This window comes from Wolffia australiana, chromosome 2 (genome assembly GCF_029677425.1).
Source record: "Wolffia australiana isolate 7733 chromosome 2, ASM2967742v1".
NCBI classification, from domain to species: Eukaryota; Viridiplantae; Streptophyta; class Magnoliopsida; order Alismatales; family Araceae; genus Wolffia; species Wolffia australiana.
In genome coordinates this window covers 21,356,420-21,427,468 of record NC_135836.1, presented here as the reverse complement: position 1 = coordinate 21,427,468, position 71,049 = coordinate 21,356,420, and the positions used below count along the sequence as shown (strand labels likewise).

The following is a 71,049-nucleotide window of genomic DNA, read 5'->3' as shown; positions in this document are numbered from 1 at the left end:
ACAAAAAAATGGCTAATCCTAAACATGTATAAGTTCACTCGAGCAGAGGAGCAGTCCAAAATCAGCACGGAAGGACGTAATGATACTGCAAGAACATGGTGAGTGAAGATGACCTTTGATTGGATTTGGATAATGGCGTGACGGGGTTGATGCCGTATGACGAAGGAAGCTCCGGTTGATAAGGTCAAGGTCGGAAGAGAGTACTAGCGCCAAAGGAGTTGTTGGCGAACGTCGGAGGATTTGTGTTGAGAAGTTGCTTGGCAGAAGGGGTCAGTCGATTTCCACTATTGAGTTCACCACAAGCGGCCAAATTGGTTCGTGGTAAAATCAGATAATGGCTAGATGGATCATCATTATGGCCGTCGTGGTCGAAGAGTCGACAATGGACAACCGTTCTGATCAGGATGGTCGAGACATTGGGAGATCGTGAATCTGACTTGCAGGAAAATCTTCAAAATGAGTTCTCAAGCGTCATGTTCAGTTCTGCTTGATTATCACTTCCGCAAGCACAGTGAACAGATCCAAAGCGGCAAGATGGATTCAATGGTGACGATGTCGTCTCTTCTGACAGTCTTGTTTATTCTCACTCGTTGGCGACCAAAAGAAAATACCAATTGTTGTAGAAGATGAGAAAAGAATGCTTTCTTCATCGAGAACCCCATCGTGATTTTGAACTTCAGGTCTAACTCTGCTTCGATTTCTCGTACAATCTCTTCTTTCTCTTTTTTTTTGTAGAGGACTTCTTCTTCAAGCAATTGGGATCCCCTTCTTCTTCCACGGTGTCTTCTTCTTCAGAGTACAATCACAATGAACAACCACAAAATAACTGCCAAATAGACTGAACGAGATCTGGAATTGTCAAATGATTCAGGCTTAGCCTCCATGTCCACTCTTCCCAAATTCTTTATAGAGGGGAAGTGGCAGTTGTGGAGACTAAATTGGGCCCCCTTTTAAGGAGAAAGCCTATTGGGCTTTCCCCTTAAGAGGGATCTTTAGGGGGAGAAGAAGCCCAACATGGATTTCCTCCCCCTAAAGATGACACTTTAAACATAATTAAAATAAAACACACACGAGGGGAGGCCGGTACTCACGCAGGAGGGGCCTCCCGATAATCCAAAGATAACGAAAGAAAGAAAGAACATAAAGGTACATGACACAAAATGATAAGGCGATGTCGTTTCTCAGGCTTGGTAGTGAAATTGTAGATTCTTCACGTCCGCTCGGGCTTCACGAAGTGGCTGGCGACGGATCGGGGCGTGATCGACTGGATGGTCCTCCATCAACGCAGCTAAAAAATGTCATTTTTTTATTGGCTGACGCTTTTTCCTTGTTTCTCAGCCCTCAGATTGCGTTCTGACATGTCTTTGTGAGCTTCCACAGGTTGCAATCATCGCTATAAGATAGGGACAAAATTGTTCTTTTTGTGTGGCTGAGATCGCGCCACGTCCCCCTGCGTCTACTTGATTCAATAAAAAAAATAAAGATGAGCTTACCTTTTATTAAATGCACGTGGAGTTGATTGCCACGTGCAATCAATGCACATGGCTAATCGATTCTGTGTAAATAATCATTAATGCACGTGGAGATCGATTCTCCACGTGCATTTATTGCACAGAAAGAAGCCAAGAAACAAAAAGACAAACTTTACCTTTTCCTCACCACTGTCACCAGTTGCTCCTTTTGAATTAATGATTTGCTTATTATGGCATAGCGCATTGCAATGGCATAATGAGCCAATAATCTGCTCATTGGGCGCATCCAATCATTTGCCCGCATCTTCGGGCGAATGACGTGGATTTCACGAAATTCATAAAAAATCATTTAAAATACTAAATAAATCATAAAAATTATTCTTTTAACTCTAAAATTCATTTCTTGACAACATAATGGTCAGAAAATCATAAAAGAATATGGAAACAAATTCCAGAAACTTAGTAAAACACTTACCAACCTCTAGCTAAGTATTTTATGCCTTGCGAAAATAATTCTTCAATGCACTGAGGTTAAGTATGATGTAAAAAATACTAAATTTTTTATAAAAATCATAAAATTATAGTACAAGTCATTTATGTTCATTTAATTATGATAACATGAAAATATGGCTAGTAAAACACATATATGTATGTAATATTCATCAACTTAACATTATAGTTTGCAAGTTATCAGCTATCTGTGCGCTAGGCCTATGTGGGCTCTTTTTGATGGGTCTTCTCGGGCTCCCTTTGAGGGTTCCAGACACTGCTTAAAGGGCATCGGTGCTAACCAGCTACGGGTTGGCTTGAGCTTTGTTACACCCTAGCTTACCTTCCTTGGCTGCTAGGAACAATTTATTATATACAAGTATGTGTGTTTCTTTTTATTGTTATATTTTTTATTCATATATTTCTATTCAGCCAGAAAAAAGGTGGAATAAGGACTGGAGAGAGAATTTCCATTAAAATACATAATAATAATACTCATTTTGCATGTAATTAATATAACTTCTAAATTTTGCAAAAGTTACATTAAAATATACTGTTATAACTGAATGTTCCATTTAATGCATGAGAGAAAAATTCTTATGAAATAAAATAATGTTAAAAAGGCCTTAAAATATGTATAACTTCATACTCATTTTGGGTTCATCAGTTACGATGAACTGAAAGAACTCTGCAGAGCCCTCTCTGAACTTCTAGAGATGGTTACCCATCGATATGGTCATCCACAACACTTGCCTCTAAAGGGGGTCTTGCTCTGGGAAAGGTCAGATCACTTACAGTACACTAATGAGAGAAGGGATTTAAAGTTTGATCTTGAAAGTAACCTTTATTTCAGAACCTTTTATATGTGCCTTCGTCACTCTCACTATCACACCTTTGTAGAAAACAAAGGCACGAGTTTAACATATTTTTAACTTTAGTAGTGGGCCAAAACAAGTCCATTCATCTTCATCTTAATGTTATGAAATCAATTCATCTCAATCTTCATGTTATGAAGTTGATGACGATGAAAATTCAAAAAAAGAATGTTATAATGGCTTAGAATGAATTTATTTATAATTCCTACATGCATTTTTATTCACTAATAAAAGAACCTTAGGAGCATTTATCAATTTGTCTCAGACTGGAAACATGAGTTCATTTTTGGCCCTTTTCCATCCCCCTCAAAAAAATATAAGAAAGCTGCATGGTTTAATTCATAAACTCTCTACAATGTGAGCAGAGATGAGAACCCTATAGAGAATCAAGAGGGTCCAAGGATCTTCCTTTAAAAAGTTCTTATTAAGTCCCCACTCTCTCCCCTTGAATAAGTAATGTTTTTTAAGCCTAGCTTGGATGGAGGTAAGGTTATGAAGTAAAGTCTCCAATGTTCTTTCAACAAGAAAATAGACATGAGTTAGCTCTGTTATTGTCTAGAGCCAAGTGGATCAGCTCAGTGCATCAGGTACTACAAATCCTCTGTCATCCATTGCAACAAAACCATTTCATGGGAGAGAGAGGGGGAATGATGTCCTTTGAATAAAAAAAAAATCAACTTGATTCTTTTTGCGGATACACGAATGGATGTAATCTCTCTATTCATAAATTTATATAAGTTCCAAATCATTTATTTGACCAGGAAATATCACACTGCTATGGGCCCAAAAAGTAAATATTATGAGGTTTTTAGGTTAGGATGAAGGTGACACCAATCAACATAAATAATGCTAAATTTCCAGGAAATAAGTAGAGCAAAGTGCCAAAACGGGCATGTCACATTCATTTTCCCACCCCAAATAGGATAGGAATTTTTCCTTATTGCTGAATTTTGCATAACTGGATTTTCAGAAAACTTATTGCATTCAATTTTTCTGATGAATCTTCATTTTCATGGACTCTATAACATGAAGATTCAGATGAGTCCTGACTCCACCCGTAAAGCTGCGCATCAGTTATGATTAAAAAATGTTATAAAGGGCTCCCATTTATGAAACGAGTTAACAAAACACACCTCACAACATTCATCTTGCTGAGTTGAGGTAAGGCCACGTCGAGTGATGTGTTATAATTCCTACGTGTGATTGTACATCAATTTCATCCACAATTAGAATGACATGAACTAGGCCACGGCGGGCCACTCCACCCAACCATTGGGCTTCGTGACCCGTTGTGTCGTTGATCAAGAGCGACACAAGCAACAGACCAGCTGAGTGTGCATCATCCGAAACCCAGAGGGCGTCATTGGCCAATGCGGAGGCACCATCATTGTAGACCAAACAAAAAGCCTCGATGCCCCCCGCCATCCGTATGCGCACGCCACCCCGATGGCACCCCGATGTGCAGTTTCACGACCCATCGTGCCGCCCGCCGGAGAGCGCCGATTGGCTGCATGGATTTGGACCCAGACCGCACTTGCCACACTGCAGGCGCCATCTGTGCGATGGGTTTCCCAGGTTGCCCGATCCCCTCGTCGATGCCCCTGCTGAATTCGATGGAGAGTCAAAGAGACGACGGGTCAGCCGGGTATCACCGACGGGCATCATTGCCCTGCTCTCTCCCCTGAGGCCTGCCAAAAGATGCCCTTGCTGGCAGCTAGATGGCCGAGCGAGCGACTGACACACCTGCATGTGCGCGGTGGCGCCCCTGGCAGGATTGATGGGCAAGTTTCGAGCTTGATCCAAGCCCGCACCCATTTTGGGGAAATCGAGAGAACCATGTGTTTTTTTCCCCCGACATCGATGTCATGCTCAGTGCACTCTCCGACCAGCATAGTGCGGCCGTGATCTGGCACGTGCGAGGGCGGTGCCGCCGGCGGGAGCGGCGGCACATTTCTGACCTTTTCGACATATTTGAACCCACATCACACACAAGGAGACCCCAGCGGCCGATAGCTCATGCTACCAAGGGATTCTGGCCTTTTCTTCCCTGAATCCACTGACTCCCCTATATACTCAAAACTAGATCCCCCCCCTTCCAACGCGTGGACCTAAAAATGGGACTCGATCAACTACTTTTTTTAGATTGCCGGAGCTCCGTCGTCTGGCGACGGATCGCCGCCAAACTTTCACATATGAGCAGAAAATTCATGTAGAATCCATTTCAACAAAAAAATTTGAGAGAAAATGTATTTTGCTTGGAGATCCCAGAGCACCCCCCTCCGCCGCCGCTCGCCGCCGCACGAGTCCCCACAAAGGCTGGGGGTGCAACGGCGATCCCCCAATTGGCTGAACTGAATTCACTGAAATGTTGATAGAGGCTTCCTGGTGTTGAGAGCAAGTTGTCAACCAAATTTCAGCCCAAACTGAGGCCTACAGCTCCGAAAAAATTGTTTTGAAGGTTGTTTTTCAAAGGAACTCCCCTCCTCCGGCGCCCGTTAGGCACCAAATTTTGTATGCACGTCTGCACTAGCAAATTAGTGCTGCATACAAAATTTGAGCCAAAAAAGAGGACCACAGCTCCATAAAATACAAATAAAAATTTCAAATAACCTCTCTAGGCGACAAAAAAAGACTTCTGCGCGCGGGCGCGGGCGGGCGCCCGGCGCATGCGGATGCTGAGCGCCGCTGGGTGCGCAGGGGTGGCGGCGAATGTAGGGTGGGCATGGTGTGTGCATTGGACTGTGCGACGATCTGCGATGATGTCCAGCGAGCGGAGACGCGGCTGTATGGGGCCATGCAGGGATTTGCGCCACTGCTCGTGGCCTTGCCCGCGGGGCTGCACGAGGCCTACGCGGGGCTGGGCAGGGGCTGCGGGGGGACTGGGGGTGGGTGGTCCTGTGCGGGGCTGGGCAGGGGGCTGTGGGCGGAGCTTGATATACGATCACATGTAGGAATTAGGAGTTATATTACACCTAAGACCCACTTCATTTCACCAAACTTAGGTTCATTTCATATGGTGATTGTGGACTGATAAAAGTAGGTAGTTGATGTGTTAGAATCAACCTTGTATTTCATAAAATGATGGACTGAGTAAGCTATGTGTTTTGTGCACAAAAAATAGCATTTGGTTTTCCAACCTTACTCATGGCCCTCTTCTGGCTACCCACCAGGCTATAACACTAGTAGTTATTCCCATTGGGGATAGAAAGTAAGTTCTAAAACCCAAAGTGGAGAATAAAAAATAAAATTTCAACAAAAGCTCACTAAAGGGGTGCTCCTACATATGAGAAATTTGTAATTTAGAAAGTCATAGCTGAAGTAGGATTTATTTTGGCTACTGTGTACATATCGGCTATATATTTGAAAAGGGTTTTCCATAATCTAGAACTATGGCAAATGCAACTATCATCGTTGATGCAAACATAAAGATACAAATTAGTAGTGATTGAATTCCATTTATGGTTTCACATGATTAATCAGTATGAATATAACGTACATGTCTAATAGAACTATGAGCTAGAGCTCTTTTGACTTTCATTTGGGCTATGACAACTAGTGCTGCTAAGATCATAGAGGCGATGTTACTGAAAAAGAAGATATGTTGCAATGCATATCTATAGGAACCAATTATAAACATGTGTCATATTTGAAGAAATAGACATTTTAGTGTGATAAAAATGACCGATGTAACCAGGGTGGGTGAACCCTCATAAATATCAAGTGCTCACATATATGGATTCAAATGAGATATGCAATCACATGGATAGGGGGTTTTTGTTTGGGTCTCAAGATATGGAACAGATGGGGCCAAAAAGTGGGAAATTCACACAAAAGGGGAACCATTTTATATTCATAAAGAATGATGAAACAAAACTGATCTCTGAACATAATGTTTTCCATCAAACGACTGTTTCTATAACTCTATTCTTGACTGGAATTATATATTTAAAAATTCATGTTCGCTCTCGGCCATTTCACGCACTACCTAGTAGAGGTTTTGAGGTCATGACGAACTGAAATGGATTCATTTTTTTTAGTAGATGATGAACCTGCTGCTTAATAGTCCGGAACATCAGCTATATAGGCCCCTTCATTTCTGTTGGTCCCAACACTTTTCTTGGACAAGACATGAGTTAACGGCAAAAGGGATTAATAAGCAAAAGAGATAGAGCAAAGTCAAAGAATGTTGTAAAGTAAAAGAAAAATTATAAAATACGAAAGTAAATCATGATGCCAGGTGATGTTAATCAATTTTGAATTAAATAAAGTAAAAGAAAAATTATGAAATGAATGAAGTAAATCCATCAAAAAATAATTAGAAACATTTTAGAGATTAAGGTAGGTATATGTACCACAACTATGCCTTACTCAACACACCTTTGTATATTTGTAACAAAGAATTATGATGGCTGAATGGAAAAAGGGAAAGGGCCAATTGTGGTCATTGCGTAGCGTGAAAGGCTGCTTATTTGAGGTACGTTACGGTCCCAACGGTCTCAAAATTCCATGTCATTTTATTTTCGGCACTAGTTCACCGTTGTATCTCACTAGAACAACCTCCTATATATTTTTTTAATAAAATATCTTTGATTTTTATCCTAGGTAATTCTTGGATAATCAGCTCCCATTTTGCAGACAGTCAATTTTTTTTGGATTTCTCCTTATTTTTTATCTTTAATTTTGCTCATAAAGTTGTACCATCTTGACTTTTCTTTCTTTCCTCGTGGGCAGGAAGCTCACCCAACTCTGTACATTTCATGATTAAATTTTATTTTATGCACTTGAATAGGTAGATAGTTTACCAGAATACGACATAGATATGCCCACCCATCTGGTAGTGGATTTCTAATATTGTGCGAGAACACTTCACAGAAATTGGCTCCTCTACTTGGGGAGCTAACTGAAAAGATTCCAAAAAAATAAGGCTTTTGTGTAACATGTTATGGTCTCAAATCCCTTAAAAGTTAGTGATGAGTTTCATGTGTTCTAAGCCCTGCCCTCAAAAAAGTAGGAAGATCTGCTTCAATTTAAGCACTAGCACCCATCCTACCATGCCATCTCTAGGTGGATGCCGCCCTATTGCAACCTGAAGAGGAACTGAAGTTATATTGAATAGGAACCATAGAAATGATAGATATGATCCCAATAAAATACCACTAAATTAAGCAGTAGAGATTTCTGTCAAAATATTGGCTAATTGATCAAAGTGGGTAGCTCCAATTGTGAACCACACCTCCCCCCATACATGTGACTCTCAACGCATACAACTCTCATGAATACTCCTAAATCGATCCTTAATAAAACTTGTGTTCACTAGACTAAAAATTACGTGCACTGCCTGATTAGTATGAATCACACATTGCTGCTTTTTGAGGATGGTTGCTTATATCTATCGGTTTGACATCATCCCAAATCAAGGAAGTGGGTGCATGCATGTAGAAATGACAGCTACAAATACTACAAGCCAATGCCAAAAATGAGTCACTTCTATTCATGTTGGGATTGGATGTCAATGACCAAAATAAAAACCCTCCAATAAGAAAGAGCTTATTCTTCTCTAAAATATTCATCGAAGCCTTTACAGGGCTGACTAAACCTTCCGGTCCATGTCCAAAAACCATCTTTCTCTCTCCGTCTCTCTCGCCCTCGCTTTCTCTCGCACCTGCTCACCCTCTTCCGCTTTCCCTCTCGTTGTCTCTTTCTCTCGTCATCTCTCCCTCTCTCCCCCTTGTTCTCTCTTGCTCTCTCCTGCTCATCCTCTCTCCCTCTCTCCCTCTCTCCCTCTCTCCCAATCGTTCTCTCTTCCTGTTGGGGTTTGTCAGCCCCCCCACCGCGAGAATGCGGGAGAGGGGGGCCTTGACTTGTCAAAACCTTACTAAGGGAAGGGCGCATGAGAATCGAGGTGCGCCGCCTCCCCTCTTGTCCTTTGTGAGGAAATGGCCGATTTGGGGGCCCATTTCTCTCTTATTTAAATGGGTGTTCCTCCCCTTGAACCCTAATCCGAATTTGCAGCCATCAAGTTGTTTTGTGTTTATTCTTCTTGTCTCTTCCTCTCTTCTCCTCTCTCTCCCCTTTGTTTTGTCTTCATCACTCCTTGGTGGTTACTCCCTTGGCTTGGGAGTTGAAGAAGGAGTTGCTCTACTGTACCCTACAATGAGAAGCTAGTACCCTACAACGAGAGTCTTGCACGTTGACGTCACGTCGATGACATAACGAGGTTCTTGTTATCTGTCTCTATACGCCGACATACTTATCTTGTCCGAGTTGATTCCACATTTCTACCGTAGCATCTTGGGGTTTGGATTTATTCCATCCGGGTTCTTGTTTCTTCAACAAGTTGTTTGTTCAACACTTCCTCTCTCTCACACCCTCTCTCCCACTCGTTCTCTCCCCCTCTCTTTCTTGTTCTCTCTCTCTCTCTCCCACTCGTTCTCACTCCCTCTCTCCCACTCGTTCTCACTCCCTTTCTCTTACTCATTCTCTCTTCCCCCCTGCCCTCTCCCCCGCTCTCTCTCACCCTGTCTCTCTCTATCTTTCGCCCTCTCACCCTTTCTCCTGTTAGTTTTCTCACCCTCTCTCTCACTCGTTCTCTCCCCCTCTCTCTTTCTCGTTCTCTCTCCCTCTATCCCTCTCTCTTTGTCTCTCTCTCCCTTAGTTCCGGTCTCACTCTCCGTCTCGTTTGCTCTTCCTCCCACCCGTAAATTTCCTTGGACTCTCAGAGGCGCTTCAAGAACAAGAAACAAGAACAAGAACGGAGATAGAAGATAAGGAAGAGAGAGACAAGAGAGAGAGTGGAAGTTGTATTAAATCATTAAAAATCTGCAAAGTTTATTTTAACACATTGGTTATTATTTATATTACCATATAGTAGTTATAAACATTTGTCCGTTAAAAATGTTTTAATCCTAGCCGTTACAACTGTTATAACAGCTAGAATAAGATGAATCATAACCGTTAGTTTGTTTGTCTATCTAGACGAGATCCTGGCTGTCTATGTTTAATCCTAAAATAGATTGAATTCTACACGTCTATCTTTGAACCTACATTAAATCCTGTCAGTCTATTTCTCTTAACGAGTAAAGGGTACGTGTTCAATTCTTACTAGTCTACTCTTTATTAAGAGTCCTATTGGAGAATCCCTTGCTGACGTGGCTGCCGAGTTGTTCACTCCTTTCTTCGTCTTCGTCTTCTTTATCCTTAACACCTCCTTCTCTCTCGCCCGCTCTCCCTCTCCTCTCTCCCTCTCTCTCTCACAACCGCAATCCCTCTCCTCCTCTCTCGCCCCCTCTCCTTCTCTCTATCACCCTCTCTCCCACTTTCACTCATCTCTCTCCCTCCCATTCTCTGTATCACTCGCCCTCTTTCTCTCTCCCTCTCTCATTCTCTTTCTCACACTCTCTCCCTGTAGCCTGCTCCCTCTCCCTCTCACTTCCCCCTCTCCGGCTCTCCCTCTAGACTGCTCCCTCTCCCTCTCGCCCTCTCATTCTCTCTCCCTATTGAACTCTCTCCCTCTCCGGCTCTCCCTCCCTCACTCTCTTGCTCTCTCCCTCTTGTACTCTCCTTTTTGCCCACTCCCTCTCTCCCTCTAGAACTCTTGCACTCTCTCTCTCCCTCTCAGTCTCACCCTCTTACTCTCTCACTATCTTACTCTCTCTCTCTCTGATATTCTTTCTGTCTTGCACTCTCCGTCTTACTTTTTCACTCTCTCCCTCTTGCATTCTCACACTCTTTCGCACTCTAATTATATTCCTCTCTTACTCTCTCCCTCTCTTACTCTCTCATTATGCAATACTGCTTAGGCTCCGGAGGCGACATTAGATGCAGTGAGACGGCCAAGTAAACTTAGCATGGACTTGCACATTGACTAGTCAACTTGACCGATCTATGACCGAGACTGGACCAAACTTCAGGTCTAGGTTTAGGCTTTCGGTAAAAGTGGACCGTGTCCTTCCATACTTCCAAGAGAGTAATGTTTGTATATAATACAATGGCAAGAGTTTACACGCGGGGTGGATGACAGATAGGAGGGGGAGCAAAACAAATCAGTGAAGATGAGGATGTGTATTCAAAATAAACCAGACAATTTTTATCATCAAATCATCAAGAGCAATGGTCGGATGTAAAAATTTAGAAATGAAGACGATTCAACTCTTTGAGTTGTGACTTTGGACACACATTTACAACAATTATAAGAGTCAACAAAAAGAAAGAAAATAAACCGACAATGAAATCGTGAATGATAAGTAAAGTCTATTAAAATAACTGTGATCGCATTCTTAAAGTAGCACATTTTTTCTTTGTAATACTGAAAAAGTCTCGTCCCTTAGAAGGTTATGATATACATAAAGTGAGGATTTAAAGGTCATGTTTTTTAAACATAAAAAAGTCACTTCTGGAGAAGCGATGAGTTAATAAATAAGAAAATGACTAAACAAACCAGTGAGCTGAGAGTAAAGTGCGATACTAGTAACTAGATAAATCCATAAATATTGACAACATGTTTTGACTATTTTTTCTTTCTTATATTGAAACTGAGCTAGCAGCAAACATAGGTTACGTTGTCATTTGCAACAGGTGGGGCATGTTGTCATGCATACTGATATAAAACAAAAAAGACAAAAAAACAAAGTGGAATGTGTTTTAAAAAAATATTCACATGCTGCATTGTTTTCTTTAAAATTCCCATTTGTGCTACAATGAGAGCGCGATTTTAAAATTTGGAGCCACATTATGGGCGTTTACAAGCAGGAGGGAGAAAAATCAATTCAAAGAAACTATAAGTTTCATATTTATTTCTCCCCGGGTGGACCTATGTTGATTCTGAATTATTTGTCACTACATTGCTCTCCAAGACTAGTAGGGTCAAAATAACAAAATTCTTGGGTCATCTCAATTAGTTCTGAAACAGTGTTTTGCTAGACCATCATAGCATATTTCCATGCATCCACTAAGACGAAAGTCTTTTTGTAATGGATGAACCTCGAAACCATAATATATCGATATACAATGTAGACCCAGATTATTGATAAAGGAAGCACCTGACATATCCCATACTTTTCACTCCCACTAGCTAGTGGAGGGAAATGGACTGACTACCGAAGATATTCATGCTACTTTGTATGCACTTGTTTCTATATCACTTCAAATATTCTTATTCAAGATGGATGATAACTCCACATATATTGATCTAAACTTGAATCCATGTATAGGTTTGAAATTTGAGAAATATCACCAGTTTAAATGGGTAGTGTATATTTCTATTCTCACTCTTATATTTCCATTTTATGCACCCATTTGTTGGGTAAAGTCTCCCAACTATATTTGAAAATGGATTTTTTTTTGTAAAGAAAGGTTGCGTAGTTTTTGCTTCGTGATCTTAAAACTAAGAAGGAATTTTTGTAATTCACTTATTTTGTTCGTTCGACAAAGAACACCATGGGAGTAGATAGGTTCCAAAGATCATCCAAATTATCTTCGAAAAATCCTCACACCACACTACTATATAATAGTCCAATATCCATGATCAGCTGTATACTAGGGGTATAAACCCATGAGGGTGCTTACTTAGCCTTTCAAATCCTAGCAATGTTTCATTTTTTTTTTTTGGTTTCGAAGTTGAAACCATCTATGTGCACAGAGTTTATTTCTTGGGCTGCAATAGAAAATAATATTTGAATTTTGTGCTTACTCATGTGATTGCATGCCAATAGGCATGACTTCAGGAGCATCTAGGAGTAACAAAATAAGTAACATAAACTGTTGTGATAATGTTGAATTATGTGGGATTTTTGTTACTTGACAAAACAATACAATTTTTGATTTAGTTTCTTCCAAGTCAAATTATGTTTTGAATTATTTCCCAACCAGAGCCACCTCTCAATGGAATTTTTGGATTGTGATTCTAGTTTGATCATTATAGAATGTTACCAAATAACCTGAATTTTATATCTAGCATAGTCACAATGAAATTGACGCCTTTAATGGGACTATATGAACAAAAACCAAGTCATTGTGATGCACATACTATTTTTTACATGTGAAATGTTCAGTATTGATTCTTACATTCAAAGATTCAATAAGTTGCACAAGTCCCTATCCCGATATGGATAACCTAGTGTTTGACAGCATCTGTCTTTATTCATAAGAGCTATTGTTGTAAAGATATGGACCCATACATCTTACTTCCACGTATTGGACATCCATACATTTCCCAATTTTGGCATCTGCGTGCTGTAGATGCAAGTTATAGCTATGCAAGCTGGACATATTGATTATATAACTAGAGTAGCAAATATAACCATGTTATGATAAACACTTTTCTTTAAGTTGCACCTCTTTTGATACATATATATATATATATATATCAAGAAGACCAGCCATTATCTGCTCCTAAATCTGTGCCATTGTGCCTTAAAGCTCCAGCTAAAGCTGTAGATTTTATATCAGTCTATGTAATTGTGCATTTCATTATGGGAACTTTTAACTTACCAAGAGTCTACTTTAGTTAAAATATGTAACATTACCAATAGGTTCATCCTCTTTAAGAAAGATTTTTGTGTGCCTGCTAAGTTTAAACAGTTAATTGATAATTGATTTCTTGTAGAACCTTGAGGGATTCAGCTTTAGGCATTGGTTCTGGGGCTGGCTCATCTTCATGTGAAAGAGTTTGAAAATAAGTGTCTTGCAAGGGTGTGAGTTCATATATTATTTAGGCTTTATAGATTTAGCTTAAGAACTTTCACCACTTGTCTAATAATATAAACCCAAAAATATAAGGCCATGATGAGCCCAACCAGATCTCAGATTTCACCACTTCTAGATCTGAGATCTGGTTGGGCTCATCATGGCATTATAGGTTTTGAAATAACTAGAAGTGAATAGCTAATAATGTTACAATGTAATTGACACTTCACAACCTTCTCGTTGAGTGAGCAAGAGCAGAGTTGACTATGCTAGCCTTAATAATGAATGTGAGTTTAACAGACATACCCGTCACTACCCAAAAACTGATAATGCTAGATAAAATTTTGATTTTAGACGCATGCAAATTTACGAGCAGGAGGAAAGCGAGGAGCAAAAAGTGGATAAATGATGTTAATTATTTTGTCACCTAGAATAAATAAGTTATGAAATAAATGATATCAAAGAAAAAGTTGCGAAGTAAGGTGTGAAGATAAGCATAACCTAAAACTTTAGTTCAAGTAATCCCCATCCTCTCTACAATACAATTCTTTTTCCTAAAGTTGGAACATAGCTCTCCTAATTAGAATGGACAATTCATCCATCCACTATCGGGTTCTTGACGGGGCTGGACGATGACGGAAGACGGATTGGGACGGCATGGATGACGATCCAATCCGTTTTTATAAGTTTGAACTCACTGTTAAATTTCTAACTGTTCTTATTTTTCGTTTTCCTGTGACGAGCAACGAAGCGCGGTAGTAGCTAGTAGCCACTACCTGTTCGGTGGAATTTCCTAACGCGAGGGACGAGTGCAATCGCGAATTCAATGTAAGAAGAGATCCTCCTCCTTCCTGCGCAAGCTTGTTGCATTTCTTCCGCGGCCCATGGTTCTTCCCTCACACCCTCTCCTTCAATTCTTTCGTCTTTTTCTCCCTCTTTTGTTTTATGAATTGTTCTTCTGCCGTTACAGGATTATTTGAGACTGATCAATCCGTCTCAGCTGATGGCCGAGCGGGGCTCTAATCTAGTCGTCATCAACCCAGGTGCAAGAACTTTGGCAATACAGCTCGTTCAATTCTTTTTTTTTTTTTGCTTCACTTGATTTTGCGGGAAGCCGATAGTTTTCTGGATTTCAATCGTTCCCCTCGTGAACCCTTTAAGTTAAGAATTCTTTCATTCGAGTTCACTCGGAATTTCGTTCGTCATCTTGCAATTGTTTTGGATGGTGCTACACTATTGCGTTACTTTAATTTTTGTTGTATGGGAGGAAGGCTCTGCGAATGTTCGTATGGGGTTGGCGCGGGAACAAACACCTTGCAACATTCCCCATTGTATTGCTTGGCACATGAGGGGATCTCCTACATCAAAATTTCATATGGCGGATCAGGCAAGAGTATTTTTCGTGATTTTATTTGTTTTTCCCAGCAATCTTCCCACTTCCAAATGTCTGATCTGATAGACGTTTTTTTAGCCTCTGAATTCGCAAGCTACATATGCTCAAAGGACGGAGCGAGAAGACACCTATCAAAATGTAAAACTAGACTATTGTTTTTCTTTCTTTTTTTGTTTCTCGTTGTAATTTGCGTGCGAACCGCAGATTGAGTCTTCGATCAATGTCCACGTCATGGATGAAAACGCAGATGACGTCCCCTTTCCACGGAGAGTACGATGAGCTCCTGTTCCTCTTTTTTATTGTTAGAGTTGCTTAATAGTCGAATATTTCCAACGTGATGTGGCTTAAATGCAACTTAAAAGAACGATGGGATTAAAGCTTTCCCTATTCTTTTTATTCACAAATGGATTTTCCTGACTGATCTATAATCTAGTGTGAATTTTCTTTCGCATACTATTGTTAGACAGCGAAGTTAGAAAAAAAGGAGGGGCAAGGTATTTTTTCATATATATATATATATAAATATATTTATATATAATTTTTGATGGACATTTGTGCTTCTCATTTCTTCTATTAAGAAATGAATGGGGGTTGTCGTCACATTTTAGATGAAAAGGTGATCTGCAAAAGACAGTGCTCCTAGAACAGTGGGGAACTGTTGAGCCCTTAGTTGATCGAGGTTACACATTTTGTATAATTTTTACTCATTGGTTGTTTCAATCCACATAAAAGCTTCAAATTATGCAATTATATATTAAATTGTATCATCGAACTACTCTTTTACCGTGTTCTTATTTCTAATTGCATGTACAGATGGGCCGCGTTGATGGGTATAACACTCAAAGCAACAAAGTTGATGTTAGTATAAAATTTACTGATGTGACTGAAAAAAAGAGAAAACCTGCATTATCAGGAGGTATTTCCCCATCAATCCGTTATATTTGTTTTCTGACTGGACCTGGTCTTAATTTTTATACTGATTTCATCTGAATCTTTTTTCTTTGTTTACTTATTTTCCAAGTTGATTATAATTTTCTTTTGCATATATCAGTTCCAAAATTGAATTTCATTGAGAAAAAATATTCCCTTCCTTTCTTTCTTCACAGGCAAAGGATATAATCTACAGTTCTACTTTTGTAGCTCTATCTACTTTCACATTTATGTTTCCTTTTGGTTTTTTTCTTGACTATTAAGTTTTCATCCCCCAATATGACAGTGCCGACATCTTTACAAGTGCAAGTTTTATATGCGCGTGTGCTCTGTGTGCAAGTGTTTGACCCATAATATTAATGCAGATGATGACGTGGCAAATGGAGAACCAGTGGATCTTGGTATTGAGAAGCTTCCTGATGAAGATACATATAAGGACTTCATTTGTGGGGCTGATGCTCTGAAAATTTCCCCAAATGACCCCTATGTTTTACGCCGGCCTATTCGTAGGGGTCACTTTAATGTCTCTCAGCATTATTCTCCCCAGCAGGTACTATCTTATGCCTTGTCTCAGAGAAAGGCCGAAGAAAAAAGAATTTCCGTCCATACAGTTTTTAAGAATTTTTTAATAATGGCTAGATTTCAGCATGGAAGTTGAGTCATTGGTGATCTGCATCCGTTACTAGGTTTATGAGGATCTCTTTACCATTTGGAACTGGGTGTTGAGCGAAAAGCTTGGAATCCCAGAAGCTTCCAGAAGTCAATATTCTGTCATCCTTGTTGTCCCTGAAACTTTTGACACCCGTGGTACTGTTTCGCATCCACACTCTTTTTCTTTTACGATGAGAAAAATATTTTTTCTTTTATGCTCAGGTTGTGTAACGTTAAGTGTTAAGGGTAGTAATTCTTAACTCACTCTTAGATGCGTTTCTGATGAACTTTCAATGGGTTTCTGGTGGCAGAAAATATGTGACAACCCAACTAATTACTTCAGCCTTAATTTCGCAAATGCCTGTATCTTCATCACTGAGAAACTTGTTGGTGTCGATGCTCCTTCCCATATGTTTGGATCTCGCAGTCTGTAGTCTACACTAATGTTTTTTGGTAGATGTTGAATCAATTATCATACAGTTGGTCCCCTATAGTTTTATGGGGTAACAATGCGATGCTCCCTGGCTGACAGTTAGGGCCTAGTTTTCTAGTAAAGTTTTCCTTATCAAATAATTTAAGAAGCATTGCATGAGGCTTTTAATTAAGGTCCCCTCTCCGTTCTATTGCTGATTTTGCTTCTTAAGAAATAGTGTCTGATTTTTGTAGCCAGTGAAAACAAAACATTGATAGGAAAATGATGTGAACCTTGATCGAGGTTTGTGCCAGGGAGGGGGGATAGAGGGGAACAGTAGATGTTTCCCAGGTTGGAGAGTAGAATGGGAATGATGGAGAAGTCGGACTGAGGAGACAAGGATCAGAAAGGCACGAGTTGCCTTACGATGCGGTGAGGCGGCGATGATCCTGAGGGTGGGGGTCACGGAGGAAGAGACTGGAATTAGGCATCGAGCAGAGGAGAGACCAGGGATTTCAACTTTATTCTTCTTGGCTGCCTCCTATAAGAAATGTGTATGCGCTAAATGAACAAAATGGCCCTTGTGGCCTAATACAATGAAACTAATATTTCATTGTGGGGAGCTCACCGATTCATTGGGTGTTCAACCCTTTTATATTTTTTAAAAAATAAAAATACAATGAAACTTATCATTGATGGGATGGAGATTATATCAGAAAAATGTTCATTTTAGATTAAGATTCCGGGTTTAACTTTTTCTTTCGCTGCAAAGTGAAAGTTTTGACCCTTCTGGTTTGTGATTGAGAACATGACTGGTCCTTTTTCTCTCTCCAGAAATCAGAGAAATGCTTTCTATTGTACTGCGGGATTTGAAGTTCTATTCTGCTGCTGTACATCAGGTTGGTTCTTAAAAGTTGGATGCTATGACTTTTTAAAACCACATTTTGTGACAGAATATATAGTGAGGAGGAATAGTTCATCTCGTTCTACCATTCTTAGTCACATAAGATGCTAGGGACTTCTACTAGATGGGTTAGACTTTTTTTATTATTAATTAATACTCCATTTGAATTGTATCAATAAACTTATAAGAGCTCTTTACATAATATTCCACTTATTTGATATAGATCTGAGGTAATAAAACTGTGAATGTCTTTCTATTACCAATCAGTCTGTTTACTTATTTATTTATCTAACTGTCCGAATTGAATTTATCTGAATTTCGTAATTAGGATAAAAGAGTGAGGGGTCATTTTTTGAGTGTAACAGGCTACGCTACTTTTGATCTCAGGAACCAATGAAAGATACCACGAAAGAAGCTCACTGACAAACAAATAATAAAAAGGAGATTCTACCATTCTCCATTTAGAAATATGTTGACAAACGATTTGCATTCCATGTTTAACATACCGAAGACACCTCAAGGTTTTTTTGAAGAAAAATATATCTCAAACTTAAGGCGTAGTAAAAAGCCAGGGAAGGAGAAAGCTATACTGAAACAAAATACAAAGAGAAAAACCATATCAGAAGAAATCAAATCCAAAAACAATAAGCTGTCAGTTCGGCTGCACAGTATTTTCAGTGGAAATTTTGTTCAATTAACATCAAACTTTAAGCTTTCCCGTGAAAGTTTTGCATCCTTATACATAAGGGCTAGCTTTAATTTCGTCATTTTCTGGTTCAAGTTATTATTCTCATCCTACAATGAAGCTATCCCACACGTGCCTACTTTAAGCGTACTTAAATATTGTAGGAAGTGAGATATTGTAGGAAGCGTACTTAAATATTATTATTCAAGATGTCTCAGTTTAGTATCATACTTCAATATTGTAGGAAGTGAGATTATTGCACATAGTGGGGCTCTGTATTGGATTTATTGTTCTCATGTTCTATATAAATAGGTAAGCTGAGACTATAAGAATGAGCCGTTTGGTGTTTCTTGCCCTATCTATTTTTGCTACCTGGGCGGGGGTTTCTCCCATCGCCCTGTAGCTTTGCCAGTTGTGGAACTTGATTGAGGGGGAAAGTGATACACACTTGGTGGTGGTCCAATCAGGAGAATCCTAAAATAGTAAAATTCTACTTTGAATGTAGAGTTCTGATATGAACTCGCATGTTTGCTTCAGAGATGGAACAAGGAGGGAGGGAGAAGACGGCAGGATGGTTGTTGGCGCAGGGACAGGGAATGCCGGGGTGGACTTTGGCATGACGAGAGGCAAACGCTATGGACCTTGTCTTGGAGGAGGTCCAATGGGGCGGACGTCATCGGAGGCAAGATAGTGGCGGGATGGACATCGCTGGGGAGCCAGACACATTTCTTGATACTTCTTGGCTGCCCTTCTAAAGGTAGGGCTGTGCTATTTAAAGGAAGTACTTAAGGACCAAATGACTAGAATACCTCTATTTGTGTGGAATGACGAAAGAGACCTAGATATTACAGGGGTCATATCAAGTTCTTGAATAAAGAATCAAGGGTTGGTTGGCAATAACACCTTCAAGAACTTGAAATGGTCTTTGAAATAATATTCACAATACGATTGAGAGAGTAGTAGCGAAGTGCTTGACCAGATCGCTCGTAACCCTCCAGTGGAAGAAACTGTATCATCGTCCTCGTAGCTGTTGACAGGGTCCTCCACCTCCAGCCCAATTCACACTTTATTGATACGAAAATTAGCAAGTGCCCTTCTTGGAGGAATCTCCCTCTTATTTACAGGCCACCCTTCCCTCTTCTTTCATTTGGGTGTCACATGTGCTCTCTTCTGGTATGTCTCTGGAAGGCTTGTACTAGAAAACTCCAGTGGGTGGTCACTGGTGATCACTGAGCTTTAACCCCTTCACTTTTTCTGTGGTGGGAAGAGCTCCTTTGGGTGGTCACTAGTGGTCACTGAGTTGTAGCCCCTTTGTTTCTGCACTAGGGGTAGAGCTGTTGAGATGAGCTGTAGCCTTGTTCTTGTTTGTTGTGGAGAACTCCTGAGGAGATCTGTAGCGTCTTACGGGAAGAGCTACTACTTTGTTGTTGGTGTCAAGAGAGAACCGTAGACCCTATATGTATCTTCTTGTTTCTCTGAGGTGATGTCGACATCATCCATCGTAATGACAGCAAGGTACATTAGGCGGAGGAGCTTGACATGAGAGCCAGTTGTCTGGACGAGGATGGAGGTTGTCCTGGAGTTGATGGTGGCGGCCATGGCAGTCTTTGCTGCGAACATTTCTTGTGATTATGATTCTACGGTGAAATCAATAGGCTCCTCCTTGGACTCCATCTTCCTCCAATGTGAAGCGGGACCTGGGTTGTTTAGCTGTTGAGAGGGTGGGAAGTCTCCTCAGTCACCTACTCTGCCGTTGCATCTCTGCAGTTTCAAAAGATGATGTGGCCGTTTCTAAAGTTGAGGTGATGCCTCCACCCTGGTTCTCAGGAAAAATTCAAAACAAGGTAGTGTGGTTACAGTGCTTCCTTTTGTCTCGTCTTTTGAGGCAGAGTCGACATCTATCTACTTATGTGGCATTTCAAAATGTCAACGGTGGCTATGTCCTGCCATTTTGCTGTCTTGTTTTTCGAAATAGGGGCAACACCTTTTTTGGCAAGGTGGCTGTGGCAGGTTGGCAACACCTATCATATTGAGGGTTTCAAGATGTAGGCCTCCACCAAGCAGCAACGGCATTTCATCTTAAAAAAATGAGGGTGGGGGTGCCGGCCATTTCAGGGATTGTCTTTTCTTCAAGCAGACAATGGATAATTCCATTGATCAGCTTGTGGGATAGTGTTGGAAGTGAGAGTATTGGGCTTAGTGGGCCTCTGTATTGGATTTATTGTTTTCATATTCTTTATAAATAGGTAAGCTGAGAATATAAAAATGAACCTTTTAGTGTTTTCTTTTTTGCTCCCAAGTCGGCAAGTTTCCCCCATCGTCCTGCCACTACCTTTTCCTGATGTTTTTCCAATAGTTTTTTGTCTTAAATTAGGCTGGTATGGAATCTTTTTATTTTTCAACAATAAATGTAGAATTTTCGGGTATGCTTCAGGAAGGTTTTGCTGCGACATGTGGAAATGGTTTGGCTACTGCATGTGTCGTAAATTTAGGCGCGCAGGTCACATCTGTTATTTGTGTTGAGGTAATTTTGTATCAAAGGTTGTCAATTTTTTAATTCATGGCCTTTAAACTTGAGATTGAACATGAAATGTTGAAGCTTCATCGGCAACATATCAGTCGCATTGCTTGCTTTTCTTTTATCTAACTGTGCTGAAGTGTGTTTCCTAAAATTTTATTTCCTTGTGAGATGATTCACAATAGAACTGTATCTTTCAAACATGCGATTAGAAAGATATGTTGTGAACCATGTCTTCCAGGGTTGACAACGATAACATCGTTAGGTTAAATTATCTATGGCGTTGCAAAATATGAGATTATTCTTAGTCCTATTTGTATTTTATGATTCTCTCTCAATCATCCTTCCAATGCACTTTGAGAAGAAAACTAAGTTGCTCATCCGTTTTTGTCTCTACCTCCAGGATGGCGCTGCTTTGCCCTCAACAAGTGTAATCCTGCCTTACGGAGGAGAGGTAGGGAAATCTCTTATATTGTTTTCACGCTGTAATTTCTGTAATTATGTTACAGGATATAGTATATTTCTGTATGCATCTCATATTCGTGTCGATAATGGTGCGCAAAGTCATCCTCCATATGAACTTTTCTCTGTTAATTTCAAATGAAATACTGTCATATTTCCCGGGACGAAAATAAGTGCATTACCTATGTAATAAAATACGACATTGGCTTCCTTGATTGTCAAACCACGTACGGGAAACATTGTTGAAGTTAAGATTCCTGGGCAATGTTCAGAAACTTATATGAAAGTAATTCTTTTATTTGACGTTTAAATTTTTCCTTGGCTTGAAATAAACATATGCATCATTAACGGGGCTGGAGAACGCATGTTCTCTAGTTGTATGCCACGGTCAGGATTAACCCTTCTCTAAAGACAATCCATGTCAGAATATGTTTCTAAATTTTGACTTGTTAGGGACCTTTTTCTTTGTTATGTAATAATGCTCTTTCTATTCTTTTAGGATATCTCAAGATGCGTGTTGTGGGTACAACGCTTTCATCAAGGATGGCCAATCGCTCATACCAACCCATTGGTTAACCCTAATGACTTGCTGGTTTTAAACAAGATTAAAGAGACATTTTGTGCACTAAAGGTTGTCTACTTGTACGATTACCTTGTATTTTTAATCGTTTTCACTCTCTAGACTTTTTTCTTATTATTTAACTTCTTGGAAACAGTATACCGTACAATTTTTTTTTTCCTTTTCTTTTCAACCCAAAAATTGTCAGTGACCTCTTCTTTCGAACCCTTATGACTTCAAGGAAGATCAAATATAGAATTTCAATATTTGTGGAAACTTAAAAGTGAAAGGAGGCCTTTAAAATTTGTGGAAGTTTTGTAATGTTTATCTTGCAGTTTGAGGTGAGAAAGCATTATTTATTTTGTTCTCAACAACAGGAAGGAGACGCAGATGGTATAGCTAATTTTGGATCCTTTACAGTCAGACTCTGCGCACTCAATGTATGTATTTTATGGTATAACTGTTTATCTTGTCTTTCTGTTTTGAATTTGAATCATTCTCCCTGTCGTGCGCATTCTCTAGAAATAACTCGGGAATGGTAAGTCCGGATTTTTGAAAAGAATACGACCTTATATCTCTTATTTCATCCAATTCTTGTCTGCGTTTGCTAAGTTGCCTAAATAATTTCATCTTATTCTCGCATTTTAACTGGAATTTCTAGAAATCAGCTGCTTATCTTTTGCCAGAAATTGTAGTTTTTTCTTCTCATTTTTCTGGTGACAGATTCCACCGATGGGACTCTTCTATCCGAGAATTTTAGTACCTGAAGAGCATCCTCCGCCTCCTCGCTCATGGTGATTTACTTGCTGTTCATTTCAGATCACCCCCATTATTACGATTCATGCGCAATAGTTTAAATATATAGAATCCATCCATTCACCAGGTTCAATGACAACGAGGATATGCTAGAAGACACATGGCATGTGGAGTTGCCCAGAAGACCCGACTTCTCCGAGAGCTCTTCTTTGGGCACCAATCCCAATCAAATGATATATGATAGCAATATTTCATTTCCGAGCAGAATCAAAGTTCAAGAAAATCTGGGACTTGCTGAGGCTATTACTAGAAGCATCCTCTCAACTGGTCTGATTGATCTCTCCTGTTCATTTTTAACTAGAATATTCACCCCACAACCAATTTCTGAAATTACTTGCAGGCCGTCTAGAGCTCCAGAGAAAACTGTTTTGCAGCATACAATTGGTGAGCCTGACATAAGTCGAATAATATGATTCGAAACTATATGTTTCAATGACGGGGTTGTACATATTTCAGATGGGTGGAGTGGCATTGACCAAGGACATTGTTGCGGCAGTTGAAGAAAAGTACTCCCTTGAAATCCCAACTTCAAAATTTTTTAACTAAGTTCTTTACCTGTTCCTCATGTTCATTAAACTTTATGTTATAATGTATGTAACATCTTCTCGCGCAGAGTCCTGCACGCGATCCCATCCAACGAAGCAATCGACACTGTCGAGGTCAGCCTGACGCCTTCTCCTTCAATTTAATCTTTATCATTTGACTATCAACTTATGATTATTATTATTTATTTCGTCTTTGATCAGGTTTTGCAGTCGAGGGTGGACCCGTCCATTGTATCCTGGAAAGGTGGCGCGGTAAGCTTACTCACATCCGTTGACTTTCAGGAATTGTCAACGCTGACTTTCTATTGACTCTTCGTTGACCTGTTGACGAGGTAGATCCTCGGGGTTCTCGACATGGGACGCGAGACATGGATCCAAAGGGAGGATTGGATCAGGAACGGGGTCCATGTCGGCAGCGGGAGAAAATACAAAGACTCATACTACCTCCAAGCGCAAGCCATGGCCTTCATGAATACTTAGCCTAGCCCGAATTCATCGAAAAATCAAATTAGTTTCTTGTGCCAATCTTGGGTTCTCAAAAATATCAACTTACCACCAACTATAACCGATTGTGTCTCTTCTTCTTCAAGGATTAATTAAAAGGCTCAGCTGTAGAGGTCATCATCGTCGGCGGGAGCTGCTGAGGCAAAGGGGTCAGCAGCGGGGGCGGTGGTGACTGCGCCGGCATTGTCGGCGAAGCGGAACTCGCTGCCAAAGCCGCGGGACTGCTGGAGGGTCTGGGCAAAGGCCTGGTACTTGCGGATGTCGGCATCGCTGACACTGCGCCTGGCAAACTTCATCGACTCCTCAAAGTGGACGGCCTTGATCTCTGCCACCTCGTCCGCCGCATCCTCCTCCATGGCCTCTGGGTTCTCGCTCCTCTTCCTCTCTCTCTCTATGTCCTGAATGCCAAAGTTGTAAGCACAGGAACATAAGCAAAAACAAGAAGATGATGCCAATGATGACGAGGATGAAGATGACGAACCTTCTCAATGTTCTCGCGGATAGCATACTTGCAGGCGCGCTGGCAGATCTCCGTGATGTCAGCACCGCTGAAGCCCTGGGTGTACTTGGCGAGGGCGGCAAGGTCGACCTCCTTGGCAAGGGGGGACTTGCGCAGGCAGGCCTTGAAAATCTGGAAGCGGGAGGCCTCATCCGGCAGGGGAATGTAGATGAGCTGGTCCAGCCGCCCGGGCCGCAGTAGCGCCGGGTCAATGATGTCCGGCCGGTTTGTCGCCCCTATGATGAACACAGTTTTCTTTGCCGTCATTCCATCCATTTCCGTCAGCAGCTGGTTCAACACCCTGTCCGCTGCACCTCCCGCATCTCCCACGCTGCTCCCTCTCTGGGTGGCGATGGAATCAAGCTCGTCGAAGAAGAGGACACAAGGGGCAGATTGGCGAGCCTTATCGAAAATCTCCCGCACATTGGCCTCACTCTCGCCAAACCACATGGTCAGCAGCTCTGGACCCTTGACGCTGATGAAGTTGGCCTGGCACTCGTTGGCTATGGCCTTTGCCAGCAACGTCTTCCCACAGCCTGGGGGCCCGTAGAACAGCACTCCCTTGGATGGTGACATGCCGAATTTCTCAAACTTCTCTGGGTGCTCCACCGGGTATTGAACGGTCTGTCCAATGCCAATCCGACCATAATTTAATACAAATCAGTAAAAAAAGCCAAGTCGGGGGGGGGCAAGGAAGAAATTGAGGACACGCACCTCTTGGAGCTCCCTCTTGACGTTCTCCAGGCCACCAATGTCGTCCCAAGAGACGTTGGGCACCTCCACCACCTGTTTTTTTTGGGTTAAGTTCGTCAGATTATTTAGTGATGATTACTCTAAAATCCTTAAGAGTATGGGTACTCACCGTTTCACGTAGGGCGGATGGATTGCTGGTCCCGAGAGCTGTCTTGAAGTGCTCGTTGGTGACAGCCATGGAGTTGAGGATTTCGGCATCAATGGATTCATCTTCCAGGTCAATGATATCCATCTTCTCTCTGATACACTGGAGCGCAGCTTCTGTGCAGAGAGCAGCAAGATCAGCACCCACATATCCATGCGTGTCCTTGGAAATTCTCTCCAGATCAACCTGCCATAAAAGAAGATGTGAGTCCTGCAGGACAAGCTGTAGGAAAATATCAAACTAGATTCATATTATCTTCTCACATCTTCGGCAAGCTTCATGTTCTTAGTGTGGATACGGAGGACTTCAAGTCGACCAACTTCATCAGGGACACCGATGTCAATCTCCCGGTCAAACCTGCCAAACCGCCGCAACGCTGGATCGATACTGTTCGGGCGGTTGGTGGCACCCATGACGATGACGTGGGCCCTGGATTTGAGCCCATCCATGAGAGTCAGCAGCTGAGATACAATTCGCCGCTCCACTTCGCCGTGGGTTTTCTCTCTCTTGGGTGCAATAGAGTCGATCTCATCGATGAAGATGATGGAAGGGGCATTCTTCTCAGCTTCCTCAAAGGCTTTACGGAGGTTGCTCTCACTCTCTCCGGCCAGCTTGGACATGATCTCAGGGCCATTGATGCAGAAAAAGAAAGCTCCCGTTTCGTTGGCAACGGCTCGGGCGATGAGCGTCTTCCCTGAACCGGGTGGGCCGTAGAGGAGAATGCCCTTGGGGGGTTTGACTCCGATGGACTTGAAGAGCTGGGGGTGTCTGAGGGGAAGCTCGACCAGCTCCCTGATTTGGGCCATTTGCTTTCTCACTCCTCCTACATCGTCATAGCCAACCTCATCAAGTCTTTCTTCGTCTTCCCTCTTAACTGGTTCTCCATCACAGAAAATCTCTGTGTCGGGCGCCACCACACAGTACTCGGCTGGGTCCGTCTCAATGACCTTGAACTCGACGCTTCGCATCCCTCCTCTGACGAGGAAGAGATCTCCCTTCCTCACTGGGCGGTAAGCTTCCAAGAAGTAAGCTGCATGTAGGAGAAGATAATAGAAGAAGAACCAAGTTAGAATGCTTTGCTGAAGCAAGTGCTTCCTCCAGTCTATTAACCAATGAATGCCGGTTGATTGATTAAGTCGTCATAAAATTATATTCCGGACAGAATTTTCGAAGTTCATCTTAGAACGGATAGAACGGTAAAAAAGATGATTCGCAAGATAGCCTGAGGTACTTTAATAAAAGATGGCACAATCGCAAGGAAAATTATGAATTCTCGTTCACAGCCATGACAAATACATAGAATTTCCCTTTCAACTAAATTATGGCATGAAACGATTGAAATGCAACAGAAACGGAGAAATGCGTATTAAGAGCAAAATTTCCGTCACCTGCAAAATCCCCTACCCAGAATGGAATAAGACCAAATAAAATTTCATCGATAGAAGAACTGGCCCTTAGCCTCAAGATATTGGTATATGGTGCACAGAAAAATGACGGAAATTCAGGCGTTATTCACTTACGCTTCAGATAGGCATCAAAGAGATTTCCTGTAATGCCCTCGATGGTATCATCAATAGGCAGTATATGCACCCGTTTGCCATATTTCACATCTTGGCACTGGTGAACAGAAACCACATCGCCAAGGCGAACCCTTAGGTTAGACCTCACAACCTTGTTCATCCTAATCTTAGGTTCGTCACAAGTATCATCGGCAAGAGCAATGCAAATGGTATCCTTTCTCTTCTTCCCCTGAAATTTACAAGAAAGATGAATTAGAGAAATATTCTACAAAAACAAAAAACTCTAAATTCCAAACGACGACGACTACCAAAGCAACTCATTCCTTAGATCAGGTGCAAATGAGAAGGAAATTACATTATCGTCAGCCAATTCTGTTACAGAGGAACAGATGGACGAAAATGCATGGGAAAATATAATAAAACGTTCCTACGACCACCAAAATAAATAAAAACCAACCCATCAATCATAATTAGAGGGGTATTCCATCGTTTACAGCCAGAAGAAACTTACCCCCATCGATATTCTAAATTCTAGTCAAAATGCAATCGGAGGTAGTTGTTTCGCGCAAATTTGATTTACTAGTTTCTTCCATCTCATCTGTCATATCGTCCTCAGGGAAGCCTACAGTGGCGACGAACAGATATTTTCTCTGGAGATCTAGCACAGCAGAAATTATTTATTTTTTCGAAAGAAACCACCTTTCGATACATTCTAGTTCACTCCCGATAGATCTCCTCTTACCCGGCTCTGAAACTTTAGTCTGCTGAAAATTTCTAACATTATAAAATGCGTTTAAAAACCCAATATCAGCGTATCTAGAAAATAGATCGACATACATTTCGAAGGTGTTTGCAAGGAAAACTCATTCGGAATTTAATCGCACCAAAATTTTCGCAGTTTTCCAACTGCAGCACCGATACAACAATTCTACGACTTCGAGATACTGTATAACCTAATGGTGATCGATCCATCAAGAGTGAGAGATCTAATGTCTTCAAGGCAATTTTCAATAACAAAAAACTAGGAAGACTCGCCATAGACAGGGAAACGAAAAGTCTAGATGCGATCGCGGAATCAGTAAGATCGGTTCACCGGAGATATTTCATCCGAAATTTTGGGCAGACCCCAAAGCACACGGAATTTCACAAACCCTAACGAAGATATAAGTTTTCAAGAGGAACTGCGCCGGAAGAGCCAAATCAAATCCAACAACGTTATCAAGCGATGTATAAATTCTCCGTTACCTTGATAAGGATAGTGTCTCCCCTGAAGAGCTGCAACTTCTCCATGGTTTCCGGATGCATCGCGACCACGGAGTTATCGTCATTCACGGCTTCATCAACGACCAGGCGGTTTGGCGACTTCTTTCTCTCCAGAATGGCGGTCGAGAAATCCCTCTTAGTTCCCTTTCTGCAGGAAGAAAACAAGTAATCCAAGACAAGTAAGGAAATCGAAACCGGCAAACCAAAATTAAAACATGTATTTGATAATCTCAGAATCAAACTCACGCATCGGACGCCGCCGAGGAAGATTCCCCCTCGATCGCCATATCGTCGGTGTCTAATGCAACCAAAAATCAAAACCTAGAAGGATTAATCTCCGATCTGTTCTCCAGAGAGAAAGAGAGACTAGAGAGATCTTTCCGCCCCAAGAGCGCTTTCCTAAATTTATAGCCGAGAGGGGGCCTTAGAACGTTTCCTTCTAGTCTCCGCCACAACTTAGGCGGCATTTGTCAATCCCTTCTACGTGTAAGATATCTGACCGTAAAAAGTTAATCGAACGGCCGAGATCGATCCTCCACCCTTCTTTGAGCCCCGCTTTTCTTGCGTGGAGAAGAAGAATAGACCTCTGATCAGGATCGATCCTCGATCCGACGGTCCTCAGTTGGCGGTCATCCAAAGAGTAACGGAACCGTCTCGGCCTTCGAGAACATTCCTCGCCCCCAACTAATCCCTGCTTAATTCTGTTAATAAGTAATTTTCGCTCCAAAAAACGTTTAACTAAATATAATGTTTTCATTTATTGACATGGTGTTGGCATTCAATGTGAGTCAATTCAAACTCAATTACGCAATTAATCTTTCCACCCTGTCACGTTAATATGAGTTTTTTAAACTACTTTAATGTCGTTGGTTTATTCCCCTGAATTAAATCCAAAACTATTTAACAGGTCCTGAGAGGTTTTTACTAATATTACTATTTTTCACTGTTCTTGGTCCCAGAGCACATCCTCAGCAAGTACGCTCGGCGAGTGGCGCAATTTCTCTCCGGCTGTGCATTTGCCTTCGGGGATTGATTTTATGATTGATAGTTCCTGGAGTTTTCTCGTATGTGATCGCTGGTGATATCTAGTATGTCTCGATTTCTCAGTTAAGTAACGGTGCGTCACTCGCCCTGCTATTGATGGCGTTGTTGTTTGTTTAATTTTCCTTTGATGTTTTCCTATATTTTTTGTCCGATGGATTGTCCCTGAGGTATAAATCCTTCATCATTGGAATTAGTCGGATTATTCGCCGCTGAAACTTTAACGAGGTTTCCTGCATTTTTCAAATTTTAGTGGAGGAATTTGAACGGGACTTTTTTTAAATCTCGTGTTACCTTATTTATATCTTCTTCCAGCAATCACTTGTTCTGTTCACAACAATGCGACACTCGTCTTGTGTTACCGAGCTAAGTTGTCTGACTAATGGCGTTGACGTCTGTTTATTTTCTCTTGCATTTTCCAATATCCTTTGTCTGGCGAAATTGCACTGAGCTCTTCATTCTCCATCTTGTACGAAATCCTTAGTTATTCCTTGGATTTTATATTTCTCCTTGTTTTGTGAATTCCTTCCCATCTTTGGGATTCTTCTTGTCAGGGTCCACTTTAACCTTCCCCATTTTTTGGAATGTATTCTTCTTAATATTTTTTCAACGTCCTGAAATACGTGTAACTACAACTTTGGATTATTGTTGGGGTGTTTTATTTTCTTTTTTCCTTCCCCTTTTTCTCTTGAAGAGAATCTGAAACTTTTATTCTCGTTTCTCTTTTTTGGTTTTTTTAAGTGTAATTTTATTTCCCTATCTTCTTCTTAACCTATTTTTTTTACTCTGCCCGCAGTGCCTATTATTTTGATTCGTGAGATGAGCGTAGTGCATTCCCATCCAAAGCGGTGTGCTCATATTTTCCTGCTTGTTTTTTTTTAAATTGTGTCGCTGCTAATTCCACGCCACTCTTGACGAATTACCTTTTTAATCTATTTTTTTTCGTCACTATGTGAAATTTGTGATGTAAATTTTTCCCTCTACTTTGCAGAGAATATTTTTTTAGGCAAAGAATCCCCAGGTTCTTGGTTTTCTCAAGTTTTTTCTGCTACTTCTCCTCTTCTTTGGGGACTTTAAGATGCATATATGCTCTACCAAGTAACTGTACTTCAGTGATTCCCTTTTTATTTTCATAGTTGCTAAATTTTTTCTCCTGCATACTGCTGGTATTTTAATAGCTTTGAGTCCCACCAGTTGGCTTCACTTTTTATGAAAGATTGGCTTTGTATCTTCATTTTTATTTAGGTTATATGCATTTCATTTCTACCACGAAACACACTTTATACTTGGCGTCTTGAATCTGAGTTGCAGCATCCTTATATGCAGAGAGACGGATTCGGATTAACTTCAACGAGGCTGGGTGACTCTCAGAAATGAGTAAAATTCGAATACTTTATTGGTGACTTGGAATGTCTATCACTCAGGTCTTTCGGCCAACTTGCCTGTCCCCACCTACCTTCTGTATTCCCCAGTTACCGAGGCCTATTTGCCCTGGGTGTTTTGTCAAGAGAAGTGAAATCCACGGCCATGGTGACCGCCCATTCTTTTATATATTCATTTCCTGTTCTGTGTTCTCTTGTCAAATTTACTCATCTGATCTTGACTACTTGGTTTTCCTATTTTTGCATGCTTCGTAGGATTTTTGCACGCCAGGAAGATAACAGCTTCCAAGAAGTCTTTTGCCACACAATCTGAGGTTTTTTCCCAAATCTTTCTTGCATATTTCTAGCAAAATTAGGGTCGGTAAGCGAAGGAAGCTCTGACATGCTCAATGCGCTGCTGGCTCTGATGAATCTGAAAGTAGAGGAGGTTTAGGTCTGAAGACGAGAGAAAGAGAGTTTGAGAAACTTATAATGTCCATTGATTAACTGTAAAATCATGGACATGCACAATATGAATGACTTAATCATAAAACCTCCATGTTCATTGATTAGGGTAAACGTCCCTTGTAAAGTGCATATGGGGTTCAGATCTTAAGATTCGAATTTCAGTTATTTACAAGGGTGAAAAATAAACAGACATTACATTGGATATATGATACGATTAGGGGCATTTTAGCCCATTAGGGGCACTCTAGTTGTCTGATGCTTAGGTTAGACTGATTCCTTTCTCCACAAATATCTGTAGCCTTCCCTTTAGTAGGGAAGTCAAGAATTAAGGTAAGATTGCCCTCTTGGCTCACTATCTTGCTCCATCCCATCTTGGTCCCCATACCCTTGACCGTTTAATGATCCCTTAACCCCATACTGGTCTCACCAAATCTTCAGTTGGCTCCCCTGCAATCCGATCCCCTACCCCGACTGATCGGTTCCCTTCTAGTCTCTGACGATCCCCGTCCCTGTGACTGCCAAACCCTCACCGCGTCTTCAGACGGCTTGTCTCTGGTTGGTCCCTGCCTCCTCCATTTGACCCATCCAATCATTCCCATTGCATTCTCCAACTGTGGGAACATCTACCTCATATCTCCTCTATACCCCTTCCAATTCAAACCTATATCAAGGTTCCTATCAATGGTATGAGAGGTAGCCATCTTCGCTGCCCCCACCGACTGTCACACTACCAACCATGCCTGCCACCTTCTCCCACCAACTGTGCTCGTCTCTGCAACTGCCTCCTCACTGGACACTGCACCAGCCACCAACACCGCCTTCCCTTTCCATCATCACCATCAATCCTGCCACACCTGTTGCCACCTCTGCCAGAAGCACAGGCCTTGGCCATGGCTGCCTCCATTCATTAGACCCATTGCAAACACCACTCCAACCCCGCCATCACTAAACTACCATTCCCTTTGTGATCAACAGAAAGTTGCGGGAATGCCATTTGATGCCTACACCCTGTAGGCATCAAATGGCATTCCCGCAGTTCTGCTGTGTGGACAGTTTGCGCCAATGGTGGCAGCACAGCTGCAGAGGTCGCAAACCCTATGTTTCTTGACCCCCGTCCCTAGGGAAGGTCTCCTAATCCAAGTGGGCCCTCACCCTTTGCAGTTGAACTGTAGAATTCTGAGGCCAGCAGCAAACCCTGTGGTCCAGTCCATGGAACTTGGCTACCCTGCCCACAAAGCCTGCAGCCCAGTATGCTGAATCACTGGGTTCCATGGACTGGACGACAGGGTTCAGGTAGCCCGCAGATTCTGCGGCTCAACCGCAAAGGGTTTGGGCCCACTTGGATTAGGAGGTGCACCCTAGGAATGAGGACCGTGAAACATAGGGTTTGTGAATCTTAAGATCCGAATCTCAGTTCTTTACAACGGTAAAAAATAACTGGACATCACGTTGGGTATTAAGTTAAATAGAAGCACAAGGAGGAGAAAATTGAAAACATACAAAAAAGATAGCTTATATCCTCTAACACTCCCCCTCTAGCTGGGAGTGAATGTTTTTCATTACTAGCTTGAAGACAAGTTTATTCACCAATAGGCTGTGTATCCCTTTGGTAAGAAGAGTTGACATGAGAGGTACAGATGATGTTTCTCTCCACTTTCTCCTGTATAAAGTGTCCGTCTACTTCCGGGTCTTGGTGAGCAATTGCCATAGCAGTATTATTATAACACATCAGCATGATTTGGTTGTTACAATGGATCTGGATGTCATCCAATTAGTGTTTGACCTACAAGGATTCATAGATGCCCAGGGCTAACAACAGAAGCTCTGCATCAGCACTGGACACTGACACTGCCATTCACCTCTTGCTTTTCTAGAATATGAGATTGCCACCAAGGAAGGCACAGTCGCCGAAAATGTCTGGTAACAATATTATTTGCATAATCAGCATCAATTTTAAATTTCAAGGTTATTATTATCTATGGGCTGCCTCTGCATGGTTTAAGGCACTGCAGCCAGGGCGCGGGGCTGCCCCTTAAACCTTTTTTGGATTTAAGTGCTTACCAACTGTGCTAAAACCAATAGCTGTTTTTCATATTTAAGAAAGATATTGTTCTTAAACACTCCCCCACAACACCTGCTGCTGGTAAAAGCGTGCGACGGAAGTGTCTATTTTTATGGCCAAAGCATGTGGGGCGCTGCTTCTGGGATTTGAACCTGCCACCTGTGTGTGATACCATGTGAGAAGTCTTGAGCTCGATGGACGAGATCTTATAGGACCGTGAGGGGGAGGCTCTTAGGGCAGTGAACAAGGATCGAAGCTGATCACCATGATTGAAACAAAATAAATTGGCCCTTCTTTCAGTAGGGCAAATAGGGGCATTAGACCTATCTTTCTTCAAAAAAATTATTATCTATGGGTTCAAAAACTATCCTGTGTCCTGGTGTACCGTTCAGGTGTCTCAGTATGCCATGCACAGCACCTTCATGTACTTTCCTGGGATCCGAAAATAAATTGACTTACTAAACTCACAGCATAAGAGATATCCAGCCAAGTTTGAGTCAGGAAAATTAGTTTACCAACCAATCATTAATATCTCCCTTTGACCGCTGAGGTAATTTCATGTCCAAGACCCAGTTTATGGTTTGGATCAACTGTTTTAGGGGTTGGTTTACACCCCAGCAAACCAGTCTCTTTCAATAAATCCCTAGTGCACTTTAACTGGAGAGAATGATTCCATGGGGAGTTGAATCCACTCAAGTGGATTGCCTTCAAAGGGATGTCATGTATGCAGTGGGGGATCGCGAACACAGTAGAGAGAGCAAGAGGAATGGAACTTACATGTTATGTTCCTCCCCCTGATTTGATTGGCCCCCTGTTTTTATCTCTCTGGGAACCCTCAAATCTCACTCCATCTGCAGGATCCCATCAAAGGCTTACCGATGAAGATCATCAAGGCCATCCAAGGGTTGGTTTACTCGTCATCAACAATTCCCTGAAGAGTTTATAACTTATCAATATGGCTTCATTCAGTGACCTTTTTTAATACTGGAACAAAAGAATTACCCCAGGGAATCAGAGCAGAGATTAACATGGATGAGTGAAGAGTTGTGAACATCATCAGGCTGAGGCTCTAATGCAATGAAAACAAATAACTAATATTATGACCAGCTGCCGTTTTCTATGTACCTTGACCCCCTTCAAGCACTGATGATCCCAGATTGAAACCCAGGGTTCCAAGGCTTATTGCCAGCTGGTTTCTATCAAAATGTGTGTGAGGCATTGGGCGGAGCTAGTGAAAGTATCATCACAACCTAAAATCATCTTCCTGGTGGCCCCTAGATCATCCGGACCCCCTGAAAATTGAATGTGATAGCAGAACAACGGAGCACCAGACGAAAGGCTCATGTATTATCTGTGATGAAGAATACTCTATGGGTCCTCATTTCGGTTGGGAACTCCGAGTCTTGTTACTGTCAGCCTGTGCTCCTTGGTTACTTTAGGTGATTTGTTGTATATTGGAACCTGGTTATTGGGCTGGGCCAATCTCTTTATTATTTTTCTTCTTTTATGTCCTTATCGGACATAAGTAAACGGATCCAGGCTATGGGGACCACGATAGCCTGGGCCCTCTCTTTTATGTAATCGCCCAGGGTACTTAACCCTAGGACGCCGCTGTATCAGAAAACAGAAGAGACCTTTCTGTTTCTGTCTCTCCTTGAGCGTCTTCTCCTGTAGGCTCTTCCTCCTAACCCAAAGATTAGGGTTCACAGGTGATTCACAGGTACTGTGAGCAGGAATGGACCTTGGGTATTATGAAAAGGGGATCAACGAAGACCTTCATTTTGAAGTGGGAGAGCAAGCAGAGGACCAAATAAATGGATGCATGGATCCATTTCATTTTCTTATCACATCCTTACGCATCATGAACTTAGTGGGCCAAATCACAACCATGGTATTGGAGTCCTGGTGCAGCCCATAAACTTTTGCCTAAAGGACTGGTACCTTCCCTGTTCATTCAAGGTTTGACCATCACCTGAAAGACCTTCCCTTAAGGGGTAGTGCCAATGTGGTTCAATTCATGCTATGTCTGCAAACATTTCTGTTAGTGAGACATATCCTCTATGGGCTAATGGGCCCTGTTCTATAAGCCCATTAGCCCTATTCTCTATTCTATCTCTTAAGGGTATATATACCCCTCTTGTAACTCTCATTCATTATGTCATTACATTCTATTCTCCTTCAACCTTCGCAAAGGGGTTCGCAAGTGCACCCGCACTCCCCTTTATCCCATGTCTCATTATGTATCTCTCGCACGGCTGAGTACCCCCTACCGGCTGTTTCTTTCCCGCATCGAATCGGATCCCATCCCTCGCCGCATCACCAATGCTATCGCTTCTCCTCATTGGAAAGCGGCGATGGACGAGGAGATGCAGTCCTTGCTCAAGAATCGTACCTGGGATATCGTCCCTCTTCCTCCTGGAAAGAAGGTGGTGGGGTGCAAGTGGGTCCACGCTAAGAAGCACCATGCAGATGGGACACTCGAGCGTCACAAATCTCGACTTGTGGCTCGGGGGTTCACCCAAGCTTATGGCGTCGACTACTTCGAGACCTTTTCTCCGGTGGCGAAGATGGAGACTATCCGTCTTCTCTTGGCATTGGCGGCTCACTTCCAGTGGGTAATTCGACAGTTCGATGTGAAGAACGCCTTCCTGCACGGGGATCTGACTGAGGAGGTCTACATGCAGCAGCCTTCGGGCTATCCTCTCGGCCCGCCGGGCACTGTCTGTCGACTGCGTAAGTCTATCTATGGACTGAAACAGTCCCCACGGATGTGGTTCGGTCGCTTCGCCTCTGTCATGAAGGCTGAGGGATACACCCAGAGTAATGGGGATGCCACCATGTTTTTCCGGCATTCGTCCGGTGGTGTCTCCATTCTTGCTGTCTATGTGGATGATATGCTGCTGACGGGGTCTGATATGGTTGAAACTACACGTCTTGCTGCCGCTTTGGCTAAGGAGTTCGAGATCAAGGCCTTGGGCCAACTTCGGTACTTCCTTGGCCTTGAAGTTGCTTACTCCCCTCGGGGTATCTTCGTCTCCCAGCAGAAGTACTGCATGGACTTGTTGACTTTGACCGGCATGACGGAGTGCGCGCCAGCCAGCACTCCCCTCGACCCTAATGTAAAATTGGGGAAGGGGGAGGACTCGCCTCCAGTGGATCACTATGAGTACCAGCAGATTGTGGGAAAATTGATCTACTTGACGCACACTCGGCCCGACATCAGCTTCGCCGTCAACCTCCTGAGCCAGTTCATGCATGATCCACACGCCATTCATCGCCAGGCGGTCACTCGGGTACTTGCGTATCTGAAGGGCTGTCCAGGGAAGGGTGTACTCTTTCCTTGCAGCTCGGACCGGACGGTGAAGGTCTACACCGATGCAGACTTCGGGGGGTCCCTTGTTGATTATCGCTCCACGACCGGGTACTGCACCTTCGTCTTCGGCAGCCTGGTTAGTTGGAAAAGCAGCAAGCAGGACAAAGTGTCCCGCTCTAGTGCCGAAGCCGAGTACCGAGCGCTTGCTGATGGGGCCTCGGAGGCTCAGTGGATCTATGGGATACTCCATGACCTACGGGTTGAGTATGCCGGCCCGATTCACTTCTTCTGTGACAACAAGTCGGCAATTGCACTGGCCAAGAATCCGGGCCAGCAGGGAAAGATCAAGCACATGGAACGTGACCGCTACTTCTTCAAGGAGCGGGTTGACGAGGGCATCTTTGACCTTGATTTTGTTGCTTCCTCTGATCAAGCTGCTGATGTGCTTACCAAGGGCCTATCCAGGCCTCTCTTGCAGCGTGCAGTATCCAAGCTCGGTATGGACGATATCCACACTTCGCTTGCGGGGGGCTGTTAGTGAGACATGTCCTCTATGGGCTAATGGGCCCTGTTCTATAAGCCCATTAGCCCTATTCTCTATTCTATCTCTTAAGGGTATATATACCCCTCTTGTAACTCTCATTCATTATGTCATTACATTCTATTCTCCTTCAACCTCTCTTCTCCCCCAGACCCTCTAGGGTTTACAATTTCACTTGTTGAGATAAATCTCTAGTTATTAAACTCGAACATTGCACCAGAGGGCAAAGTCATCAATCTTAAGGGAATGCTGAGGTTGAACTAATCTGGCTTTTCTCTAAAATCACTCTTCAAAGAGCATCAAAGACCTTACATTTGTGTCATGCATTGCCAGATGGTCTCCCAGAATACATTGCACGCCAATACATTTATGTCAATTGTTATGAAAGACCTTACTGGCCTAATTTGATGAGACCTTCTTACATCCTTTCGTTCCACCTTCCTGAAGTGCAGATCATGAAATTGTTTGAAGCCTGGGGCTCTACAGGTATCAACAAGGCCTCAAATATCTAGAGGGATGAAAAGAGACATTGACAAGCTTATTTCAGAAGTGCTCCCTGCAGGCATTGTCCAACATTCAAGGCCCTACACCAGCCTAGCGATTTTGTTGAAGAAAAAATGACAGATGTCATTTTTATGTTGATTATCAGGCCCTATACCAGAGGACATCTCCTTCTTAACCCCTCTACTTGACCCCTTTGATCTTTTTTATTGGATCAAAGAAGTCAATTTAGAGATCCCTAATTCTTCTAGACTTCTCATCTCTTCTACCCTCCTTTCTAAATTCTTAATCTAATTGAGGTAATTTGATCTTCATTTAAGATTAAATTAACTGAATTTAGGGTCAAATTATTTAAGTAGATGACTAATTGAATTCCTTACTAGCTTCCCGTGGATGATACCTATACTTATCATTATACATATTAAGTTAAGGTTTTACAAATTTTATTGTATAAGATAAAATCACACAGGGAAATGAGACGTGCAATCTGGGTACCATTAAATTTGGATAAATAAGGAACACTTACCCAAGACGGTGTTTTGCTCGATAAATTAAGAGAATCAGATGCTTCTCCTCAGTAGGTTATTTGGTTTTACCTTGGGGACAAGTTGTTACTCTATTTTGGAAGTAACATAATGTGCTAACCCATGATACACATTGGTGTCCTCAAGCACTCTAGGGAAAAGTGATGTGGCTGTTTTTGGGGATGCTTTAGGCAAGGGGGTCAAAAGGGTGAGGGGGGTAGAGGTCAAGGACAAGACTCTGGATTGAGGCATTCGGCTTGTGGTTTTCTCGTGATTCTCAGTTTTGCCTTCAATTTCGGTCTCTTGTTTCATTTCCATGACATGGGGTTACAACAATCTGTTCCCCAGAATTTGATGCAAAAATGCTAGTTTTATCTTCTAGACACTTTTTTTTTTTGAAACGAAAAAGGGGGTCACCAGTAAGACGGTGCCCCCATTGCCATAACTATGTAAATCATTACAGGGTATGGATGCCTAGAGGCGAAACGCGGTTACATGCCGCGGCACCACACTGAAGCGAGAGCCCTGGCGTCTTGTATGACTGCCAGAGCTACTGGTAGTCGACTCCGGAAGATGACCTCATTTCGGTGAAGCCACAAGGTCCAAAGGATGGCAAAGAGTCTTTGCCACTCGGCTTCACTCCGGTATGGCCCGCCCCGGAGCGATGTCCAGAAGGACTCTACCGATCGGGTGGCCACACCCGGGATCTCTTTCGTAATCCACACCTCCCGCGCCAGGGGGCAGCGGAAGAACAGATGGTCGCAGTCCTCGAGTTCCCCTCTGCACAGGGCGCACTCCGCTGATTCCCCCGGTCTTGCTTTGGGGGTGTTGCTTTGGGGATGTCCAACAAAATCGGCTGATTCCCCCGCGGACTGGTCGCCGGGTAGACGGCGACTGCTCCGTCGCTAGTGGTGACGGCTCCGTATGGTCATGGGACGACACCGTCTTGCTTTGGGGTGTTGCTTTGGGGGGGGACTTGTCCACCTCCGGCGACCAGTCCGCGGGTCTGTCTTCTTGGCCTGCTTGGCCGCTGGATCTCGGTTGCATCGGCGGAGGGAGGGGCATTGCAACCTGGATCATGTAGGCGACCCCATCTCCTTCGCTGACGACCACCGGCGGGATGGCCGCCCCAGTGGGGACTGCAATCTCGACCGCCACACTATTCGGGTCCCCTGATTTGAGGCCGTTGGAGACGATCCGACGTAGGGCTCCAATAGGCCGTGTTATCTTGGCTACTTGCACCCATGTCCGACGCCCGAATGGGATCCCCCGAAGTATAAGCGGCACAATATGTTGGCTGAGCTTGCTCGCCCCGTCCGCAGGATTTGGCCTGCGCCATATAATCCGGCCGCCTCCGTTGACTTCCTCTTCCCGTCCCCGTAGTGCTTGGAGGTTGGCCCTCGTCAGGTTGCGCATGAAGAAATCGCCCGAGGGAAGTCGATGCACTTCTGCACTCCCCGTTTCTGGCCATTTGGACTGAAGGTGTCGCAACACTTGTTCCACCGTTGGCCGACCGCTAGTCACCTCCCCAACTAGGCATAGAGCCGGCAGGTCTGGTGGGGGCCACGTCCAGGTGGGCTCCCGATGGTATGTCCGCGCCTGCGGACAGACTGTCTGTTGGTGCCCCGAGTGGAAGCACAGACGACAGACGACGGGCTCCCGGCACTCCCGAATAAAGTGTCCTCGTGAGAGGCATCGGAAGCACCGCCGCTCGCCCTCCCTTGTGGCTGCGCTGAGAGCAACTGACCGGCGGCGCCTTCGGCGGCGTTCAGCTCTAGTCCATCCCGCTTCCTCTTCCTCGTCGTGCGGGACATCGGCCATTTCCCTGACTACTTCGGCATAGGACCGACGCCTTTTTGGAATTGTCGCCTGGGTCAGTTCAGTTGGGGGATCCGAAACTTGCCAGTTGCGACCGGCCTGAGCAGCTGGATGTGGTGATCGACGTTGCGGGCGTGTATGAGGAGGGCTGCGTGTAGGGGCCGAAGATCTGTACCGACTTGGCCTTGTCGGTGTGGGCCTCCTTGGCGGTCGACGGGTCTGCCACCCCCTCGGACCTGCCCGATCAGCAGTAATGGCTGTCGGGTGGGAAGGCAGCTGCCGCGGCTGGTGCCGCCGCGGCGACATCGGTTGTTTAGACTGTTGAGTCTGCGGCCTTTTCCAGCCCTGCCACGTGTGGGAGGTATTGCTACTGCGCGGCGTCGGCAGAGAAAAGCCTCCGCAGCCTCCCCCGGCCAGAGCCCGACATGCGGCGGGACGGCTTGGGGGGGGGGGGGTGCGGGCTCGGGGCCGCCGGCGGGGGAGTCCGTCGGTGGGGGGGGGGGGTGCGGGCTCGGGGCCGCCGGCGGGGGAGTCCGTCGGCGGGGGGTGGGGTGCGGGCTCGGGGTCGCTCCTTAAATTTGGGATATTTTATATGACAGCCTTGTTAGTATCCTTAAATTTGGGAATTTTATGTTGTTTACATTGCAGAAAGTTGATATCTTAGTCAAGGGAATTTTCATGTAAATGTTGCGCTCATCAGATGTAAATCTTTTGCTTCAAGAAATTCCTTCTGTATTTTTTCCTGGAACATATCACCACCTTACAAGACTTCCATGTATATTTTAATTAACATATTGACTATTTAACAAGCCTAATACATTTTTACTTTTTAACTTGATGTCCTTGTCTCACTCAGACAGATGATCCCGATATTGTCAGATTCAGCAACCTTGATGTACAGACTCTCAGAGATTATCCCAGGGAAAAACTTTCTGGACAATTTGTTGCTGTGCGTATGGATTCCGCCTTAATTCTTAGTGCATTGGTCCATGAAGATTGTTCAACCAACAATGCCCTCCAAACCATAAAATATTTACATGAAGCTGGTTCAAAAGTGCTTATACTCTGCAGTTGGGATGTTGCAAGTGGTCGAGATATCATTTCAATTGAATCTTTTGCAGGTTATTATTCGTTTTGTCATTTTATTTTTATTAAGCAATTTGTTTTAACCATTCTTTGCTTTTAGTCATTGTGATCATGAAGCTGTTTTGCTCTTTCTCTCTTTAACGTGGCTAGTCTTGTAAGTGTCTGTGATTGGATCCCCGGGCCCTCATTGGGGGCATTCTCATCCTTTTGCCATTAAGGGCATCTAGGTCCCTCCCCTCCATGTTTCGTTCAAATTGCACAGCCCAGGGCAGACTGGAAGTTGTTCTTAAGTACTGTTTGTTTCCCTTCTCGTATCTCTTTGCATGCCCAAGCTCTGTCCCCCCTCACGATACCGTTCTCGTGATCGTCTCTACCTCACCGCGTCTCCAGGTGGCTCTTCCCTGGCCTATCCCTACCCCTCAGCTCGGCCTCTTCCTGACCATTCCCGTCCTCTTCTTCACCCCCGGAACGCTCCTTATCCTCAAATGACATCAGAGATGATACGTCCTTAGTCGGGACCGTATCAGTCTGCAGCTGAGTTGAATCTGCTCTGGTGTCTATGGGACACCAGTACAGAAGAAGGAATAATAGGATGTGCCATTGGTTGATCAGTGCCTAATTTAAACATTGTCCAACTGTTTTCTTCAAAAAAAAAAACATTGTCCAATCATAATAATCATATAAAAAGTATCACTCATGGTTGGATCTTGTCCTCTCATTCAATAAGATTTTCGTCTGATATGTTTGTAGGAGGGCGGCCCATGGGTTCAGGACAGGAGCCTTTTGGTCTTTCATTTTGGGTACAAGTTTGTAGGAAGTGGGGCCTACGGACTATGTGTAGACATGGGGAAGCACAAGGGTCCCTTGCACGGTCTCTTGATTTGACAGATTGTAGAACTGTTGGAGAGGTTCCCGATGGCTGACGTGTGAGCACTCCCCAGACCATTTTCAGACCATTCCTGATAGTATCACAAGATCATGAAAGCCAGAGCAGGTCATCATATTCCAAGATGGACTGTTAAATAGAGCCCGTTACTGGACTTTTTATTTCGCTGTTTAAGTGACTTCATTATGTGAATTAAGTCCCTTAAACTCGGGCCGGGCCCAGGCCTAGGCTTGGGTGCACACACCATGCCCGGGCCCAGGGCCAAGCCTGCAAGTGTATCTCATGGGTATTTTAACCCCAGACTCTAAGGACGAATTTGAAGTTGTCATTTTCTTTTTGAAACGCTAAATGTGGAGGCTACATGCTGGTCCGTTCTTCTCCAGCAGAGTTGACATGGACAGATTGTTACTACGGGAGAAGGGTTTCACGGAGGTAGTGTCGTGGTGGTCATCGCAGTCTGGCCCTGGTGTAGTCACAGTCAGATTGGTTAATAAACTTGCAGCTCTATGATTTCATCTTATTGATGTCGAGGAGTAAATCTGTGAAGAGAGGAATCATAGGCAGAATGATGCCTTGTCATGATCTAGAGGATACAAGAAACTTAATGGAAGAGAAAACGAGGGAAAAACAAGCATGTAAGGAGGTGGTGGAGGAAGATTAGAAGCTGGGGCTAGAGTGGAAGCAGAGATTTGGGCCTCTGTGGATGAAAGAGAGCAATTCTAACAATTTTTTTTCATTTGGTTGGAAATGGAGGAAAGAGATCGAATCAACTATTGAAGGTGCAGGTAGAGAATCATGATTATGATGGGGTGGATGCAGTGGGAGGCTTTAGCTGATCACTTTAGGGCTTTCTCTAGACAAGGGTCCCAAGTTGGTGGCAATGGAGTGGTAGAGGGGCAACTAGGTTTTCATAGGAGCAGCAGACCCTTCTAGTCAGGCATTTCTCCATAACAAGGCGAGGGAGGCAGTCCAGGGTTTGAATGGAGAAGGGGTGCCGGGTCCAAACAGATTCCTGTGTTCTTCTTCAGAGAGTTATGGATACATTGGAAGAATTCCAAAGTAGCAATTATGAAATAGAGCATATCAATCACTCACATCTTTATTTCCACCGAAGTGACAAGGAGCCGTCTACATAGGTGATTTTTGGTCTATATCACTTTAGACTTCTATTTATTTCATCATCACAAAGGTCTTGGCTAACACATTGAGGAGGGTGATTGGATACCTAGTTGGGCTTTTGAGTTGGCTTGTAGACCCAGAAATGGCTGGAGAAATACCTAACAAGGAGAAATCAGACAAAAGGCTTTGTATGGAAAGTTAGCTTTGCAAAGGCATACAATGCCCTGGATTGGAATTTTTAATGGTCATTTATGGGGAGGAGAGGCTTTCCTGTTGAATGGGTTGTTTGTTGGCACCACTATTGTTAGTCCTAGCAGTTGATGCGTTGGCAACATGTACCCTTAAAACTTGTGCACATGGTTTGTTGAGGGACTCCAGACCATGAGCTATACTTGTGCACATGGTTAGTATGCTCATGTGCACAAAACCCCTCCAATTCACGGATGAGCATACAAACCATGTGCACAAGTATACTTGGAAGGGGTTTTGTTGAAGTAGAGGGTTCAAAAATTGATGGGTGTACAACAGGTTTTCCTGCAGCTTAGACTTTTGCGCAAGACAGAAGATGATTGGAGTGGCGTGGCATCACTTTTCTGTCAGAGAAGCCTACATGAAGACCAGAGGGCGAGTATAGAAAGATCCAACAACCATTAACAAATGTGGCTTTTTGCAGAAGGAGAAAGTTCCCATTAAGATGAGGACTTTTGGTCGGTTGTTGATGAGGTGCAACTCGGGACACAAGCCTTCCAAAAAAAGAATGTCTTGGCAGAAGGTGCTATGTGCACAAGTGGCAACTAAGGCTGCTCTCATCTCTTCTTTGAATGCCAGTTTGTGCAGGTGATATGGGCATCACAGCAAATCCAAGGAGTGGATGTCTCTACAAATGAGGCCTTCTAAGACTCTATCTGAGAAGGCAGATATAGGCAAATGATGGGATGTGGAAGGCTTCTTTTTGTTAGTGATAGACTATCCCTCATGGGCTAATGGGCCCTATTCTATAAGCCCATTAGCCCTATTATCCTCTCTCCCTCTTAGGGTACATATACCCTTACATGTACTCTGTTCAAGTTATGTCATTATCTTCTTCTTCTCTTCCCCAACATGGTATCAGAGCTCCAGAGCTCCTTCCCTAGGGTTTGACATCGCCCACCTACAGCCGCCGCGCACGCACAGCAGCCGCAGCCCGCAGCCGCCGCGCACGCACAGCAGCCGCAGCCCGCAGCCGCCGCGCACGCACAGCAGCCGCAGCCCGCAGCCGCCGCGCACGCACAGCAGCCGCAGCCGCAGCACTACCGTAGCAGCGCCGTAACAGCACCATGCCGTTCACCGAGACCGACTTCCTGGAGAAGCCACTGTCCTACAAGGTGGCTCATCCGCTTCCGTCGGTCCCCGAGACGACACTCTTACGGGGCCCGAATCTACTCCCGTGGATGCGCTTCGTAGAGACCACCTTGAAGGCGCGCCAGCTCTTCAAGCATTGCACTGAAGACCCCCTTACCATCGACCGCCCACATTATGCAGCGTGGGACGTTGAGGACCAGTTCATCCTCGGCTGGATGTATGCGTACACCCTGGCTCCAGATTTCCGCGACCGTCTTCCGCATCAGAAAACGGTGAAAGGCTTTTGGGATCAGGTGCGCTCTTTCTGTGGCCGGGAAAGCGACTGGTGGCGTCTTTATTCCCTTGCAAGTCAGGCCAGCAATCTCCGTCAGGGGTCGTTGACGATCTCTGAATATGCACTTGCCCACAAGAAGATGTGGGATGAAGTGGATTACTACCTACCGCCCGACGATCCGACGTCCAAGACGTTCCAGAATGTGCTTCTTCTGCGGATCATGGGCTTCCTCAATGGCCTGAACCGCGAGTATGATGACGTACGTCGTCGTGCCTTGCACCGCAAGGAAGGTCCTCCTGCCCTCGAGGAGTTGGTGAAGGAGCTTCAAGAAGAGGAAAGCCACTTCCTCCTCCATGGGACTCCCTCCTCCGGCCCCCTGGGTGAGTCGACCGCACTACTTTCTGCCCTCCCTTCAGGCGGCAAGGCACTGTCGATCCTCCCTACGCCCACCTCCGCCGCTCCTCCAGCTGGGATGACGATTTGCTCGTATTGCGGCAAACTGGGCCACGGGAAGAACAAGTGCAAGAAGCGCCTGAATGACTGGCGAATGAAGAAAGAGGCCGCAGAAGGCAAGGCCATGGTGGCCCATTCTGATTCCTCCTCCGCCAGCCCCTCCGCAGTGACTATGGACCAGCTTCAGGCAGATTTGGCCCGCCTCCGTGACCAGATGGCTGCCCTGCAGAATATGTCTACGGCCTACTTCGGCGGCTTTGGTGCGTCTTCCCTTCCTTCATCTTCAGATGCATGGTACTGTGGCCATACGCCCTTCCACTCACCTGTCGTCTCCGATACGACTTGGGTCCTTGATTCGGGGGCTACCGAACACATGACCCCGAGCAATGCCCGGTTTGTATCATATGAGCGGCATCGGGGTGGCCGCACTGTCCTCACGGCCGGGGGTGGACGTCTCCGTGTGGCCGGAATCGGGGCAGTCTATGTGGACGGCCTCAGTGTGGTCCACAACGTTCTCCATGTCCCTGACCTGCGGGCCGTGCTTATGTCTCCGCAGCGCTTAGTTGATGCTATCTCCTGCTCCTTCCACCTACAACCTGACGGCATGTTTCTGTCTGACAAGGTAGGCCGGACTACACCGATTAGGCAGGAGAACGGACTGCTGATGCTGGACGATGGAGGCCGCTCCCAGTGCTTCATGGTGCACCGGACTCTTCTCTTGGTGGCTGAGCAGCGTCGGGGACGCCTTCTGATGGAGCATCAGCGACTTGGACACCCACCTTTCTCCACTTTACAGCGTCTTTTTCCCTCGTTGTGTTTGGGCGTGGACCTTAAGACTATGCTTTGTGAACCTTGTCAGTTAGCCAAGCACCGCAGATCCTCCTTTACTTCATCCTCGTCTCACACATCGACCCCGCTGTTCCGAGTCCACAGTGATGTTTGGGGGCCGGCACCGCAGATCAGTCTGAAAGGGCACCGCTACTTTCTACTCTTTGTGGACGAAGCTACCCGCTATACGTGGGTCTACCTCCTGACTGCGAAGTCGGAGGTTGCGCAGAATGTTCGACACTTTTGCGCCATGGTACAGACACAGTTTGGTCGAGGCATCCAGCGTTTCGTTCGACAATGCTCGACTTCTTCAACGCTGACCTCGCCTCCTTCTTTGCCGACCGGGCATCCTCCACGAGTCCTCTTGTGTGGCCACGCCGAGCAGAATGGCATGGCTGAACGCGTCGATCGGCTATGTTACCTCGACGGCGCGGACATTGCTGTTGGACTCAAGGCGCCGGGCGTTATTGGGGAGAGGCGGTTTTGACGAGTACTCACCTCGTTAACCGTATCCCCACCCCACTCCTGGAGTTCTCCAGCCCCTTGGACCGGATGACTGTGGCATTCCCGAATGCTTCTTTGCGGGCGGGACTCTGGCCGCGTATCTTCGGCTGCACCGCCTACGTCCATGATACTTCTCCCACACGCACGGTTTGATGCACGCGCACTCGGGTGTGTTTGTGGGTTACTCTTCCTCCAAAAGGGTACTGGTGCTATCATCCGCCTTCTCGGCGGTTCTTCATCTCGCAAACGTCACCTTTGCCGAGCATGAACCCTATTTTGGGACTACTCTACCTCATCACGCCTTCCGCTGGATGAGGCTCCTCGCCCCCTTGGGGCCCAGTCCCATCGTGGAGTCCACCGCTCCCACTCCACCCTCCTCCCTTCCGGATCTTTCTCCCCTTGATTCCTCTTCCTCACTTCCTCCTGCGGGGTCCTTGGACGTGTCCTCTACCTCTTCTTCCTTACCTGCCCTTCCCCTTTCGGCAGCTCTCCCTCTCCCATTGGTCTCCGTTCCTCCTTCCGGCCCCCATCCTTGTCAAACCCGGTCGTCACCCTCCTCCTCTCTCGGTGACCAACCCTCGTCACCCCCCCCTCCCGGTCTACCCTCGCCCTCCGGTGAGTCTCCTACGACTCCCGGTGTGTCGTCTACTGCTCCTCCCGGGGAGTCCCCCATTGCTTCCGCTCCTTCTCCTGTCGATGGTGACGATCAGTTGGGGTGGCCTATTGCTCTACGGAAAGGGGTCCGTCAGTGCACTAAGGCCCCCCTTCTACCCTCTCTCTCATTACCTCTCCTTTGACCGGCTGAGTCCTCCCTACCGGTTGTTCCTCACCCGCATCGAGTCGGATCCCCTTCCTCGACGCTTAGCCGATGCTATCGCTTCTCCCCATTGGAAAACGGCGATGGACGAGGAGATGCAGTCTCTCCTCAAGAACCACACGTGGGACGTCGTTCCACTACCTCCGGGCAAGAGGGTAGTGGACTGCAAGTGGATTCATGCCAAGAAGCATCATGCGGACGGTACTCTCGAACGCCTCAAGTCTCGGCTTGTGGCTCGGGGGTTCACTCAGTCCTATGGCGTGGACTACTTCGAGACGTTCTCTCCCGTGGCGAAGATGGAGACTGTCCGGCTTCTTCTGGCGCTTGCAGCGCACTTCCACTGGGCCATCCGCCAGTTCGACGTCAAGAACGCCTTCTTGCACGGCGACTTGACGGAGGAGGTGTACATGCAGCAACCCCCGGGCTATTCACTCGGGCCCCCCGGTCACGTGTGTCGACTGCGGAAGTCCCTCTATGGACTCAAGCAGTCCCCGCGCATGTGGTTTGGGAGGTTCTCCTCTGTTATGAAGACCGAAGGGTACACTCAGAGCAATGGAGATGCTTCTTCCGTCACCGCCCGAACGGTGTCTCCATTCTTGCCGTGTACGTCGACGACATCCTTATCACGGGATCTGATGCTGCCGAAGCTGTCCGCCTCAGCACTGCCTTGGCTAAGGAGTTTGAGATCAAGGCCCTAGGCCTTCTTCGCTACTTCCTTGGTCTTGAGGTAGCCTACTCCCCCCGTGGGATCTTCGTCTCGCAGCAGAAATACGCCATCGACTTACTGGCACTGACAGGGATGACCGATTGTGCGCCGGTGAGCACTCCCATTGATCCCAACGTGAAGTTGGGCAAAGGGGGGGATTCGCCGCTGCTGAATTCCCACCGGTATCAGCAGCTGGTGGGGAAGCTCCTCTACTTGACGCACACTCGGCCCGACATCGCCTTCGCCGTCAACCTGCTCAGTCAGTTTATGCACTCCCCACGGGAGATTCACCATCAGGCCGCCCACCGGGTCCTTGCGTACCTGAAGGGCTGCCCCGGAAAGGGCCTGCTCTTCCCTCGCAGCACTGACCAGACAGTGAAAGTCTACACTGATGCTGACTTTGCCGGCTCCGTTGTGGATCATCGGTCTACCACGGGCTACTGCACGTTTGTTTTTGGCAGTCTCGTCAGCTGGAAAAGTAGCAAGCAGGACAGAGTCTCCCGCTCTAGCGCCGAAGCTGAGTACCGCGCACTCGCCGATGGGGCCTCTGAGGGCCAGTGGATTTACGGCATCCTTCACAATCTTCGCGTGGAGTATGCTGGCCCGATTCACTTCTTCTGCGACAACAAGTCGACGATCGTGTTGGCCAAGAACCCTGGACAACAGGGCCGCATCAAGCACATGGAGCACAACCGCTACTTCAAGGAGCGAGTTGACGAAGGGATCTTTGACCTGGACTTTGTTGCATCCGCCGACCAGGCAGCGGACGTCCTTACCAAGGGACTCTCCCGCCCTCTTCTTCAACGTGCCGTCTCCAAGCTCGGTATGGAAGATATCCATACTTCGCTTGCGGGGGGGTGTTAGTGATAGACTATCCCTCATGTGCTAATGGGCCCTATTCTATAAGCCCATTAGCCCTATTATCCTCTCTCCCTCTTAGGGTACATATACCCTTACATGTACTCTGTTCAAGTTATGTCATTATCTTCTTCTTCTCTTCCCCAACACTTTTAGTACTGTACGCAATCTGGCTGCACTGCAATGAGGTGTTGTTAATGGGATGGCAGCCTCAACGAACAATGTTCTTCATGATGTGGAGTCTCTTATGGCATATTGGTTATAAGGGGGTAAAGGGAGGACTATTTTGGTTATCGTGTGTATTGAAGGTTTATCAATTTTAGTGGCATCAGGTTGATTACTGTTTTCAGGTGATCTTCCTTGTTTGTTTACAAAAAAATTTGCACTTTCTCTCTTTTACTCCTGAGATGGTTAATAGTATGGTGCTTTTTGATTTGGTAACGTGCTTTTTGAAGCAGTCTCTGGGTGTTTTTTCTCATAATCTATTAAATTAAGTGAAAGGTAATTACGAGAATTTTGATGAACGTTTTTGAAGTTTCGATATAGGCTATAGTGCTCGCAAACCTTCTTGTCATGCCAAGTATTTTGTATTTTTATGCTGAAATTGAGAAATCACAATTCATTGCTAATGTTTTGGCACCCTAATTAATTTTATTTTTCTTGGCAGATCATTTATCATGCCTTCTTCACCTAAGAGTACTCCCTGCACGTGGTTTCCATGATATATTGCAATTAAAGAGAAAAGAACAGCGGAATGGGACTATTCTCCTTTTTGGCAACCTCACGAATTTCAAAGAGGACTTGGCTAATAGCTTGGACTTGTCTGAGAAACTTTCAGCGGGTGTCGATGTTTTTGTGAATGATGCCTTTAGTTTGGCCCATAAAATACTTGCATCTACTGTGGGGATATCTCAGTTTTGTTATTTATCTGTTGCTGGTTTCCATTTCGAGGAGGAGTTAAACAAACTTGCGAGTATCACGGAGACCTCTAAACGACCGTATGTAGTCATTGTATGCTTCTGTCTTTTTGCTTGATATTCTGCTCAATATGTGCCTGGAAGCCTCAGGAAAATCGTAGGGACTGGGTTATGTTCCAAAAATCAATGCAACCAGAGATATTGTAAAAACAACTTAAACTGAAATATTCCCTTCAACTTAACCCTAATGCTTCTCTTAAACCAAGATATCCTTTATACGAATTTTATTAGTATCCTTCAGTTAAAATCTACGGATACGATTGACTACAGATCATTAGTGCTTTCTGCCAAGCGTTGGAGATAGGTCATCCTTTAAGCGACATTTACCTGGCACTAATTCAGGCTCATGGGGTCTATTTTACATCACGGAAGTTGATGAATTTAGCTGTTTGGTCAATTAATGTTATGTCATAGAAGTTCTTATTATTTCAAAATTATTATTTATTTCCTATCTCTTGAAAAAAATCTTTAAATTGGACATTTTTCTGTCCCTTTTCCTTAATCTCGGAAGTCACTCAAACCAATAAAATATATGTTTTCGTTTTAACCTTAAATAGATCTCAATGCGTTGATCTGCTAGACAGAAAGAGAATCTGGATTTTTAGGGCTTTAATTCTGATAGAGAAACGTTCTTATGTGGTCGTAAATTTTTTTGGGCCGTTCTACAATTTTGTTTTTGAAGAAAATAGGGCAGAACTACCCGAAACCGGTGGCCCACCTGATACTATTTGATGAGATTATCTTATACTAACCATGGACCCAAAGCCATGTAATGTGTAATAGATTAACCTAGGGGAATAATAAAATTACTAACTCCTATAGTAGACTGCAAATGGACCCTCTGCAGGCCCATTAGCAGCCCAGTAATGGTCCCTTAAGGACCATTACTGGCCCACTAAGAAACCTAGACTGGTTCCTTAGTGCAGGCCCTTTAGGGGCGGAGATATCAGGCCCATTAGTGGGCCTGATATTGTCTGGGCCTGTTCCAGACAGGCCCAGCATCCAATGGTTATTTTTATAACCGTTGGACAGGCCCTCCAACGGTCCCTTTTAAAAAGAGGACCGTTGGAAGCCTACTTGTAAAACAAGTAAGCCTACTTGTAAAACAAGTAAGCTTACTTGTTTTACAAGTAAGCCCCCTAACTTTACTTTCTGAAGGACTTTTTTGATAAAAAAATATATGTATAAAAAGGGGAACTCTGGTGAAGCAAAGATGATCCTTTTGGCCCCAATCTTGTGCACTCTCTCTCTCTACTTTCTCTCTCTACTTTCTCTCTCCTCCGAATTTCCACAGTTCTACACTATTAAAAAAACAAAATCATGTACACATCATTTACAGTTATGACCGCACATCCTGCTTTTATCCCCCTACCCCCCAAAAAGATATTAGCGCTTCAACGTCAAATATGGCACTCTCGACTGAAGCCTTTCCTCCCTTGAACACCACTTCGTTTTGGTGCAACCATACCGCCCACAGTATTGCAAGAATTCTCCCCCACTCCATTCTGCTCCGGTATCCACCCGCCGTGACCGATGCCCAAAATTTGTCGTCTGAGGAAGTATTCACCCCTGAAATCTGTTGTGAGGCCCATACTCCTTGAGCGAGGTGACATGTGAAGAAAAGGTGTGAGCAGTCTTCCTCGCCCCTAACGCACAAGGGGCAATCGACGGGCTCCGCTGGTGCCCACCTCCACCGATAGACTCGTGTGACTAGTTTCCGTCTCCTCAACAACCAGCCAAAAATTCTCAATTTAAGAGGAATCTTTAGTTTCAGCATTATGTGACATGCCTGCCTGACTTTTGGGTCATCTCTCACCACCCCTCGAATCTTCAAGTATGCATCCTTCACCGAGAAAGGTGGCCCCTACCATACCCATCCGTTTCGATCATCTGCTGATGGGCTGAGAGGTAGGAGTATCTCCTGCATTCCCAACAACTCCTCAAACCGAAGGTTTGATAATGCCTCAGAGAGGGTTGGGACCCAAGGCCCGTCCCAACATTCGCTGACTGTGGCAGTTGGGTTCCTTGTTAGAGCAAATAGTTTGGGAAACTTCAACTTCAAGGGACCTTGTTTTGACCAGTTATCATGCCAGAACCGAAAGCCTTCCCCATCTCCCAGTTTGGCATCAAATAACTCACGAATGTGCAGGATGATTTGACGAAGGCTGCGCCAAAAGGGGACTCCCCCCTACTTCTCACCCATCGCATTTCCCAATCCATATCACAGCCATATGTGTCTCTTAGGACATTGAAAACAAGACCCTCCGCTGGTGTCATAACTCGTTCGACCCATTTAGCTAGCAATGCCGAACTCATGGATTCAAAGGTGAAACCCCCAGCCCTCCTTGTTTCAAAGGTCTACATACCACATCCCACGCTACTAGGGGTATCACCCTAGGATCCCGCTCTCCCCTACCTCCCCAAAAGAACCGCCTCATTAATCCCTCTAGCCGCTTTGTCACAACTGCCGGTGCTTTATATACCGATAGGTAGAATATAGGGATCGCTGAGGGCACTGACCTCAGAAGTACCAGGCAACCCCCTCGTGATAACATCTTGTTCTGCCAGCCCTCCAACCTGCGCTCCACCTTGTCAATCACTGGCTGCCAGTCTGCAGCTAGGATGCGTCTCCCTGTCAGTGGAAGACCCAAATACTTCATTGGTCGCGAACCTCGGGGTGTGCCTAGCGCAGTAGCGCATTGGATCTCCTCCTCCAACGACAGGCCGAAACCCACAAAGGCTGACTTTTCTCTGTTGAGATGTAGCCCCGAGAAATCAGCTAATAATTCTAACAGGGATGATATGATGTGAACTTCTGTCGCAGCTCCTTCCATGAAGAATGTTGTGTCATCCGCATATTGGAGTAGTGGAATACTCCTAGGGTAGCTCGCCGTGTGAAAACCGCGTAGTAAGCTGTGTTCGCACGCCTTAAGGGTACATGTGGCCAAAGTGTCTACTGCAAGGAGAAACAACAATGGGGCTAATGGGCAACCTTGTCTGACTCCTCTCTGCGGTCGGATCCATCCTCCTTCTACCCAACCATTGACCAAGACTGAGAAAGAGTGGGACGTAACGCAACATCGCACCCAGGCCACCCAGTCCTCGGGAAATCCTCGCTTTCTCATGACGGACCATAGAAACCTCCAATCGAGTGAATTATAGGCTTTTGCAAAATCCACCATCCAAATAAAGCCCTTCGTCCCGTTTCTTCTCCAACCTGAAATGATCTCCCCCGCCACCACCGCACCGTCTTGCAATTGTCTTCCTGGACTGAAGGCCAATTGAAAGGGTTCGATTAGGCCCCCAATCACCCCTCTCAACTGGTTAGCCAACACCTTGGCGATGATGAGATAGATAGAATTCGAGAGAGCAATGGGTCGGAAGTCGCCCACATTCACCGCTCCCAAGCACTTGGGCAACAGAAATAAATGTGACCGATTCAGTCTTTCCATGCCAAGGCTACCCATCCGGAACTCCTCCAATGTATCCATCACGTCTGAGCCTACAACGTCCCAGAATTCGCTGAAGAAGAAGATTGGGAGTCCATCAGGGCCTGGGGTTCCTTCTCCATTCAAACCTTGGATCGCATTTCGTACCTCTTCCACGAAGAAATGCTTCACTAGCTCAGCTTGTTGTGCTTGTGATAACCGAGATACGCTTCTATCTTCCCATCTTTACTGGTTGCGAGCCCCCCGCTTAGTGACTTTTCTGAAGTTATCTGCTAGTGCTTCTCCCACCCCTTGTGTCCCCCACGACTTCACGATCAGAGGTTTTCCGAAGTGGTCTACAATTTATTTCTGTCGGTCTTAAATTCAAGATTTACAACAGTGAATTTTCTTTTTTTACCGTAATTAAATACAAATATATTTTTTTCCATTGTTTTTTTTTTTTTTTTGAATGATATATAAGATCACCCAGCTTGGTGACCCTCTGTACATGTGGACGTGGATGGGTCTAAGCCAAAAAGCAAAAGCCCATCCAGGACCAAACCAACAAAAAACCAGTCTCTCTACATCATTTTTTGCCCTTTCCACTGACACTGCCGCCCCCTTGAAAACGACCTCGTTGCGGTGAGACCATATTGCCCACAGCACCGCGAATTTCAACCCCCGCTCCTTGTCATTCCCCTTCTTGCGCCGCAGCAGTGTGGCCCAAAGCTGGGAACTCAACGTAACCTCTGCCAGCCCCTGGCTAGCCCATAGCGCCCGAGCAAGCCGACATTGGAAGAACAGGTGCTCGCACTCCTCGTCCTCCTCCATACACACAAGACATATTGAAGACTCAGCCGGAAAGAACCTTCGCCGTCTCGCACGGGTCATTGTTCGCTTCGTGGCGAGCATCCAACCAAACACCCTAACCTTTAGGGGAATCTGTTGCCTCCAGATTGAGCGACATGCCTCTAAGATGATTAGGTCCTCGTAGTGGTGTGTTCTCAAAATCTGGTAAACACCTCGGCTGGAGAACGGGCCCGATGCCCATATCCACCCATCTGTCGTCCCCTCCATTGGCCTCCAGTTGCTCAGAGCTTGCTGAAGGCTTAAGAAGTCCTCCACCCGTTGGTTAGATAACATGGCCGCAAACGTTGGACAACACACTCCACCCCAGCACTCTTTCACATAGGCCTGCCGGTGACATGCAAGGGAGTACAGACGAGGAAACAGATCACAAAGTCGTCCATGCGACGTCCAATTGTCCGTCCAAAACCTGAAGCCAGCGCCATTCCCCACTTGGGCCCTGAAAAACTCCTTAACTACTGGCCATACCTTCCTCAGCCCTCTCCAAAACGCCGACTCCCCTCTCACATTTCGCACCAGCTTCTCCCAATCCAAATTGGATCCGTATCCGTCCCTCACCACCTCCCTAATCAAATCCTCCTCCGGTCCCACAATTTGCCGAACCCATTTCGTCAATAATGCCACATTTAGTGTATTTAGGTCAGGCACCCCAAGTCCCCCTTGTTTAGTTGGCGTGCAGATGTCATTCCATGAAACCAGCGCCATGCCACGTCGTTCTCCCACATTTACCCCCTTCCAGAAGAATCTTCGCATGATCCTGCTCAATCGTTTCTCAACCCCCACCGGGATTTTAAACACGGATAGATAAAAAGTTGGAATTGCTGATAATACCGATCGCAGCAGCACTAGTCTCCCACCTCGCGACAAGACTCTTTGCTTCCACCCCTCCAACCGTCTCTCCACCTTCTCCACCACTAGTTGCCAGTCTGCTTGTTGTAGGCTATCAACGGATAGGGGAAGACCCAGGTATCTCATAGGCAATGAACCCACCGGCGTTTCAAGCGCACTGGCACACTGGGTCTCCTCCTCCGTCGAGAGGCCGAAACCCACAAATTCTGATTTTCCTCTGTTGATCTGCAGTCCCGAACAATCTGCGAACACCCGCAAGAGTGCCGCCAAATTCTTGGCCTCTTCTACCGATCCCTCAATGAAGAACAGTGTATCATCGGCATATTGTAGCAGAGGGATTTCCATTGGCTGGCTTGGCGTCTGAAAGCCTTTAATACATCCCCTTCCACATACCAAAGACGTACTTATAGCTAGAACATCAGCTGCCAGCACAAAAAGCATCGGCGCTAGTGGACACCCTTGTCGGACTCGTCTCTGTGGTCTGATCCATCCCCCTTCTGGGCGTCCATTAACCAACACACAAACGACTGAGACGTCACACATCGCTTTACCCATTTGATCCATTCCTCCGGGAAACCTCTTCTTCGTAACGCTGCCCATAGGAACTGACATAACTCAATAGAGTACATGGCTGGGTATACATATACCCTAGGAGGGAGAGAATGATAAGAGGGTTAATGGGCTTATAGAATAGGGCCCATTAGCCCATAAGGCTGACTATCTCACTAACACCCCCCCGCAAGCGAAGTATGGATGTCATCCATGCCGAGCTTGGACACTGCACGTTGCAGGAGAGGTCGAGATAGTCCTTTGGTAAGGACATCAGCAGCTTGATCAGCGGATGGAACAAATTCCAAGTCAAAGATGCCCTCGTCCACGCGCTCCTTGAAGAAGTAGCGGTGGAGTTCCATATGCTTGATTCGTCCCTGTTGGCCAGGGTTCTTTGCCAAGGCGATGGCCGACTTGTTGTCGCAGTAGAAGTGGATCGGGCCGGAATACTCCACACGAAGGTCATGGAGAATTCCGTATATCCACTGGCCTTCAGAGGCCCCATTGGCAAGTGCCCGGTATTTGGCTTCAGCACTGGAGCGGGACACTTTGTCCTGCTTGCTGCTCTTCCAACTGACAAGACTGCCGAAGACAAAAGTGCAGTACCCCGTGGTGGAACGACAGTCTACAACTGAGCCGGCAAAGTCCGCATCAGTGTACACCTTCACGGTCCGCTCCATACTCCGAGGAAAGAACAAGCCCTTCCCGGGGCAGCCCTTTAGGTACGCAAGTACCCGGTTGGCCGCCTGACGATGGATCTCCCGCGGAGAGTGCATGAACTGACTGAGGAGGTTGACGGCGAAACTGATGTCGGGGCGGGTGTGTGTCAAGTACAGGAGTTTCCCCACCACCTGCTGGTACTGATATGCGTTCACCGGTGCTGAGTCCTCCCCCTTACCCAACTTGACGTTAGGGTCGATGGGAGTAGTAACCGGTGCACACTCAGTCATTCCGGTCAAGGCCAGTAGGTCAACGGCATACTTCTGCTGTGACACAAAGATCCCCCGGGGGGAGTAGGCCACCTCAAGGCCGAGGAAGTAGCGAAGAAGCCCGAGGGCCTTGATTTCGAACTCCTTGGTCAACGCAGAGCTGAGGCGGCCGGCCTCTGCAGAATCGGACCCCGTGATGAGGATGTCGTCGACGTACACGGTCAAGATGGAGACACCCGCGGAACTGTGACGGAAGAATAGGGAGGCATCCCCATTGCTCTGAGTGTAGCCCTCGGTCTTCATGACCGAAGAGAACCGACCGAACCACATCTGCGATGACTGTTTCAGTCCATAGAGAGACTTCCGCAGCCGGGAAACGGTGCCCGGGGGGCCAAGGGTATACCCGGGAGGTGGCTGCATGTACACCTCCTCCGTCAAGTCACCGTGGAGAAAAGCATTCTTCACATCAAACTGTCGTATCGGCCAGTCGGAATGAGCCGCAAGCGCCAAGAGGAGACGGACTGTTTCCATCTTCGCCACAGGAGAGAAGGTCTCGAAGTAGTCCACGCCATACGACTGAGTAAACCCCCGAGCCACAAGTCGAGACTTGAGGCGCTCGAGAGTACCATCAGCATGATGCTTCTTGGCATGAATGCACTTGCAATCCACCGCCCTCTTGCCAGGAGGAAGTGGGACGACTTCCCAAGTGTGGTTCTTGAGCAAGGACTGCATCTCCTCATCCATCGCCGCTTTCCAATGAGGAGAAGCAAGAGCATTGGATAGGCGACGAGGGAGGGGATGCGACTCGATGTGAGAAAGAAAGGACCGGTAGGAAGGGCTTAGCTGATCAAAAGAGAGATAGTGAGATAAGGGGTAGAGAGGTGTGCGAGCGCACTGACGAACCCCTTTCCGAAGGGCGATAGGCCATCCCAACTGAGCATCATCATCAGTAGACGAGGGTGACGCATCGTCCGACGGAGGAGCAGAAGCAAAGGAGGGAGAAGAAGATAGCTCCCCGGGGGTAGGGGGAGGCTCCCCGGGGGAAGGTGGTGCACTAGGAGAAGGATACGGTGCACCAAGAGTAGGAGGTAGCTCCCCGGGGTGAGAGATGGACTTCTCGGGGTTAGGAGGTGCACTAGGGGGAGGATACGGTGCACCGGGAGGTGAGACGGTAGGAGGCAAGGGAGAGAAGGTGGCTGGGGACGACGACGGTGGAGGAATGGGTCCCACAAATGGAAAGGGTTCCAAGGAAGGAGTCGAAGACGCCTCAACCAGCGGAAGGCGTGGCGAGGTAGAATCACCGAAGTAAGACTCATGCTCGGCAAAGGTGACGTTTGCCGAGATGAAAAATCTCCGAGACGGAGGGTGGTAGCAACGGTAACCTTTCTGGAGAGAAGCGTACCCGACGAAGACGCACCGGAGAGCTCGAGCATCGAAGCCAGGCAGTGGGAGCCGTATCGTGGACGTACGCCGTGCACCCGAAGATGCGAGGGAGGAGTCCAGTCCACAGTGAGAGATGGGGGAACGCCGTGGAGAGACAATCCAGTGGGCTGACAAACCCGAGGGGCTGGGAGGGGAGACGGTTTACGAGATGGGTACTCGTTAAGACCGCCTCGCCCCAATACGCCCACGGAACAGAATAGTTCAGTAGAAGGGTACGGGCGGTCGACGTGACATACCCGATCCGACGTTCTGCCATACCGTTCTGTTCCGGGGTGGCCACACAAGAGGACTCGTGGAGAATCCCATGGTCAGCAAAGTACGTGGCCAGCTCGGTGTTGACGAAGTATTGGGCGTTATCGGAGCGGAAGCGCTGAATACCTCGGCCAAACTGAGTACGAACCATGGTGCAGAAGTGACGGACCGTCGGAGCAACCTCAGATTTGGCAGTCAACAAGTAGACCCATGTGTAGCGGGTGGCCTCGTCAACAAAGATCTAAAAGTATCGGTGGCCCTTTAGGCTAGCCTGCGGGGCGGGTCCCCAAACATCACTATGGATGCGAAATAATGGAGTGGAGGAGTGTGAGGTGGACGGAGAGAAAGATGAACGACGGTGCTTCGCCAGTTGACAGGCATCACACACGATAGTCTGAAGGTCCAATCCAGTACACATCGAAGGAAAGAGACGCTGTAAAACTGAAAATGGCGGGTGACCCAGCCGTTGGTGAGCCAACTGGAGACGTCCCATACACTGCACATCCGCCGGTCGGAGTTGGCGGTGAAGCAGGAAGCACCGAGAGCGCCCCCCATCGTCCAACAACAGCAACCCGTTCTCCCGCCTAATCGGTGTAGTCCGACCCACCTTGTCAGATAGAAACATCCCGTCAGGCTGTAGGTGAAAAGAACATGACAAACTGTCAACCAAACGCTGAGGAGACATAAGTATAGCTCGCAGGGCGGGGACATGAAGAACATTGCTGACCACTCCGAGGCCGTCTACAAACACTGCCCCAATTCCAGCAACACGCAACCGTCCACCACCGGCTGTAAGAACTGTACGGTCCCCACTATGCCTTTCGTAGGATACAAACCGGTCATTGAACGGGGTCATGTGTTCGGTTGCCCCCGAATCAAGAACCCAACTCGTATCCGATACGAGAGGCGAGTAAGAAGCCGTACCACTATACCACTGTTCAGACTGAGGGAGAGAGAACGCACCAAATCCACCAAAATGTGCCGTCGACTGAGTCTGAGTCTGCATAGTAGCCACTTGGTCACGGAGACGGGCCAAGTCGGCTTGGAGCTGCTCAATAGTCGCCGGGCTGATAGAAGAGGTAGAGGAGGAGGCAACTATAGCTTTCCCTTCGGTAGCCTCCTTTTTCCGGTCGTCGTACTGACGCTTCTTGCACCACTTGCGGAGATGTCCAGGCTTGTTGCAGTAGGAGCAAATCAGCCCGGAGGGGGCCGCCTCCGCGGGGGGAGCAGGAGCGGGCGAGGGAGGCTGGGGGAGGAGGGCAGTCGAGTCACGAGCTGCCTCCGAGGAGAGAGTGCCAATGACATGAAAATGACTCTCCTCTTCCTGGAGTTCCTTCACCAAGTCATCAATGGTAGGAAGGCCTTCCTTGCGATGGCGGGCATGGCGCCGAGTGTCGTCATACTCCTTGTTTAGGCCATAAAGAAACCCCAAGAGGCGTAGGCGAAGAGTGTTCTGGAATGACTTGCACGTCGGATCATCCGTCGGCAAGTAGTAGTCCACCTCATCCCACAGCTTCTTGTGTTCCAGCGCATAGTCCGAGATGGACAGTGCGCCTTGGCGAAAGTTGTTGGCTTTAGCAACGAGCATAAAGAGGCGCCAGTTGTCCCCTTCGCGGCCGCAAAATTTGTTGGCCTGGTTCCAAAAACCCTTCACGGTGGCGCAGCGAGGGAACCTTTCACAGAACGAGGGTGCCAGGGAGGTCGTGTAGAGCCATCCAAGGACGAAGTGTTCCTCGGCTTCCCACGCCGCATAGTGTGGATGGGTCGATGGAGGCGGGGCTTGTATGCAATGCTTGAACAGTTGGCGAGCCTTGAGAGTAGTCTCGACAAAGTGACGCCACTGTAACAAATTCGGGCCCTGGAGACACGTCGTGTCGGGAACCGCCGGCAGAGAATGAGTAACCTTGTGTGACAAGGGTTCTCGTTGAAAGTCTGCATCGGTGAAGCCATCATCTGGGACGGCCGGTTGACGCTTCTGGCCCGTGGAGTAAAGTTCCTCCGACATCAGAGCCGTGGTCTCTACGGAGACGGCTGTTGTGACTGAGGTTGCGGCCCGTGCTGCGGCTGCGGCTGCAAGCTGCGGCTGCGGCTGCGGCGGCTGCTTCGGCGGCTGCTGCGGCTTCTGCTGCTGCTTCGGCGGCGGCTGAGGCAGCTGGCTGCGGCTGCGCACGACTTGGGCTGGCGCGCGGCTGCGGCTGCGGCTGTGCGCGGCTGCGGCTGTGCGCGGTTGCGGCTGCGGCTGTGCGCGGTTGCGACTGCGACTGTGCGCGGCTGTGGTTGGCGCGCGGCTGCGGCTGCGGCGGTGCGTGGCTGCGGCTGAGCGCGGTTGCGGCTGCGGCTGTGCGCGGCTGTGGCTGGCGCGCGGCAGCGGCTGCGGCTGTGCGCGGCTGCGGCTGTGCGCGGTTGCGGCTGCGGCTATGCGTGGCTGTGGCTGGCGCGCGGCTGTGGCTGGCACTCGGCTGCGGCTGCGGTTCCGGCTAGGGCTGCGGCTGCGGCTGGTTCTCCGGAAGCTCCGTGGGCTGGCTACAGCTCGCGCTGTGGCTGATCCGTTGGTCACGCTCCGGGTTCGCTAGACAGCGAGAGGGTGATGTCAAACCCTAGATGGAAGAGCTCTGGAGCTCTGATACCATGTCAAGAGAGGAAGGAAGAAGATAATGACATAACTCAATAGAGTACATGGCTGGGTATACATATACCCTAGGAGGGAGAGAATGATAAGAGGGCTAATGGGCTTATAGAATAGGGCCCATTAGCCCATAAGGCTGACTATCTCACTAACAATAACCGCCAATCCAAAGAATCATATGCCTTCGCAAAATCAACCTTCCACATGAAACCCTTGGTACCATTCCTCTTCCACGAAGCAATAATCTCCCCTGCTAGGACTGCACAGTCAACAAGCTGTCTCCCCGGAACAAAAGCAGACTGACACGGGCCAACCAAGTCCCCAAGGACCCCTTGTAGGCGATTAGCCAGTACCTTTGCCACAATAAGATATATTGAGTTGGATAATGATATGGGCCCGTAGTCGCCTACATTCTCTGCTCCTTGCCGTTTCGGTAGTAAGAATAAGAAGGATTTGTTTATCCTTTCCATATTAGCTTGAGGGTTCCTGAGCTCCCCCAATGTGGCAAACACATCCTCTTTGACCTCACTCCAGAATTCTTTGTAGAAAAACACCGGTATGCCGTCCGGTCCTGGGGCGCCTTCTCCATTCAGCCCTGCCATAGCGGCCCGAACCTCCTCCATATCGAAAGGCCGCACCAAACCATCTCTCTGCCCTTGCGTTAGCTGATACGCCCCTTGTCCCGTCCACCGCCAACTGTTCCGACCCCCCCGTCAAGACATCGAACGAAAATGCTCCGCCATTGCTCGACCCACTGCCTATGACCCTTTAACCCTTTGCGATCCGACCTGCACTGATAATATCTGATTCACTCTTTGTCGGCCATTTGCTGCAAGGTGGAAAAACCTCGTGTTTGCATCCCCCTCCTTTAGCCACAGGGATCTTTGTCTCCAATCCATTTCCTCCTTCCTATCCTCCTCTGCCACCACACATCTCCACTGCTTTCGCTCCAGAATCTCCACAACCATTAGTGTCCGAGCATCCTCCAACTCATCCAATTCTCTAATTCTTGTGAGGGCCTCGGCTCGCACTTTACATCTTGCCTCCCTTATCCTCCTTCTGTAGCTTTTCAAGTGATCTCTCAACACCTCAATGCGGGATGCCAATCTGCTCGCCCCTGGCTCCTGCTCCGAATGTGTCCGCCATATGTCCTTTACCTCCTCTTTGAAGCCCCTTTCTCGTAGCCATGACTTGTCAAATTTAAAGTATGTGGTCCTCCCATGGCCTTCATGGGATTGTGCAAAAATATTTTATTCATATTTTAGCTTTTGCTTCTCAAATAGAGAATAAATCTATTATCAAATTACAACTCGGTCATCCTTGAGGTCAATTCTGTTTTAGTTCCAGTTCGCGCTGTGATTCTTCATTTTTTGTTGTCTGATGAATGATTGGCTCTCATATTTTTGCAGGTTGGAGGCAAAGATCTTCTTAGCAAATGGAAAGTCCTTAGAAATCTTTCTAAAATGTGCAATGGAATTATATTTATTGGTAAATCGTCTCTCACCATAATGCATGCCTCTGGAGTAGCAGTTCCCCTCTGTTTGGTCGAGAGTGATGCCGCCGATGAAGCATGTGACTTGATTCAGGTTGCGAAAAAGAGCGGTGCAAATATTTCGTTTCCTGATGATTTTGTATGCGTGAATGATAAAAATCCTGAAATGATGAAAGTCTTTCCCTGTGATAGTATCCAGCCAGGTACCCAAAGATCTTTGATTTTGTCAATATTCTGAGTTTTAACTGACCGAATTTTTTAAGTAAAATATTTCGTTATCTAAGAAGGGTTGTTCGACCCTGATAAAAAGGACGTTTTTTTCTCGTTCTTTTGATTTATCTTGTATTGGATATATCTTTACTTTCAATTTATTCACATGGAAGAATCTTATTTTTCTACAATAGATAAAAACAATTTTCAAATATATATTCTCCTTAGTATGACCAAGCATCCGCTTTCCTAAATCAAATTTACTTTTCTAATTTCGTACATTCCTGTCTTTAGGCTGGATGCCCGTTGATGTTGGACCAGTCTCTTGGCAGAATATTTCTTCAAGGCTTTTGAATTGCAAGGTTGCATAGTACACTTTTACTTTCTCCGAAGCTTGGTGCCTATTATGCTTTGTTTCCTATGCCTAAAGTTTGGCATCTTTTGCCTGTCCGGAACCTTTGAATCCATAATTTTTCCCAGATGTCATCATCCATTGTGATGTCGACATTAGATGATGTTACTGTTCGTGTTTATTATTGTTCCACTGCATTTTAATTTATGATTATCATAAGATACCCTTGGATGTATAAACATAGTAACATAAAAAATTTAAGCGAGGGAGAGATAGAGCAGAAGCGCAATTAATCTGTTTCTGTGAGACTTTGCCATCTAAAATGTAAGTGAGCAAGAAGTTAAAATGTAGGGAAGCAGTAGAACCGTTGAAGGTAAAACCCCTCCAAAAAAATTTCAAGAGGAAAAGTTGTCCCCTTGATGTATGCTATAGCTTTTAGCTCAGGGAATGGTGGTTGAATCTTAGCAGGCTAACAGAGCGCAGGTTGAAGCTTTGAATCCTAGGCACAACACATAGATCCTTACAGGCAAGTGTTGAGGGGGAATGTTGAAGAAAACACCTTGCTGTGAAATTTTTTAAAGGAAAAGTAGCAGCCTTGCTCTAAACTGTAGCTTCTAGCAAAGCGATAGGCGCTTGAATCTTGACAAGAACGATTGTGACGCCCAGGTCAAGCCAAGGGCCTATGTCAAGTTAAAATTTACCTTTGATTGTTAAGATTTTGCATCAGTGGGTACCTGTTGAAATGGTGGAGAAAATTGAGAGAGAATGAGAGAGCGAGCATAAACATGGTGGTTTGCACTTCCCTAGTTTAATGATTGAGGGAAACGCAAAAAAAATTATACAAAGGTTAGAGAGATAGAAGTTAAAATAGAACTGGCATCTATTCCTGACTAGTTTGATAACTAGTTTATGGGCCCTTTGGATCATGCACTGGCGATTCGTATAAGCCTGATGAGACAACTATAAGGAAACACCATAACCCCTAATTTTTGTCCAATATCTTGAAACAAGGGCAGCACGATTACAGCACAAAAATGTCGATATTAGTTCATGACATTTTATCATAGGTTTTTTCTTATACCCTGTTCAATTTCATGGCATGACGTGAGAAATGTGGAAGCATTTCAGCTGAATCAAGTTTCACAATGCTTAAAGAATCTCATACGCTTGATGTGATGTAAGTCATTAGGTCACCCCTTTACATGAAATGTTATGGATTAGGAAAGGGATATAGGACGATATGAGTAGCAAAATGGACGAGGAGAACTTTAAAAGAAAAATTGGATGAGGAGAATGCAAGTGAACAGAGTAGAAACCTCCAACACTGGAAATATTGGAAATTTTGAGAAAATTTGCTAAATGATCCAATGATGGATGGATCTTTCATACGCAGTGTTTGATGTTTGAGGTGCGTATTGCTTTTTTCATGCTATTGGTTTTATCATATCTTTGCCCAGTCACATATAAAACTAGATCAAGAAACGGCTTTTATGTTCTCTTCATGATTATCACTGAATGTTAGGGCCATATTTTCAGTTTTTATCTCATGGAACAGGAATTATTTAGTGTCAGTATGATGGAGAGAGAAATTACGTAAACAAATTCGCTATTTTTTTGTGGTGGGATATTTAATTCCATCATTATCATTCAACATTCTAGTTCGGGTTCTATGAGCTGAGAAAATAATTATCGTCTTTCTGTAGCTTGATCTTGCAAATGTTGCTCTATTATTAATCTGAGCTATATGACCAGTGACTTCCTGATATGAACCCAATCGGGATCCTATCGCAATGTACCATTTGAATATTATGTGGCCCTTGATTTGGTATCGTTCCCATGAGAGAGAGGAGGAACAGAGGTAGGATCTTTGCTGAGATAGAAGAGGGAGGGGCTGGCAGGAAGAACATCACCGAAAAGAAGGAGAGATGGCAGAATGAATGTCGCCAGAAAGATACAGGGGAATGGAAGCACAACATCTCGTACTCCTCTCAGCTGCCGTCCTAAGGCCTGTTTAAAAGAAAATACATTAGAATGGGAACTGACCAAAGTTCCCCTGTTGGGCGAGATGAAAATTTTTCCCTAGATATTACTATGGTTTCGTATTTCATGTTTTTCTTCTTTTACTGCGTACTCAAAGGATCAATAAATAACAGAACTCTATCTTTGACTTAAAAATCATGGGAACCTGATACAAGTAGAAGTATCAATGTTCGAAATTCATTATTTCTTCCCTAATGTCTTCCGAATTCGAAATTACAACTTCTAGATCTCTTCCGATCAGATCTTCGCGGATCGGGATACTCTCACCCCGAGGCTGCTTCTCCGCGATCGGCCAAGATCTTGAGGATGCCTCTCGAATCTTCCGACTTCTAGTGACTCCTAGTTCTTGGGCGGCCCGATGAGTCGTGCTCCTCCCTCCGATAAGCTGTCGAACTCTCTCCAGCTGCTTCGGCCTCCCGACGTAACTGCAGAGTTACTTTCAAGAAAAATCCCTGCTTCATACCTGGACCTCCGTCTTATTTATAGGGAAATACCCTCGGGACTTTATTTAGTAACTTCTTGGTCAACGGCGTTAGTCAACAGGGCACCGATCTGCTCTGTGTTTGTGTTTCCTCTTGTATTTCATTGCATAGAACTTATCAGAACCTAAACATGGTAATGTAAGAATGAATAAACAACAGAAGTTACTTGGTTTTTCAGAAAGTTCTCTTGATTGGTCCAATGACGTTTAAGGCTTCTGAGATGGGCGTTGAAGCAGGCTCCACCTTGTCAGTTATTCTTGAAAAGATAAGCAGCGCCGGCTGTGATGTATCAGTTGTTGGAAACACGGCTTACAACTCCCTCTTCAGTCCTGGGGTTCAGCCATGCTCAATATCGTTGTACAAACATTTTAAGCATGCATCCGTGGTATGGGAGTTTCTCCAAGGCCGGACTCTGCCTGGGGTAGCAGCATTGGATAAAGTATGTGCCGTATAGCCCATCTTAATTGTAATGTTGCATTTTTCTTACTTCAATATATTTTTCTGATACGCGTTTAGAAAATTTTGAGGAAGTTTCTGATTATAGCGCTTGACTTTTCCTTATTTGTGCTGCCACGCCGGTTTATTTTCTATAGTTTAGTGTGATATCCACATTCAAAATGTATCTGTTTTCTAGGTTTTTGGCAGTATTTTCTTTCATGGAGGCCTGCCAACTTCGCTTCATGTTTCCGTCATAACTGATTATTTAATGGTTTTATTTTCAGGCTTTGCCCTTTGATGTCGATTGGTCGTCTATCTTCAAGAACCCTACAGGACCATTAGTTGTTGATGTTGGAAGCGGTAATATTTTACTGTCGCTGGCCATTGAAGAGTTTGGCGTCAGACTGTTTCAAATTTCACGTGGCCTTTATACTTCCTGTTTCAATATTTTATAGTTTCAAATAGCTTTCAGCATTTATGGAAATATTTATTATAGTATTACGAAAACATTTATCATAATGTTTATCAAAAGTAAACATTTTAAGGCTCAAACGCCAATCATTTGATACTTGGGGTCAGTGATCAATAGTTATTTCGATCAGAGATATTGTACTTGCCTATCAATGGGATCTAGATTAATAATTTTATGATCGTTAAAAAGTTTTTATTCACAGAATTTCCATCGATCACCATCATGATTGATCTTGATCCCTGGATATTGTTTTGATATATTATCAGCCCGAAATATTTATCTTGATCTGAACCTCAGAAACTGCTGATTTGGGATATGAATGAGCTTGCCATGTGGCAGCACTGGATCAGACCAATCAGCCCATTCTATGTAATGGGTTGACGAGACTGACCGGATTGGTCTGATTGATCAGGTTGGTCAGTCCATCATCAAATGGTCTTCTTGACTGAATCACCCGACAGTTGAAACTCATGATTTTAGGGTCCTGTTAGCTTTGTATTAACTTCTCCAATTATCCTCTATAACTCTGCTTTAAAACAGGAAATGGCATGTTTCTCTTTGGTATGGCTGAAAGATTTCAAAGCGAGAACTTTTTGGGACTGGAAATGAATAAAAAAGTAAGTAATCTGTCCTTCAAAACATGAATTACCGTGTCAGTTTTTTCAAAAAAAAGTTAGTGTTGGCTGGACTTAAAATTCTCGCCTCATGTTTTCTTTGCAGCTCATCATCCGCTGTCTGGATGATGTCTCCCGTCGTGGGATGAAGAACCTGTAAGCATTTTTTACGTGCTTCTTTTATTTAAACCTATTGGAATTTATTACTTGAACATTTTTCTTTCAAAAAAATCCTTTCCTTTCATTTTTCATATATTTTTCTTGAGGTATGAAAAACTTGGTATCAGGCATTATCTTATCAGGCATTTCCTATCAGGCATTTTCTTGCGGCAGATGCAGCCTCCACCTTCCGATCCATCGTGTCAAGCTATCCTGGAGATCTGGTCCTCGTCTCAATACAGGTAACAAATACTTGTCAAATTCTCATGACCTAACGTTTGTCCCCGGGTCGATAACAGGGTATGTTGGTTTCTGGATCCAGTGCCCAAACCCGGATTTCAACAAGCCAGATCACCGATGGAGGATGGTCAGGCGGATCCTCATCGAGGCGATTGCAGATCTGCTGGCAGTGAATGGGAAGGTGAAATATCTGTTTAAGTCAAACTCATTGATTTTTGTGCTTGGGTTGACAATTGTGGTCCATTTGGAGGGAGATTGTGCAGGTGTTCTTACAATCAGATGTTGAAGAGGTGGCAAGGAGGATGAAGGAAGACTTCATGGCGCATGGTATTGGTCCGCTTGCAGTGGAGGGGGATGAAAGTGGTGAATGGATGAGAGAGAACCCGTTTGGCGTCAGGTCAGACTGGGAACGCCACGTTCTTGCCCAGAGCAAGCCCATGTACCGAGCCTTGCTCTGTAAGAAAGCCCCGGTATGACACTTATTTATCTACATTAAGAAGTTATTTTTTAAAGGCCAAGTATGGTGCCATCTGCAATCAGAAATTATTTCTCTCTCAGTCATGATTGTTTTTTGGAATACCCTTGCTCCTATTAGTGTCAAGCTTTCTAGAAAAGGAATGAAATGTTTCTTTGTTTTTGTTGCTTTGTTGATTAGATCGCAGCGCATGTGCAGTATTTTGATTTTTCCTGTATTGTATGAATAGCATTGTCTTTGGCATCAAGCTGTTGAAATTGTTATAATCAACTGCCGAAATAGGTACAAAATCCTCAATGTATTCAAACTGTGAGCTTCTGAATATCTAATGCATGTTGTCAACGCCGTAATCTTTAATCAGTAACATAAATGCCCATCCATAATTTCATCCGTAGAGGAAATTTCTTGACATTGTATTTCGCTTGAAGTCACTCTTGGGAAATGTTTTACTTATTGAACATCTGTAGTCTCATTTTATTGCTTCATAGATTTTCCAATTGAAGAGAACATTGGTCTTCACTAACATTGGTCCTCATTTGAAAATTGGTCGACTTTCATGTTTACAATACCAAAAGAGTGACAAAATTATGCAAATTTCAGGTTTAGAAACTTGAAATAGTATTTTATTCTCTTCGGTGACTCCTAATTAATGGCATCTCTCCTGCTTTTGAAAACCTGCTCCAAAACATTAGAATCAAATGAATAATTGTTTGTGCCAGGCACCTTCCAATCACATATACCTATCAACCTTGGTTTAAAACATATACCTTATTTATCTTGCTTGCCACCAAGTGCATAAAAATAGTTTTTATTAACTGCACTAAAAATGGAACAAAGCAACAGCATCGCATTATTGTTGAATGTATAATTCATTCAGTATCCCACATGGGAGTACATTAACAAGCATCATATGGCATGAAATAGAAATCATATTTTAATAAGAGTTGATCTGAATCATAGTTCAGAAGATATAAGTTGGTCCAGTGACTGTGACTGCAAAGGTCACTGCATGAATACGCCTTTACCTATGAGTCCTAAATAAACAAATGGTGTCTGAATGTGGAAACACTCTGCCTGGGAAGTACAGTTGCAAGACCAAAATTCAAATGAAATGATGGGAACCTGAACAAGAAGTGGACCATGTGGTCTAATTTGATAAGGAATTGATGGGGGCCACACAAGGGGTAGAACATATGGTTTAATTCAATGCAAATTGATGAGTCTTTCCCGGGCTTGACAGGCCTCAAATACTCTTGAAAAATATGGGTTTTTTTCAAAATGCTTGTCAGGTGTATTCATTCCAGAGTGACTAAGCTTGTGACCTCAATGTTTTTTTTTCAAATTTATTTGTGCACACTTCATTCAGAACCTTTTGAATATATCTAGAAATATCTAAGTGAAAACATCCATACAGTGGGCGATTACATGAATTTATATTTATAGCTGATGTTACCTATTCTGAAAATTGCACAGTTATTGACATTTTGGGATAACAAATTAGCCAAAATTTTCATTCAATTAGAGTAGTCATGAAGTATCTAATTTAATGCATTACATACTCATAAAATGATATAAGAAGCAGGGCAAAATTTTCCAGATGTAATTGATAACCTTGACCTGCCTATGTTTAAAACAATTATTCTAAAAGGAAAAATAACATTAAAATTAACTTAATACTTTAAATGATGCTTAATTGTCTTTCAAACATAGCCAATCATCTGTAAAGTTTGAAATAAAACTATATTGATGAGCCGGCATAATTGCTTGTAGTGGTTTAATTACTTTTTCAAAGTTTCTAATATAAATTTCTGTGAAATGAAACTTCTTTGAAAATTTAGTGGGGATTCATTTGACAGAGAACCACTCTTTAACTTAGGTTTAACTTCTTATTCATCATTTGAAATACACATCCAAAGAAATAACATCAATTGGGTATGATTAAGATATTTCTTTCTCTCAACTATATTTTGGCATTAAATGATGAATATAATAAATTTATCTTCCAAACATCGGAAACCATATATTTGGTATATTTGAAGAGTTTTTTTCTCTAATTAGGGGAAAAGTTTGAATTCATTATGAATAATCTTATTTGGTGATCTTCGAGAATAAAATGTGTGCACTATGATGAATGTTAAGTAAAAAAATATTTTTAAAAAGCATATATTTTAAGACACAAATGAGGACTATAGATAAGTATTAGAGGCCTGTGACAACTAGCAAAGAATAAACCGAAAATTAGATAGAAAATTTTATCATTATGATGATATTTTGGTATTTTATTTTCAATATTTATAGTCTATATTAAAGGTGAAATATATTTTTATATTGTTGACTTGGATCAATTCGACGAGAGGAAAATGAACCAGATAATTGTATAATAATATATATTATAGATTGTATATTAAGATTTTTTTCTAGACATCATTTCAACGCCTACTCAATTGAATTGTAGAGGGATAGTAAAATAGAATCCAGAGAGAAAAAGGTATAGAATAAAAGGGAATATCAAGAGAGGGGAGAAAATAGCAGATAATAAGGAAATGAGAAAATGAAGAATGGAAGGAGAAAATTTGTACAGAGATAAATATGCAAGTATGAAGGAATATGAACAGACAATTCAGCAGATGATAAATAAATAATAAGAAAATAAAGTATAGAGAGAACACATAATAGAGAGACAAGATGAAATGAAAAGACAATAAATGAGGGAGACACATATAAAGCTTTAATAAACTTCATTGATACTTTAATGAGCTTTAATAATATTTAATAGCAATGACACACAATTTTTGTGTGTGAATCACAGCCATAACTTCTTACTTGACTAGCCAAAAAAATAGGGAATAAGTTTTTTAGGGGAAGAGAGATATTTAATCATCTATTTTTATATAAATAATAATTTTATATTAACTCTGTTATTTTCATGTTGCCGGGAGTTAGAATAAAATTTTCTCAAGTTTTTGGTTAGCAAAAAAAAATCCATTTTTTCTTGACTCAATTTTATTCAACAATCTTGACTCAGTTTGGTCTGACTGGAATTCAGTTGGACCTTCATGCCGCCTGCATGTGGATAGAATTTACATACCATTAACTTGATTTTCATCTTACTTCCATCTCCATTTAGGATGTAATCTAATATAAATAAATATGAATAGAAGAGGTGCTAAGCATCACATTATGCATGTGATTGCTAAGGGACTGGTAATGTCTAAAGTAGGAGATATATTATTAACATTTATTTTCATTATATTGACTTACGTATGAATGACTTTATTTTTTAGTTTGTATTATAATGTGGTTTATCCCTTTCTCGTATACTGTGAATTCTTTCTACATCCAGAGTATTCCAAATTATTGGAGTTGAATCTTTATTATCTATTAACTCCACTTGAATTCATTGGGGTCAGTTTTTCATTTGATAAGTCTATTTTAAGATATATAAAATTTCCAGAATCAAGTATTAAGTTGAATATCAAGAAATAATGCAGAGGAAGAAGATGTGCCACCATAAGAGCTGGAACCAATACACATGATCAACGATGTGATTGAACATATAATCAAATTTCAGAGGAA

General features: G+C 44.7%; 3 protein-coding genes and 1 pseudogene across 8 annotated transcripts; 2 read left to right on the top strand and 2 right to left on the bottom strand.

The window, feature by feature from the left end:
- Nucleotides 1-11,661: 11,661 nt before the first annotated feature.
- Nucleotides 11,662-14,389, bottom strand: LOC144716418 (NADH dehydrogenase [ubiquinone] iron-sulfur protein 3 pseudogene; annotated as a pseudogene).
- On the top strand, nt 14,223-24,380 carry ARP9 (actin-related protein 9). Its single transcript, XM_078571473.1, has 20 exons — nt 14,223-14,406; nt 14,490-14,562; nt 14,791-14,906; nt 14,991-15,050; nt 15,117-15,182; nt 15,726-15,828; nt 16,208-16,392; nt 16,529-16,649; nt 17,740-17,804; nt 20,929-21,018; nt 21,416-21,466; nt 21,974-22,105; nt 22,411-22,473; nt 22,757-22,827; nt 22,917-23,116; nt 23,190-23,233; nt 23,306-23,355; nt 23,463-23,508; nt 23,596-23,646; nt 23,731-24,380. Exons 1-20 carry the CDS (start codon nt 14,404-14,406, stop codon nt 23,872-23,874), a joined length of 1,734 nt encoding a protein of 577 aa, XP_078427599.1. The 5' UTR covers nt 14,223-14,403; the 3' UTR covers nt 23,875-24,380.
- LOC144700078 (cell division cycle protein 48 homolog) lies at nt 23,886-28,485 on the bottom strand. The gene is made up of 8 exons (XM_078571472.1): nt 28,325-28,485; nt 28,061-28,226; nt 26,816-27,044; nt 25,559-26,325; nt 25,260-25,481; nt 25,112-25,183; nt 24,380-25,021; nt 23,886-24,296 (listed from the first exon to the last, which is right to left on the bottom strand). Exons 1-8 carry the CDS (start codon nt 28,363-28,365, stop codon nt 24,000-24,002), a joined length of 2,436 nt encoding a protein of 811 aa, XP_078427598.1. The 5' UTR covers nt 28,366-28,485; the 3' UTR covers nt 23,886-23,999.
- A 532-nt stretch (nt 28,486-29,017) lies between these two features.
- Nucleotides 29,018-67,516, top strand: LOC144700077 (uncharacterized). Of its 6 annotated transcripts, none has more exons than XM_078571470.1 (15): nt 29,018-29,184; nt 30,111-30,217; nt 30,446-30,649; nt 30,757-30,815; nt 40,564-40,828; nt 49,247-49,590; nt 61,909-62,194; nt 62,496-62,563; nt 65,254-65,514; nt 65,798-65,873; nt 66,526-66,602; nt 66,706-66,755; nt 66,916-67,000; nt 67,081-67,179; nt 67,262-67,516. In XM_078571470.1, the coding sequence occupies exons 3-15, from the start codon at nt 30,529-30,531 to the stop codon at nt 67,472-67,474; spliced, it is 2,004 nt and encodes a 667-aa protein (XP_078427596.1). In that variant the 5' UTR covers nt 29,018-29,184; nt 30,111-30,217; nt 30,446-30,528; the 3' UTR covers nt 67,475-67,516. The 6 variants fall into 6 exon arrangements, with proteins under 6 accessions (XP_078427596.1, XP_078427593.1, XP_078427594.1 ...); XM_078571467.1 differs by having other exon boundaries at nt 29,018-29,195; XM_078571468.1 differs by lacking the exon at nt 30,111-30,217 and adding an exon at nt 29,916-29,967 and having other exon boundaries at nt 29,018-29,195.
- The last annotated feature ends 3,533 nt before the right edge of the window (nt 67,517-71,049 follow it).

Excerpts from the sequence above, each read along its gene's own strand:
- LOC144700078 (XM_078571472.1), bottom strand. The coding sequence starts at position 28,365 with ATGGCGATCGAGGGGGAATCTTCCTCGGCGGCGTCCGATGC. Across the intron at positions 27,045-28,060 it reads GAGACACTATCCTTATCAAG|GGGAAGAAGAGAAAGGATAC; the intron begins GTAACGGAGAAT and ends TGTAAATTTCAG. Across the intron at positions 25,022-25,111 it reads TCAAGAGGGAGCTCCAAGAG|ACCGTTCAATACCCGGTGGA; the intron begins GTGCGTGTCCTC and ends GGCATTGGACAG.
- LOC144700077 (XM_078571469.1), top strand. The coding sequence starts at position 30,529 with ATGTCTATCACTCAGGTCTTTCGGCCAACTTGCCTGTCCCCACCTACC. Across the intron at positions 62,195-62,495 it reads CTGTGATAGTATCCAGCCAG|GCTGGATGCCCGTTGATGTT; the intron begins GTACCCAAAGAT and ends TCCTGTCTTTAG. Across the intron at positions 66,756-66,915 it reads CGTCGTGGGATGAAGAACCT|GCATTTTCTTGCGGCAGATG; the intron begins GTAAGCATTTTT and ends ATTTCCTATCAG.
- ARP9 (XM_078571473.1), top strand. Across the intron at positions 14,907-14,990 it reads AATTTCATATGGCGGATCAG|CCTCTGAATTCGCAAGCTAC; the intron begins GCAAGAGTATTT and ends ACGTTTTTTTAG. Across the intron at positions 22,828-22,916 it reads CCTCCGCCTCCTCGCTCATG|GTTCAATGACAACGAGGATA; the intron begins GTGATTTACTTG and ends TCCATTCACCAG.